Here is a 72089-nt window from a genome sequence, read left to right as displayed (position 1 = left end):
AGAGGCCTTCTTTAATAGCTACACATGTGAACCGCACACAACAACTCACAATGAGCTGCAATTTCCAAGTGAATATCATTTCAAAAATTTTATTTATTTATTTTAGTTTTCAATCCCTTTTTTTTTTTCAAAATTGACAATTAATCAGTTTAAATTAAACAAATCGCTAATTTCAATTGTTCGAGATATTAAAAAGCAAATAGAAGGTAGAAAAAACCTTTTGGAGCAAGAAATTAGGGAAGAGCTGATTGGTAGTGAGGTAATGTCTACAGCAAGGGCAATCGTTCTTGTTACGGAGGTGTGTGGTGATGCACATGTAGCAAAAGCTGTGACCACATGCTGTGAGGAAGGCATCTTTTATAATCTGCATGCAAATCGGGCAGAGGAAATCCTTCTCCAGCTCAGCATCTTCTGCGCTCGGGGCGGAGGAGGGCTCAGGCGGCGCAACTGCGGCAGCCGTGGATGTTGAGGGTTTCGGCTCTGGCTTTACCGCTGGGACAATGGCCCCCGTTGAAACCTCTTCCATTTATTAAAAAAAAGAGAGAGCTAATCTTCGTTGTTTGCTTCGGACTTCCGGTGTGGTGTAAAATAAAACAAAATCTGTGCTGTCTCTGTGCTTTTCTTTTGTGTTGCATGCTTGCATTTGCAGTCACAGGGAATAAGATGATGGGGAGTAGATGGAGAAAGGTTGTGGGGTCCAGTGTGAGCTTGTGAGTTGTGAGGGTGAGAATGGTACACGTGACACGACCGCTTCTCTCGGGTTTTATTTTTTTTAAAAAAAAAAACTCATACTCTTAAGGAGACTGCAGGCATGCTAGTCTTGTCATCGGCGATACTGAGATAGAATTAAAAGGTAATTTTAAATATAATAAAAATATGTGAATGCTGTGAAATCATTTTAAATTTTGTTTTTTCATAGAGAAAATTCGTTTCCGAGATCATGTTTATTGGGTTTTAAGTTAGCTTTTAATATAAAATTTTTATTATAAATATATTTTTATTTATCATTATTTTTTTAATTGAGAAACAAAATATATTGTTTATCTTTTATAAAATAAACTAAAAATATATAAATTAAATTTTTTTTGTTAATGCTAATTAAGTATTAAAATAAAAAATAATTTTTATGGTAAAAATAAAATATAGATCTAATTACAAATGTTTTACACTAACTCTTTTTTTATTTTAAATTTATTTATTTATTTTATTTTAGTGGCTAAATATTGTTGCTAATAATAAATGATTTTGATTTTTATAAAAAATTTATACAAATACAACTAATACATATAAAATTTAAAAGGAAAACAATTCAATATAAATCAAACTAATCTCTTTGAAGTATTATACAATTTAAAAAACTAAAAAATAAATCATTATTTAAAAAACAAAGTTAATTTAATTTGTTTAGAAAATAAGAGAGAGAGAATGAAATAATATTTAGGCCATGTTAGAGATTGTGATAGCGGTGTCGATTTAAAATATTTTTTATTTAAAAATATATTAAAATAAAAAAAAATTATTTTAAAAAAATTATTTTTAACATCAACATATCAAAACAATTCAAAAACATAAAAAAGTATTTTAAATAAAAATAAAATTAAAATATTTTTGGAATGCAACTTGCACCACAATTCTAATAACACCTTTAAATAAAAATAAAATTAAAACATTTTTGGAACGCAACTTGCACCACAATTCTAATAACACCTTTAAATAAAAATAATTAAATGAATAGGTTAAAAATTAAAAGAAAGATATTAGATGTTGATAAATTAAGCTTGCACATGGTTTTTTTTCTCCTTAGGAATTGGCAATGTGTTTTCTTTTATTTTTTAAGGTAAATGGCCAATATTTGATTGGTTTTTTTTTTTTTTCACCTCTAGTTACTAGGGAATTGGAGCTCATGTTTTTCGTACTCTAAAAATTCTATTTTTAACTTTTTTTAACCTAAAGATACTTTCAAAATACTATATAAACATCAAAAAAATCACTTAACAATCCAAAATCACTTTTAAAAAAAATCATCCAAATTAAAATAAACTATATGGAACTTGGTTTCCTTTTCTCGTCATGTTTAAATAAAAAGAAACAACATTATTGAACTTTTTTTAGAAAGAGAAACTCTTTTACACAATTCTCTGTTTTGGTGATTAAAAAATGATAAACCAATAACTCCTTTTCTTTCCCTTGTTGTTTTCATAAGAGTTTTAACTAGTTAGAAGTGTGAATGGATTATGTAATTGTATTTAGGATGATGACTTATAAAATAAGATGATCACTTTCAATAAAGAAAAATTTTTTATTTGAACTTGATACGATAAACATCACTCAAAAGCAGAGAATGGCGGTGAAATAGATAGGTGTCCTCTAAATCTTTTTCTATTTTTGCCTCTCTTTTTGTCTCTTTTTTTTGCCCCTCTTTGTGCCGCTTCCTCTTCTCTCCTTTAGTCTATTTTAGGGTTTCTCTATGTATGTTTCTTTTCCTTGCAGACCCCTCCTTTTTTTCTTTTATATTGTGGCTTTTTTACCCCTGCTGAAATGAAGATGATTTTCTTTTCTAATTTGAATTCCTTTGCACCTAGGCATTGCTGGCCAGATTTAAGGCAGGAAACGTGCAAATTCAAAGATCTTTATTTTTCTAAGCATTGCGGGCCAGATTTGAGGTAGGAAACGTGCAAATTCAAAGATCTCTATTTTCGGAGATATTGTAGAAAATCATATCTTTTTTCCAGCTACACCAATCTTGCAATTTTTGAACCTTTGAGACTTGAGATAAAGGCCATAAATTGAGATAGTTTTTGGAGTGCAGGAATTTCGGATTTGATTCAATCCCTATTTTTTTACTTACTTTTTGGGCTTCGAAATAGCAAAACAGAGTTATATGCCCTTCATATGTTTTGTAAACCTTCATCTCAGATTTTTAAAAATAGTGATGAACATATGGAACTGAGTTGTATAACTTCTTTTATAGCACACAATAAATTAATGTTCGGTTTTACTGTTGGATTCTGTCTACTTAGTAACCTAGTATCTGAAAATACATTAATTTCCCAAGAGGTCAATAGTTTAAAAAAGGATCTATTATTATAATTATCTTGTGCATCACATCCAAAATATTTCAAAATGAAACATAAATAGTTGAAAATATACATGTTATAGATTCCCTTATCAGTTGTTTAAAGTTGTTGATTACTATTGTTTTAGATTAGCCATTAAACTTCAATATTATCATGAAACATAAATAGTTGAAAATATACATGCTATAGATTCCCTTATTAGTTGTTTAAAGTTATTGATTATTATTGTTTTAGATTAGCCATCAAACTTCAATATTATCATTTTTAATTTTGATAATTATATTTTATTTTCATGATAAAATACATCTATATTAATTTAATGAAATTTAATATGATTAAATCATATTTTAATACAAAAATATATTTAATGTATAAACCCTTTCAACCATATTTTCGACATATGCATGCTGATTTTTAAGTGTAAGTGAGCTTGTCTCGAGCGAGAATTTGTAAAAAAAATAAAATTCTACTAATTAAATTATATAATTTTTTTTTTTTTATTTTTTTTATTTTTATATGAAAGGATAATATAAAATTGAAGTAAATACATGAAAAATAAAGGAGTCTTTATGTATTTCTTAACTAATAAAAGGTTGGCACATGAAATGAGATATTTAAGATATCTTATCATAAATATAAAATCTCAAAAATATAAATCAACCAATAAAATAATATCGCATGGCATTGGAAAAAAACCTAAGAACCTATACGAATCTTTTATAAATAGAGGGTCTCACCCTAGACATAAAAAAATTCTTGAAGACACAAAATTTTTCTCAAGACAAGCTCTTCAAGTAATGAAGTCCTCTCAAAAGCTTTCAAGTCTTCTTCATCCATGCTTAAAGTTTACAAAAAACAAATTTTTATTGGATCAAACCTAAATATTCCATAAGAGTTTTTCTAATAACAATTTGAAGATAAGTTAAAGGTATTCTTCATAGCATCAGATGATCAAATTTGATTTCTTAATATATGCCAAAATTTATATTATCACAAAGTATAAAAATTGCTGATTTCATAAATAAATCATGTCACCATATGTTAAATTTAAAGGAAAAATCAAAAGATTGTTTATTCTTTTATAAAAACATTTAAAATAAAGATTATTCGCAGTTATATATCTTAGTAAATCAAATATTCCCCTATCCTTGTTTAATTTCAAATGCTAAAGATTATATCTACAAACCCATATAACTTAAACATTAAATACCTTTACCTTACTAGATTTTACGATCGTAGGTGATAGAGAACAATCAAATTTTGTGATTGCATTCAGTGAAGGAGAATAAGAGATTGATGAAATAGAGCAATTGAGATTTAAGACAAGGTAGATGAGTGAAATATAATTGTCTAGGCTTTGTTTGTGATTTTGATAATGAGAAAATGGTTGCTAATGATAGTGAAAATGAAGAAATGCTAACAAAAAAAGAGGAAGAAAATAACCAGTTATGAACGATGATTCAAAGAGTACTATAACACTCGTTGCTGTTATATGTGACGAGTATTTTGTATAATGTAAGAATAACGAGTCATTAAAGAAGCAATAATGCTATGCAAAAAAAGTTACATAAATGAGCAATTGTAGCTAAAGAATCATGTCTTATGAAAGTGAAGGCTTTAACTTAGGATGTAATAATCTGACAACAGGGTCATAAGGGAGGATCCTTTAAGTTCTGGACGAGGCTTTAACTTAGGATGTAATAATCTGACAGCAGAGTCACAAAAGAGGATCCTTTAAGTTCTGGAAGGAAAAGGAAAGTGATAGGCAGACCAGAGTACTTGCAAGAAAATAGATAAAGTGAGCATGTGTAGGGTTAAGATGGGATAGAATAACTTATATAGAAGGTTGATGGAAAGGGTTAAGATGGGATAGAATAACTTATATAGAAGGTGATGGAAAAGAGTCCTCATTAGCTGACAACTAGTAAGGAGATTCAATTTCAAATAACAATAGTGTTTAGTTAAGAGAAAGGGTCAACATCCAAATTAGATCAAGAACCTAGTAGGCAAACCTCATCTTAAATTCAAAATTTAAACTCCTAAATGGTGGTAATAAAAAAAGGAGGAAGGGTTACCAGAAAGGTAGGGAATTGCTTTGTAGCAAATCACATTCATCTTAGGAGGCCTATGCTACCTCGAAGCTGCCTAGAGATTTAATTAGGGTTTACTTTTATTTTAGATTGCCCTTTTTATTATGTTCTTCATTTATTTTCTTCAATTTTAATTTCCACAAACTCTTATTTGTAAGCCCAGGATTAAGGGAAAAGACTTATCAAGATTCATTAAGTGGAATAAATTCCATTTTCTTTTTAAAATAACAACTCAAACTCATTCCAAGTGGTATTAAAGCAACGTTCCTCAGATGACTAAAGGAACCAAAGTTTCACGGTTGATAGAGATAATATCAGGGATGAAACAACAACAAGAGATGTAGCAAGAGAATCAACAATAAATATTGGAAGATATAGTCCAACAATTAAGAAATATATCTATCAAGATATACTAGATGACTAAAGCTTAAGGGAAAAGGCCCATGGGCTCCCCTTCTAATTCACCTACCAAGTCTATTAATGGAAATCCAATGCATGAAATAGAATCACATGAAGGAATTCAATAGGTTCAACTCAAATCAATTCGATTGGAGTTTCCCTGATTTAAGGGAAACGATCCCATCAGTTGTGTATACAAGGCAAATCAATTCTTTAACTTTCACAACACCTTAGCCCAACACAAGTTATTTATAGATAGTTTTCATATGGAAAGAAAGGCTATAACATAGTATCAGGAATTAGAGGAAATAAGAATTCTCACTAGTTGGGAGCCTTTTGTAAAAACCCTCTAAATTCATTTCAAGACGTCATCCTATAATGACCCAATAGAGGCCCTCATAAGCATTAAGCAAATTTCAACAGTAGAGCTCTACAAAACCTAATTTGAGATATTTTCAAATCAGGTCAGGAGGTTATCTAATTCCTATAGGCTCAATTGTTTTCTAAAAGGTTTAAAAGAGGAGATAAAAATTAGAGTAAGGATGTTAAACCCCTAGAATTTACTATTTATTTATAGATTAGTTAGAATGCAGAAGAAGAATCTGATAATTATGAGGAGGTCCTGGAAACCTAGTTCTATAAGATTTCAAAGTGGAAAATCAATGCTAACTCAGCCTAAAGCTGAAAATAAACTAGTTTTTATACAGAAACTCACTCTAGCATAGATGTAGGAAAAAAAGAATGGAGGGCTTTGCTTTAAATGTAATGACAAGTGGGATTCTAGCAACAGGTGTGGAGGATTCAAGATGTTTTTAATAGAGGAAATAGAGGAGGAGATGAAGGAGAGTGCTACTATCACGACTAAAGATCTAATTGACTTGAAAGACCCTCGGAAAAGAAGGTAAGAAGGGAATCAGTTGAGAGTCCAAATCCTAAAACTATAAGGGTAAAAGTTAAGCTGAGTGGCCATAACTTTGTGGCTTTTATAAAAAAAAAAAAAAGAACACATAACTTCCTACATCCAAAAGTAGCAAGGAGGGTAAGGTTAAATGTTTTAAAACACAAGCCTATTGGGATGAATATTACGGATGGTTTAAGGTTATGGAGTGAGAGAAACTGCTTATATATCAAACTAGTGATTTAGGGTGATCAGTTTTTCACACAGGCTTGCGTTATTTAGCTGGAAAGATATGATATTGTGTTAGGTATATAGTGGCTTAAAAGTTTAGGACCATTTTTTTGGGACTTATTAACTTTAAAGATGAAATTTCAATAGGGTGATAAGAAGGTCTTGATTAGGGAAATGGGAGTTAAAAAATCAAAACTAGACTACAACCCAACTTTTTTATAAGAATTAAGAAAAGTTGAAAAGGACTTGATTCTGCAGAACTGGGAGATAGGTTCAGGTTATAATAGGATTCCAAAACAAGTTAAGAATATGTTGCTAGAGTTTGAGGAAGTCTTTCAAAAGCCAAAAGAAATACCACCAAGCAGGTCACATGATCATTCTATAGTTTTAAATGAGTGTACCTTTCCGATAAATATTTGTCCTTACAGGTACCCCTATTACCAAAAATCTAAGATAGAAAAGCTGGGAAAGAAGCTATTAGCAATGGGCACCATAAGACCTATCTAAAGTCCCATTTCATCGCCAGTCTTACTAATTAGGAAGATGGATAGTTCTTAGAGAATGTGTGTTAATTATCGTGCCTTTAACAAGGAGACAGTAAAAGACAAGTTCCTTATATCAGTAGTTAAAGAATTATTAGATGAGCTTCATGGTTTTTAATTATTTTATAAGTTAGTCCTTTGGTCAGGTTTTCATCATATCAGGATGAAGGAATAAGATGTTCTCAAGACAACCTTTTGAACTCATGAAGGGCACTACGAATTCTTAGTGATGCCTTTTAGCCTTGAAAATGCCTCTTTCACCCTCAAGGGTTTATGAATGATATTTTTTTACCTTATCTTAGAAGATTTATATTGGTTTTCTTTGACAGCATTATAGTCTACAGTCCAATGAGGAAAAACATGTAAGACATGTTATAACCCATTTTTAGGCTCCCCACATGAAAAATAAAAAAATCTTATAAAAAAAATATGAATAGTGAAAAATGATGTTGGCACGCTCTAAAACTAATTAAAAATTAGTTGAGGAGGTTAAAAAATACAAAGATTAAAATTTAGCAATATTTTATTGACTGATGATAGCCATGTTGACAACAAAAAATCAATTTGAGTAAGAAAAGTCCAAAATCAAATGTTTATGGACTCTATTAAATTTTATTAAAGGTTTAATTGAATTTATGGAGAGTTTGATTACAAGAAAAATTGATTTTTGGAGTCAATTTAGGCTTTAATTGGAAGAAATTAAAGTTTTGGGGTCAAATTATAATTTTTGGAAGTTAATTTGGTCAAATCAGGGACTTAATTGTATAAATATTGAAGTTTGATGGCCAATTAGGGACTTAATTGAAGAAATCCAAAACCAAGGATCAAAATAAAAAAGGCGTGTAAGTAAAAAGGTTGAAATTAAAACCAGTCAGGGGCTCAATCGAAGAAATTAGAATTTTATTGCTCAATTGAGTATTAAATTGCATAATATTAAGACCAAAGATTAAAGTGAAAAAGACAACGAACTGTAGGGCTGCTGTTGGTTTTTTGGCAGGGATGTAATTGCATTGATTTTAAATTAAAATTGCAATTTAGGATTTGATTAAAAAAATTACAAATTGAGGACTAATATGAAAATGGACACATTTTTGCCACCTTTGTATTTAAATGAAATGACGTCGTTTTTACCAAAATGATGTCGTTTCATTCATTGTTTAACAAAAAAAAGAAAAACGCAAAACGATGCAGTTTTGAACGGCACCATCATCTTCTTCCCTTAGACACGCAGAGAACAAGGGAAGAAAATTTTGTTTTCCTCCTCTATTTCTCACCAACTTCCCTTCCCCTAATGACTTCAAAAGGACATTGACTTGCTACGTTTTCCATATGTTGAAGAGGCGGGCGGGGGGGGGGGGGGGGGGGGGGGCGGCACCAGGGGGGCCCCCCCAGCCACGTTTTCCTCCCCTATTTTTTGCCTATAAAAACAGGGGAAGGGGCTTGAAAGAAGGATGAAAAAAAAAACTAGAGAGAAGAAGAGGGAAAGAAAGGCGACCAAAATCGAGAAAAAAGATGGCAGAGAATAAAAGAGAGAAGAGAGGAAAGAGGAAAAGAAAACAAAAAAAGAGAGGCTCTCGCTTCTGTACGTAGAAGGGAAGAAGAAGGGTCGGCACTGAAATGACCACTACTGGGACCACCACGCCACCACTGGTCACTATTGGACAACTGAGGTGTCTCCAAGTAAACTCTCTGTCATTTTCTTTTTCCTTCACTTCTCCCTCACAGTTCACATCTGCAGGCGGAGAGAAGCTAGTTACTCTGCCATGCACAGTAACCAGCTAATGTGGGTAGGGCTTGTTGGGCCAAGTTCGGTTAAGCCCATGTATTTGGGCCTGACCCAACCCATTTTTTTTAAAAAAATTCAAATGCTTTTTTTTACAATTTTTTTTGCATATTTTATTTAATTTTGATTAATATCGAGCAGTATTTTTATGCTGTAAAAATACAAACCCGGTATTAAAATACCAGGTTTTTGTCAAAACTTTTTAAAAAACAAAAAAGTTAAAAAAATAAAAAATATTTTTGTGCATACGACCAAGTGTCTCAAAGCTAAAAAAAACCTCATATTGTATTTTTCATACACTAAAAATAATATTTTAGCATGCATTTTGGCTTTAATAACCGGTTTATTAAAGTTAAGAGAACATTAACCAAAATTTCAAAAAAACAACAAAAAATTTATGTTGTTTGTCGCTTAGTATCTGGGGTATGACATTACATATAATACATATTCTAGATATTTAATTTATTGTTTTTGGACAATAGAACGATTAGGTTTAATTGTATTTTAAGATAAGAATCTCCTTATTGAGAATGATAGTATTTGGGGTATGACATTACACATAATGCATATTCTAGATATTTAATTTATTATTTTTGGACAATAGAACGATTAGGTTTAACCGTATTTTAAGATAAGAGCCTCCTTATTGAGAAGGGCTTGTCTTGAACATTAGACAAACCAACAATTAAAAACCACAAAACAAGACGTTAGATTTGATCAGACAAAACAATGCAGCCTATCTTAGGTAGGACGTATTTGAGGTGCTAATACCTTTTCTTTATGCAACTAGTCTCCGTACCTAATTTTTAAAACCAATTAGGGTTTCTAGTAACCAAAATACTAGGTGGCAACTCCCATTCAATTTTTCATAAATAAGAGACATATTCATTATCTCTTCATAATTTGCTAGAAATGCATCCATATTTTTATATTTTTCCTAGATAGTGGATGATCACCGTGATGCCGCACATGTGCGACAAGACATCTAAAATTGGTCTTCAAGACTTTAGTATGATACAAGTTATTTGCTAAATAGTCCAAATGTAAATTTGCAAGCAGTGAAATCGAATACTTGGGGCATATCATCTCGGGTCAAAAAGTATATGCTGACCCTAGTAAAGTGGAGTCAATAATCAAGTGGCCTAAACTGAATACACTTAAATCACTAAGGGGTTTTTCGAGTTTAACAGGTCATTATTGAATGTTCATTAAGGGTTATGGGGCTATTGCAGATCCATTGACTAGACTATTAAAGAAAAAGGGTATTTAAGTGGGATTCAAAAGCAGACCAAACATTTGAAAAGTTAAAAAGAGGTTGTATTTACCCCTTCATTTCTAGCATTACCAGATTTCAACCAAAGTTTTATAGTGGAATGTGATGCTTTAGGTTTAGGTCTCGATGATGTGCTAGTGCAAAGGACAGACCTATTTCGTATTTCAACAAAAGTCTCAAGGGTATCGAGCTATCATTATCCACTTATGAGATAGAATTTTTTGCACTAGTCACTGTTGTTAAAAAATGGAGGCCCTACTTATTAGGCCAAGTCTTTAAGGTTAAGATAGATTAATAAAGCCTAGAGTATTTATTTACTGGAGCAGTAGGTTGTGACACCCACATAGTAGAAATGGTTAATAAAGTTGATTAACTATGACTTTTTGGTAAAGTTGAGGACAGGAAGGGAGAATTTAATAGTTGATACAATCTCTAAATATGAGGACACAACAAGAAAAGGTATACTATAGGTTATCTCTAAATCGCTAATTGACTAGGTTGATCAATTAAAGAATAGTTATAAAACTAATTCTGAAATTCAAAATATCCTGCAATAACTAGACAAAGAAACTATAGGATCCTTGAAATATCAACCTAGGGGAGTTATATTATACTAAAACAGAGAGTCTATATAAGCAAATCTAGCCTTATAAAAGAAGCTATCATGAATATAATTCATGATAGCCCAACTTTGAGACACATGGGTTTTGAGAGAACACTAAAAAAGGTAAAGAGATATTTCTTTTGAGTAAGGATAAAGTCATATATGCAAACATATATTAAACATTGTGAAGTCTGTTAGAGAGCAAAAGTAGAAAACACTAAACTCTCAAGGCTCTTATAACCCTTACCTATTCCTACTAAACCATGGTCATCCATATCAATTCATATAAGGGTTATTGAAATATAACTAATATTTAATAATTATGGTAGTTGTTAATAAGTTTATCAAGTATGCCCACTTTATTCTTGTATCTCACCCCTATAGCATTACAAAAATCACTAATTTATTCTCATAGAATGTAAAGCAACTTTATGGACTATTGGACAGTATAGTATCTAATAGCAATCCCACATTCACTAGTAAGTTTTAAGGAGAGTTATTCCAAGTTCAAGGGGTTAAGTTACTAATGTCCCAACATATAACCCCCCAACTGATGGTCAGACAGAAGCAACCAACAAAACATTAGAAAGGTATTTAATATGTTATATAGGGAATAATCCTAAGACTTGATCAATCTGGCTAATAATGGCTGAATACTGCTATAATACTAGTTATCATACCTTTCTTAAATCCACCCTATTTGAAGCAACCTATGGTTATCTACCCCCAAGCCTTACTAATTATATCCTAGGGTTAACCAAAACTCAAGTAGAAGAGGAACAACTATAATAACGGACATAAAAAATTACAAAAATTAAGCAAAACTTAGCTCAAACGCAATAGAGATAAACGAAACAGGTAGACAATTAAAGAAAAAAGATCCAATTTAAAAAGGGTGAATGGGTTACCTCCGACTCCAGCCATTAAAAAAATAGTCAAGCATGCTAAGAAACAAGGATGAGAAATTAGCATATAAATACTTCGAGCCATTCAAGATCTTAAAAAAGGTAAGATCAATGGCTTACCAGTTAGATCTTCCCAAGGAAGCTCGAATTCACAGTATGTTCTACGTCTCATTTATGAAGAAATAGGTCAAGAAAGGTACCATTCCTGAACCAAGACTGCCAAATCTTGAGACCAAATAGAAGTCTCAACACGGGCCTGTAGAGATCTTTGATATAAAAGGCCAATTCTTAAGAAGAAAGGTGAGAGGAAAGGTGTTGTTAAGGTGGGAATAACAACTTAAAGAAGATGTTGTCTGGGTTGAAGAAGTATGGTTAAAACATTCTTACCCTTACTTTAAAGGCAAAGTTTTCTAAGAGGGGGAATGTTGTAATAGTCCAGCGACAGGGTCATGAAGGAGGATCCTTTGGGTTCTAGAAGGACGAGGAAAGTGATAGGCAAACCAAAATACCTGCAAGAAAATAGATAATGTGAGTACATGTAGGGTTAGGATGGGATAAAACAACTTACGTGGAAGGCTGAGAGAGAAGCGGCCTCACTAGTTGACATCTAGCAAAAAGATTCAATTTCAAATCGCAATAACGTTTAGTTAAGAGAAAGGATCAACATGCAAATCATATAAAGAACCTAGCAGGCGAACCTTATCTTAAATTCAAAATTTAAACTCCCAAATGATGATAATAAAAAAAGAAAAGAAAGGTTGGTAGCGAGGCAAGAAATTGCTTTATCGCAAATCATATTCACCCAAGGAAGCCCACGCTACCTCGAAGTTACCCAAAGATTTAGCTAGTATTTACTTTTATTTTAAATTGTCCTTTCTACTATGTTCTTTAATTTCAATCTCCACAAACTTTTATTTGTAAGCCTAGGATTAAGGGAAAAAACTTATCAAGATTCATTAAACGAAATAAATTCTATTTTCTTTTTATAACAACAACTCAAACTCATTTCATAAAATCTATTTGAAGCCTTATCACTCCCAATAAGACACATACAAGATTCCATGTTAATATTTAATGTAATAAAAAAAACACCAATGTTATAGGTATGTGTTTTAAATATTATTATTTTTTAATTAAAAATTTATTAAAATAATATTTATACTTAATAAAATAAATTAAAAAATATTTGAATACATGAACTGAGAGCTAAATTTTCTTATAAAAGTAAAAACAAATGCATATGCAAATAATTAACACTAATTGTTATTTTTAATTTTGATATTTTTATTTATTTTATCTTAGAGGTTGATTTAAGCTAAACAAATGTTTTTTTTTATATAAATATATCATACAAATACAATTTATCTATATAAAATATCAAAAGAAAAAGATAAAGTTATATCACAACAATCTCTTTTAAAGATTATAATATTATAAAAAATTAAAAAATAAACACTATTAGATTATTAATTGAAAATTAAAATAAAAAATTTATGCATTATAAAAAAATAAAAAGAAAGGGGTATTAATTAAAATTAAAAAACAATCAAGATTTAATAAAAAAATAAAAGAGATTTATGCTCCATGTGTGTCTGGGCTTGGAATCCCAGGCCCGATGCCTAGGTTGCTTTGGAATCCCAAGGCTGATGCCTCGGGTGCTTTATCATCGCATCCATTATGTTTTTTTTTTTTTACACTATATTATTTGTCGTTCGCTAAGAGACCGGGTGTTACTTTTTATAATTTTCTTGATCAATTTTTGTGATGGAAAATTAGAATCTAAATTTTTTTTATAGAAAAAAATAAATTTTAATTTACTTTCAGCTAAATATATATAATAAATATTATTATAATATAACTAATATATCAATTCAAAATACTTATAAATTTATTGCCAAATACAAAATTACATTAGATAAAAAATTATCACCTATTTAAAAAAAAAACATTTTAATATTTTTTCTTAAATTATATTTATTGATATAAAAAACCTTTTATAATAATTAGAATGTCACAAACCAACAATTTTCTTATTATTTCTGGGTTAACAGAAAGGTAGGGAATCGCTTTGTAGCAAATCGCATTCATCTTAGGAGGCTCATGCTACCTCGAAGCTGCCTAGAGATTTAGTTAGGATTTACTTTTATTTTAGATTGCCCTTTTTATTATGTTCTTCATTTATTTTCTTCAATTTTAATTTCCACAAACTCTTATTTGTAAGCCCAGAATTAAGGGAAAGGACTTATCAAGATTCATTAAGTGGAATAAATTCCATTTTCTTTTTAAAATAACAACTCAAACTCATTCCAAGTGGTATTAAAGCAACGTTCCTCAGATGACTAAAGGAACCAAAGTTTCACGGTTGATAGAGATAATATCAGGGATGAAACAACAACAAGAGATGTAGCAACAGAATCATCAATAAATATTGGAAGATATAGTCCAACAATTAAGAAATATATCTATAAAGATATACTAGATGACTAAAGCTTAAGGGAAAAGGCCCATGGGCTCCCCTTCTAATTCACCTACCAAGTCTATTAAGGGAAATCCAAGGCATGAAATAGAATCACATGAAGGAATTCAATAGGTTCAACTCAAATCAATTCGATTGGAGTTTCCCTGATTTAAGGGAAACGATCCCATCAGTTGTGTATACAAGGCAAATCAATTCTTTAACTTTCACAACACCTTAGCCCAACACAAGTTATTTATAGATAGTTTTCATATGGAAAGAAAGGCTATAACATAGTATTAGGAATTAGAGGAAACAAGAATTCTCACTAGTTGGGAGCCTTTTGTAAAAACCCTCCAAATTCATTTCAAGACGTCATCCTATAATGACCCAATAGAGGCCTTCATAAGCATTAAGCAAATTTCAACAGTAGAGCTCTACAAAACCTAATTTGAGATATTTTCAAATCAGGTCAGGAGGTTATCTAATTCCCATAGGCTCAATTGTTTTCTAAAAGGTTTAAAAGAGGAGATAAAAATTAGAGTAAGGATGTTAAACCCCTAGAATTTACTATTTATTTATGGATTAGCTAGAATGCAGAAGAAGAATCTGATAATTATTAGGAGGTCCTAGAAACCTAGTTCTATAAGATTTCAAAGTGAAAACTCAATGCCAACTCAGCCTAAAGCTGAAAATAGACTAGTTTTTATACAGAAACTCACTCTAGCACAGATGTAGGGAAAAAAAATGGAGGGCTTTGCTTTAAATGTAATGACAAGTGGGGTTCTAGCAACAGGTGTGGAGGATTCAAGATGTTTTTAATAGAGGAAATAAAGGAGGAGATGAAGGAGAGTGCTACTATAACGACTAAAGATCTAATTGACTTGAAAGACCCCCAAAAAAGAAGGTAAGAAGGGAATCAATATATCCCTTCATGCCATCATTGAGAGTCCAAATCCTAAAACTATGAGGGTAAAAGTTAAGCTGAGTGGCCATAACTTTATGTCTTTGATAAAAAAGGAAGTACACATAACTTCCTACATCCAAAAGTAGTAAGGAGGGTAAGGTTGAATGTTTTAAAACACAAGCCTATTGGGATGAACGGATGGTTCAAGGTTATGGAGTAAGAGAAGTTGCTTATATATCAAACTAGTGATTTAGGGTGATCAGTTTGTCACACATGCTTGCATTATTTAGCTGGAAAGATGTGATATTGTGTTAGGTATATAATGGCTTAAAAGTCTAGGACCATTTCTTTGGGACTTATTAACTTTAAAGATGAAATTTCAATAGGGTGATAAGAAGGTCTTGATTAGGGAAATGGGAGTTAAAAAATCAAAACTAGACTACAACCCAACTTTTTTATAAGAATTGAGAAAAGTTGAAAAGGGCTTGATTCTGCAGAACTGGAAGATAGGTTCAGGTTATAATAGGATTCCAAAACAAGTTAAGAATATGTTACTAGAGTTTGAGGAAGTCTTTCAAAAGCCAAAAGGAATACCACCAAACAGGTCACATGATCATTCTATAGTTTTAAATTAGTGTACCTTTCCGATAAATATTTGTCCTTACAGGTACCCATATTACCAAAAATCTAAGATAGAAAAGCTGGTAAAGAAGCTATTAGCAATGAGCGTGTGTTAATTATCATGAATTTAACAAGGAGACAGTAAAAGACAAGTTCCTTATATCAGTAGTTAAAGAATTATTAGATGAACTTCATGGTTTTTAACTATTTTATAAGTTAGTCCTTTGGTCAGGTTTGCATCATATCAGGATGAAGGAATAAGATGTTCTCAAGACAACCTTTTGAACTCATGAAGGGCACTACGAATTCTTAGTGATGCCTTTTAGCCTCGCAAATGCCCCTTTCACCTTCAAGGGTTGATGAATGATATTTTTTAACTTATCTTAGAAGATTTATATTGGTTTACTTTGACAGCATTATAGTCTACAGTCCAATGAGGAAAAACATGTAAGACATGTTATAACCCATTTTTAGGCTCCTCGCATGAAAAAATAATAAAATATAAAAAAATCTTATAAAAAAATATGAACAGTGAAAAATGATGTTGGCACACTCTAAAAATAATTAAAAATTAGTTGAGGAGGTTAAAAAATACAAAGATTAAAATTTAGCAATATTTTATTGACTGATGATAGCCATGTTGACAACAAAAATTCAATTTGAGTAAGAAAAATCCAAAATCAAATGTTTATGGACTCTATTAAATTTTATTAAAGGTTTAATTGAATTTATGAAGAGTTTGATTACAAGAAAAATTGATTTTTGCAGTCAATTTAGGCTTTAATTGGAAGAAATTAAAGTTCTGGGGTCAAATTATAATTTTTGAAAGTTAATTTGGTCAAATCAGGGACTTAATTATATAAATATTGAAGTTTGATAGCCAATTAGAGATTTAATTGAAGAAATCCAAAACCAAGGACCAAAATAAAAAAGGCATGTAAGTAAAAAGGTTGAAATTAAAACCATTTAGGGGCTCAATTGAAGAAATTTGAATTTTATTGCTCAATTGAGTATTAAATTGCATAATATTAAGACCAAGGACCAAAGTGAAAAAAACGACCAACTATAGGGCTGCTGTTGACTTTTTGGCAAGGATGTAATTGCATTGATTTTAAATTAAAATTGCAATTTAGAACTTGATTGAAAAAATTACAAATTGAGGACTAATATGAAAATGGACACGTTTTTTCCGCCTTTGTATTTAAATGAAATGGCATCGTTTTTACCAAAACGATGTCGTTTCATGCATTGTTTAACAAAAAACGCAAAACGATGCAGTTTTGAACGGCACCATCATCTTCTTTCTTTAGACACGCAGAGAACAGGGGAAGAAAATTTTGTTTTTCTCCTCTGTTTCTCACTGACTTCCTGATTGGTACTTAAAAGTGCATTTTTATCAAGGTTTTATATCATCATTTTACACTTGAAGTATCAATAACTTCTTAACTAAAGCATGTTTTATAATAATATATCTAATAATATAAGATACCTTTAATTTGTAGTAAATGTTCATTTTAAATGCAGGCCTATCACATAAATGAAAGGATTGATTGATGAATTTAAGAACTAAAATTGAAAGGATAAAGAGATGGTCAAACTTAGAAAAGAGATGTCGGTGCAATCCAAACCGGAACACTGTTCGGTAATTGACTCATATCTGGAGTTATAGATCTCAGATTTAGGTCTACTTTATATGGATGGAAAGGTAAGACATAGACCTACATCTTTCATATGGAGCCCAAGATCTAAAAAGGCCATTTTTAAGTCTAAATTGTAGCAACAACAAAAAAGCCCGAATCTGTCCTCTAGCCCAAGCATTGTTTAGTAGTTTGGCCATATCTGGAGTTTTAAAAGTCGAAATGCACTGAATTGTTTACAAAAGAAAGCTAAGACAATTTCCTACAACTTTCATATTTTCAAGTGGCTCCAATTTTGACGTTAGCAATAACATTTTGGGCAGACAAGAGAAGATAAGGATTGTCACCAAGTCAAGAATTGGTCACCTACTCATCAATTAGTCATCAAATCAATAGTTTCCAATTTTGGCCTATAAAAGGAGGCATTTGCCATGCATTTAGGCATCTTGGTATCCAAATCAAGATCATGCTCTTGCTTTCTCTCTTTGTATTTTTTGTAATGTTTATGTTTTGCTTTCCTTAATATCAAGTTTATGCCTTTCAATTCCTTTCATTTCCTTTGTTAACTCTTATCTTATTTATGTTCTTATTTTGTTTATTTATTTTTCTTTCTTTCATTATGTCTAGCTAAGTTTATTATGTCAAGGTGAAAAGGTTACACTAATGGTGTAAGAATAAGTATAGTGTAAACTTAATATAGACTTTAATGTTTGATACTAACATGTTTTGTATTTGTTATCTTGTTCACTCTTTAATACTTTGCTTGTTAAATGACTAATCTTGATTTATGTTGTATAACACTTGGTACAACAAATACTTGGCACTTTCATAGTTCATACTGTATGGTATAAGCGACACCTGAGCTATGAAAGGAACTTGATTTGTTGTTAACATAAGTTATAATCATGCATGCTTGATGAGATTTACAAGTAGTAGCATTAATCGAATAAGATGACTAATGTAATCATGTTAACAATTTATAATCTGATTAGAACCTCCTTTGTGTGTGGTTTCCAATTGAATAATAAGAGTTTATACTATACTTGTTTGACATACAATTAGTGGAACCTCTAACCTTGACATTTGTTATTATAATTGTTTAATCCTTACGTTAATCTTTCCATCTCAAAGTTCTTATCAACTTCTTCTTTTTCTTCTTCTTCTTCTATTATTATTATTATTACTACTACTACTACTACTATTACTACTATTATTATTATTGTAATTATTGTTATTGTTGTTATTACTATTATTATTGTTGCTGTTGTTGTTACTATTGTCGTTTATAATTTGTACAATTAACCTCTCTGTGGTTCGACCCTGGTCTTGCCGAGTTATTTATTACTTCGACACTCCTGCACTTGGGAGAAGACAACAATCTTTTAGTCGTGTCACTTCCCTTCCCCTAATGACTTTAAAAAGACATCAACTTGCAACGCTTTCCACATGTTGAAGAGGCAGTGGAGGGGCAACAGCAGAGTGGCCGCCCTAGTCACGTTTTCCTCCCCTATTTTTTGCCTATAAAAATAGAGGAAGGGGATTGAAAAAAGGATGAAAAAAAAACCGAAAAGAAAAAGAGGGAAAGAGAGGCGACCAAAATCAAGAAAAAAGATGGCAGAGAATAAAAGAGAGAAGAGAGGAAAGAGGAAAAGAAAACAAAAAAAAAAGGCTCTCGCTTCTATACGTAGAAGGGAAGAAAAAGGGTCGCCGCTGAAATGACCACTGCTGGGACCACCGCGCCACCACTGGTCACTATTGGACAACTGAGGTGTCTCCAAGTAAACCCTCTGCCATTTCTTTTTCCTTCACTTCTCCCTCACAGTTCACGTCTACAGGCGGAAAGAAGCTAGTTACTTACCATGTACAGTAACCAGCTAATGTGGGTAGGGCTCGTTGGGCCAAGTTCGGCTAAGCCCATGTATTTGGGCCTGACCCGACCCATTTTTTTTAAAAAAATTCAAATGCTTTTTTTTACAATTTTTTTGCATATTTTATGTAATTTTGATTAATATCGAGTAGTATTTTTATGCCGTAAAAATACAAACCCGGTATTAAAATACTAGGTTTTTGTCAAAACTTTTAAAAAAACAAAAAATATTTTTGTGCATACGACCAAGTGTCTCAAAGCTAAAAAAAACCTCATATTGTATTTTTCATACACTAAAAATAATATTTTAGCATGCATTTTGGCTTTAATAACCAGTTTATTAAAGTTAAGAGAACATTAACCAAAATTTCAAAAAAACAATAAAAAATTTATGTTGTTTGTCGCTTAGTATTTGGGGTATGACATTACACATAATGCATATTCTAGATATTTAATTTATTATTTTTGGACAATAGAACGATTAGGTTTAACCGTATTTTAAGATAAGAGCCTCCTTATTGAGAAGGGCTTGTCTTGAACATTAGACAAACCAACAATTGAAAACAACAAAACAAGACATTAGATTTGATCAGACAAAACAATACAGCCTATCTTAGGTAGAGCGTATTTTAGGTGCTAATATCTTTCCTTTACGCAATTAGTTTCCGTACCTAATCTTTAAAACAATTAGGGTTTCTAGTAACCAAAATATTAGGTAGCGACTCTTATTCAATTTTTCATGAATAAGAGACATATTCATTGTCTCTTCATAATTTGCCAGAAATGCATCCACATTTTCATATTTTTCCTAGATAATGGGTGATCACCGTGATGCCGCACATGTGCGACAAGACATCTAAAATTGGTCTTCAAGACTTTAGTATGATACAAGTTATTTGCTAAATAGTCCAAATGTAAATTTGCAAGCAGTGAAATCGAATACTTGGGGCATATCATCTCGGGTCAAAAAGTATATGCTGACCCTAGTAAAGTGGAGTCAATAATCAAGTGGCCTAAACTGAATACACTTAAATCACTAAGGGGTTTTTCGAGTTTAACAGGTCATTATTGAATGTTCATTAAGGGTTATGGGGCTATTGCAGATCCATTGACTAGACTATTAAAGAAAAAGGGTATTTAAGTGGGATTCAAAAGCAGACCAAACATTTGAAAAGTTAAAAAGAGGTTGTATTTACCCCTTCATTTCTAGCATTACCAGATTTCAACCAAAGTTTTATAGTGGAATGTGATGCTTTAGGTTTAGGTCTCGATGATGTGCTAGTGCAAAGGACAGACCTATTTCGTATTTCAACAAAAGTCTCAAGGGTATCGAGCTATCATTATCCACTTATGAGATAGAATTTTTTGCACTAGTCACTGTTGTTAAAAAATGGAGGCCTTACTTATTGGGCCAAGTCTTTAAAGTTAAGATAGATTAACAAAGCCTAGAGTATTTACTAGAGCAGTAGGTTGTGACACCCACGTAGCAGAAATGGTTAATAAAGTTGATTAACTATGACTTTTTGGTAAAGTTGAGGACAGGAAGGGAGAATTTAATAGTTGATACAATCTCTAAATATGAGGACACAACAAGAAAAGGTATACTATAGGTTATCTCTAAATCGCTAATTGACTAGGTTGATCAATTAAAGAATAGTTATAAAACTAATTCTGAAATTCAAAATATCCTGCAATAACTAGACAAAGAAACTATAGGATCCTTGAAATATCAACCTAGGGGAGTTATATTATACTAAAACAGAGAGTCTATATAAGCAAATCTAGCCTTATAAAAGAAGCTATCATGAATATAATTCATGATAGCCCAACTTTGAGACACATGGGTTTTGAGAGAACACTAAAAAAGGTAAAGAGATATTTCTTTTGAGTAAGGATAAAGTCATATATGCAAACATATATTAAACATTGTGAAGTCTGTTAGAGAGCAAAAGTAGAAAACACTAAACTCTCAAGGCTCTTATAACCCTTACCTATTCCTACTAAACCATGGTCATCCATATCAATTCATATAAGGGTTATTGAAATATAACCAATATTTAATAATTATGGTAGTTGTTGATAAGTTTACCAAGTATGCCCACTTTATTCTTGTATCTCACCCCTATAACATTACAAAAATCACTAATTTATTCTCATAGAATGTAAAGCAACTTTATGGACTACTGGACAACATAGTATCAAATAACAATCCCATATTCACTAGTAAGTTTTAAGGAGAGTTATTCCAAGTTCAAGGGGTTAAGTTACTAATGTCCCAACATACTACCCCCAAACTAATGGTCAGACAGAAGCAACCAACAAAACATTAGAAAGGTATTTAAGATGTTATATAGGGAATAATCCTAAGACTTGATCAATCTGGCTGATAATGGCTGAATATCACTATAATACCAGTTATCATACCTTTTTTAAATCCACCCTATTTGAAGTAACCTATGGTTATCTACCCCTAAGCCTTACTAATTATACCCCAAGGTTAACCAAAACTTAAGTAGAAGAGGAACAACTACAATAACGGACATAAAAAATTGCAAAAATTAAGCATAACTTAGCTCAAACGCAATAGAGATAAAAGAAACAGGTAGACAAATAAAGAAAAAAGATCTAATTTAAAAAGGGTGAATGAGTTTACCTCCGACTCCAGCCATTAAAAAAATAGTCAAGCATGCTAAGAAACAAGGATGAGAAATTAGCATATAAATACTTCGAGCCATTCAAGATCTTAAAAAAGGTAAGATCAATGGCTTACCAGTTAGATCTTCCCAAGGAAGCTCGAATTCACAGTATGTTCTACATCTCATTTATGAAGAAATAGGTCAAGAAAGGTACCATTCCTGGACCAAGACTGCCAAATTTTGAGACCAAATAGAAGTCTCAACAAGGGCCTGTAGAGATCTTTGATAGAAAAGCCAATTCTCAAGAAGAAAGGTGAGAGGAAAGGTGTTGTTAAGGTGGGAACAACAACTTAAAGAAGATATTGTCTGGGTTGAAGAAGCATGGTTAAAACATTCTTACCCTTACTTTAAAGGCAAAGTTTTCTAAAAGGAGGAATGTTGTAGTAGTCCAGCGGCAGGGTCATGAAGGAGTATCCTTTGGGTTCTAGAAAGAAGAGGAAAGTGATAGGCAGATCAAAATACCTGCAAGAAAATAGATAAGGTGAGTACATATAGGGTTAGGATGGGATAAAACAACTTACATGGAAGGCTGGGAGAGAAGCGGCCTCACTAGCTGACAGCTAGTAAAAAGATTCAATTTCAATCGCAATAACGTTTAGTTAAGAGAAAGGATCAACATGCAAATCATATAAAGAACCTAGCAGGCGAACCTCATCTTAAATTCAAAATTTAAACTCCCAAATGATGATAATAAAAAAAGAAAAGAAAGGTGGTAGAGAGGCAAGAAATTGTTTTGTCGCAAATCATATTCACCCAAGAAAGCCCACGCTACCTTGAAGTTATCCAAAAATTTAGCTAGTGTTTACTTTTATTTTAAATTGTCCTTTCTACTATGTTCTTTAATTTCAATCTCCGCAAACTTTTATTTGTAAGCCTAGGATTAAGGGAAAAGACTTATCAAGATTCATTAAACGGAATAAATTCTATTTTCTTTTTATAACAACAACTCGAACTCATTTCATAAAATCTATTTGAAGCCTTATCACTCCCAATAAGACACATACAAGATTCCATGTTAATATTTAATGTAATAAAAAAATACCAATGTTATAGGTATGTGTTTTAAATATTATTATTTTTTAATTAAAAATTTATAAAAATAATATTTATATTTAATAAAATAAATTAAAAAATATTTGAATACATGAACTGAGAACTAAATTTTCTTAAAAAAGTAAAAACAAATGCATATGCAAATAATTAACACTAATTGCTATTTTTAATTTTGATATTTTTATTTATTTTATCTTAGAGGTTGATTTAAGCTAAACAAATGTTTTTTTTTTTTTTTATAAATATATCATACAAATACAATTTATCTATATAAAATATCAAAAGAAAAAGATAAAGTTATATCACAACAATCTCTTTTAAAGATTATAATATTATAAAAAATTAAAAAATAAACACTATTAGATTATTAATTGAAAATTAAAATAAAAAATTTATGCATGGTAAAAAAATAAAAAAGGGTATTAATTAAAATTAAAAAACAATCAAGATTTAATAAAAAAAATAAAAGAGACTTATGCTCCATGCGTGCCTGGGGTTAGAATCCCAAGCGCGACGCGTAGGTTGCTTTGGAATGCCAAGCCTGATGCCTCGGGTGCTTTATCATCGCATTCATTATGTTTTTTTTTTTACACTATATTATCGGTCGTTTGCTAAGAGATTGGGTGTCACTTTTTATAATTTTGTTGATCAATTTTTATGATGGAAAAATTAGAATCTAAATTTTTTTATAGAAAAAAATAAATTTTAATTTATTTAAAAAGCTAAATATATATAATAAATATTATTATAATATAACTAATATATCAATTTAAAACACTTATAAATTTATTGCTAAATACAAAATTACATCATATAAAAAATTATCACTAGGTCCTATTTTTTAAAAAAACATTTTAATATTTTTTCTTAAATTATATTTATTGATATAAAAAACCTTTTATAATAATTAGAATGTCACAAACCAACAATTTTCTTATTATTTCATATTTTCAAACCACTTTATTTCTTTTATCCTAAACCTAATAATTAAAAAAACTAAATAAAATAAAATTTTTATTTAAAATAAAAAATATAAAATTTTAGGATTGGATGGTCACACATTTTTTTGTTGTTTTATTAGTTCCTTCTTTTAATTTGGAATTTCTACTATAATCTAAAACTTCATCTTAAATAATTAGATTCTAAAAGAATTAATTAAAAAATTCCAAAAAAAATGAGAAAAAGCTGCTGCACAGAATTTTTTTAGAAATTTAGAAAATTTTTAGTTTTCAATTAATTTCTTTATAATTTTAAAATATATCACAAATAAAATTTTAAAATATATTATTTTAATATATTTTAAAATAAATTACATTTTATAAAACAACTACGACAGTGAGAGTCACTGACTTGTTACTTTCCCAAGAAGAATCGTTTCCCTCCATTGCCTCTCTCTCCACAGCGAGCATTGACGGGCAGCAGAGAAAGAGAAGAGCCGGTGTATCTTCTCTAGCTCGCTTCTTCTCCAAAAAAAAACTATCTGGGTACGATTTCTTCTCATCTTCTTTTACGCGATTATCTGGGTACGATTTCTTCTCAAGCTCGGTTCGACTTTAAACTCCATTTTACCTTTTGCTTATTTTTTTTTTAAAAGATTCTGGCCTGGTTTTGCTTGAATCACAGTGTCTTGCGTGGGAATTTTTCCTATTTTGCTCTGCATTGCTCTTTATTGCTGTGATTATGCCGGTGTTGGTGTTTCTCTTGCTACTGCGTATTTTGTTAGCTAGAAATTGTTTATTTATAGTGAAACTATTGATTTTGAAAGTAATTTGTCTGTGCTTCTGTTTTGCTAGTATTGTTATTCCTTTTTATTAATTTTTTTTTAAATTAACAGCAATGTGTTCTTCTCGTTTTCTTCCGCATGTAATTCTCTACTCTTTTTTGTGTTGATTTGGTAGAATTTCTTTTTGCATGCCATTGTGGCTCTGATTCAATATCTATTTTATTCTGAGATTTTTTTTTGTGTTTTTGTTTTTGTTCTTGTGGCTGAGAGATTTTGCTTTTCTTTTTTCTAAAATTCGTGTATGATTATTACGGAAATGGGTACTTTAATTGCTTATTTATTTATTTAACTCATGTTTTATATTAATCTTATGATTGCGGGCAGCGAAATACTTGTCTATTTCTGTTGCTGTGCTTTTACTTTAGTGCTGACATTAGTATCTTGGCCCTTTTCAATTTGTTCTTCCGCTGGAGCTGTTATGGCCTATCTCTTTTCTTTTCTTTTCTTTTTTAATCCTTCTTGCGTTTGAGGTGTTCATCATCTTCTAGATATTTCATTATGCCTCTCATTTTACAAAATACAGTGGCCTCTCATTTTTATTTTTATTGTTTTGATTTTTTTAATACGTCTTGTTTGTGTCAATGCTGAAATTTAATGTGTACTGTACAGTTTGAGAAAATGTTACTGCAGTGTTCATATAGTAATGCTTTTTGAATCTTAATCTTCCACTGCTGTTGCATAAATGTATGCTTCAGGTTGTTGGTTCAACCAAAAGATGGAGAAAATATCAGGTGGATCTCCACCCCCACCTCCTCCACTGTCAGTACCAGCAAACATGAACCCAGAATTGGTTGAAGTTCCTCGGCATCCAGAACGATCAGCCATTCCTAAATATTCTATGATCAGTAGGCGAGGGGTTGGGACTAGTGGGCATCACATATCTTTACTCACCAACCACTTTAAAGTTTCTGTCAATGTTCCAGATACAGTATTTTACCAGTATTTTGTATGTTTACCATATTTTTTCTCTTATGTTCTCATGGATTCCCCATCTTGTTGTTCTGAAACTTAGTGTGTGGCATAATTTGCAGGTTTCCATTACCTCAGAAGATAACAGAGCTGTTGAAAGCAAGGGAATTGGGAGGAAACTGATCGATAGGCTTTACCAAACTTATTCCTCAGAATTTGCTGGTAAAAGATTTGCCTATGATGGGGAGAAAAGTTTGTACACTGTGGGCCCTCTTCCACAGAACAAGTCGGAGTTCAGAGTGGTGCTCGAGGAATCTTTTGCAAAACAGTATATGATTTTGCCACAATTCTCTGGTTTTTTTTTTTTTTTTAATCTTTTGTGGTGCTGCATTACATTGCATTCCCTTTGGTGTGGTAGTGAAAGTGGGAGCCCTGGTGGTGGTGAGAGCCCTCCTGCAGCTGTTAAGCGATCAAAGCGCTCTTATCGGTCAAAGACTTTTAAGGTAGAAATAAGCTATGCTGCTAAAATCCCTTTGAAGTCAATAGCCCTTGCTCTCAAAGGAATTGAGATAGACAATAGCACTCAGGATGCACTCAGAGTGCTGGATATTATTTTAAGGCAGCAAGCAGCTAACAGGTTCTATAGTTGCCTTACTTCTCATACTTTCTTTTTCCTTTTATAGCTTGACTATGGTCAGTTGCATAATATTTTTGTTGTGTTATCCCATTCTCTTGAAATGTGAAAAAGGGGGTGCCTTTTGGTTAGGCAGTCGTTCTTTCATGATGATTCAAGGAACTTCAATGATGTGGGAGGTGGTGTAACTGGTGTTAAGGGTTTCCATTCTAGCTTCCGTACCACTCAGGGTGGCTTGTCTCTTAACATGGGTACTCTTTCTGTTCCTTCTTTTGGGTTGTTTTTAGATGATGCTTGAATGAGTCTGAGTTGAGCTGTATATTACAGTTGTAATTTTTAACGGTGTAATCCTTTGTTGTGGACTGTTAATTAATGTTGCTATCATCCTTTTCTTTTCTCTCTTGTAAAGATGTGTCCACTACAATGATCCTAACTCCTGGGCCAGTAATTGATTTTCTGATAGCTAATCAAAATGTCCGGGAACCTCGCTATGTTGATTGGGTGAAGGTAAGAAATTGCTAAACTTAATCCTCAGAATTCAATACTGCTCTTTGTCTGAATCTCAATTTGTGTTAGCTGTAATGTCAGGCCAAAAGGATGTTGAAAAATTTGAGGGTGAAGACGAAGCATAACAACATGGAGTTTAAAATAATTGGTCTGAGTGAGAAACCATGCAATCAACAATAGTATGATCTTCTTTCCGAGTGGCTTTTCCTTATTTTAGCTTCCATTCTCATTAGTTATACCCATGAAAAGAACCTCTAACTTCAACATTATCCTCTGTCATAGTTTTCATATGAAACTGAAAAACAGGGATGGAGCTAATGTTGAAGCACAGATTGTTGATGTTACTGTATATGAGTATTTCACTAAACACTGTGGCATACAACTTGGTTATTCTGCATACCTACCCTGCCTTGATGTTGGTAAACCAAAACGTCCAAACTACCTGCCACTGGAGGTCTGTGAATTTCTTTTGCCCAAGAATTGTTCATAATCTGATACACTTTAAAACCTATCTCACTCTTTAAGATATTCCTTTTCTTTTCACTGTGTTCCAGCTTTGTTCACTTATTTCACTTCAACGGTATAAAAAAGCTTTATCTTCAGTGCAAAGAGCATCTTTGGTTGAAAAATCACGACAAAAGCCTCAGGAAAGAATAAAAACTGTGAATGAAGTAAGTATCCCTTATCACCTGTATGCTTTTCTTATTTGTTATCCTGACTCATCTAAGTCTTCATGTAATCTTTCAGGCCATGAGAAGCTACTGTTATGATGAGGATCCTGTGCTTTCTTCATGTGGTATTTCTATAGAAAAACAAATGACCCAGGTTGATGGCCGCATCCTTGAAACCCCAAAGGTAGCTTTGAGCATTTCTTTCTTTCTCTGTTTTTTTCTTGGGATGTTGGTTGGGGGGGTGGGGGGGTTGAGGCTAAGAAAATTCTTAGTTGGTTCTTGACAATATAATGTGTGTCCATGTAATTCACAGTTGAAGGTTGGTAATAGTGAGGATTGTATCCCGCGAAATGGGAGATGGAACTTTAACAATAAGGTGCTGTTTTGATATCCTGTTACATTATTTTGTCATTTCTGCCTTTTTTTGGGGGTTGGAGGGCATTAACTGAGGTTATCTGATTTAGTAGCTTTTGAATTGTGCTATGCAGACGCTTTTAAACCCCACCAGCATCAGTAAGTGGGCCATTGTCAACTTTTCTGCTCGCTGTGATATTAGTCACATCTCCCGTGAGCTTATCAACTGCGGAAGGAGAAAGGGCATTGTAAGTGAAAACACTTGTTGATTCTGTTCTTCTTTTGATTTCTTTGTTCCATCAACTTTCACTTTTTAAAAATCTCATTTAAAAAATGTACACATCCTTCAAGAATATTGAACGCCCACATACATTAATCGAAGAGGACCAACAATCTAGAAGAGGCAACCCTCTTGCTAGAGTTGAAAGGATGTTTGAGCTGATCAGAGAGAAGCTTCCAGGGCCTCCTGAATTTATTCTTTGTGTATTGGCAGAGAGGAAAAACTCAGATATTTATGGTATGGATTTATCCAGTTTCCTAGACCCCTCTCTCTCCAGCCAACATCCACTGTCATTTGTTGGAGTTAGCTCGTTTAAATTATTTAACCAATTTGTGTTTCCTCTCATTTTGAAGGACCGTGGAAGAAGACAAGTCTCAGTGATTTTGGCATTGTTACACAGTGCATGTCCCCGAATAAGATTAATGATCAATATCTTACAAATGTGCTTCTTAAGATCAATTCTAAGGTATTTATTGGAAAATGTAGCTAACAATATCTTTGTATTTGTGTCTCAAGGATGGTATTGATGTTGCCTTCACTTTTACATAGCTAGGAGGAATAAATTCTCTGTTGGCAATTGAGCACTCCTCACATATTCCATTGATAATGGATACTCCTACAATGATTCTGGGCATGGATGTCTCTCATGGCTCTCCAGGTCGATCAGACATGCCATCAGTGGCTGCGGTAATTCATCCATGATATTCCTTTGTGTCATGTTGACTTCCCAATTTGTTTGGATGGTGCCAAATAGGATGCTGTTGCTGATGTAATTTTCTGGAATTTTGAGGTTGTTGGATCTCGATGCTGGCCACTGATTTCTAGGTACAGAGCATCTGTAAGAACGCAATCTCCTAAGGTGGAGATGATTGATGCTTTGTACAAGCCTTTAGCAAATGGGAATGATGATGGTATAATAAGGTATTACAGATGAGATCCTTGTCTAGACAGTGTCTTTTTTCTTTTTAAAATCTTTTACAGTTATTTGAGATGCCAACTGTATTCATCATGACACTCATGTTTTAGTTTTTGCCAATCCTTTGTTTTTAGAATATCCGTACATCCATTGCTATTTGTCAGCCCATGATCCTAAATATGTCCATAATATGAGAATTTTTTATCTTCTTAGAAATTCAGTTGGTGGTTGATTCCAAACATTTTTAATAAAGGCATCCTCCAATTCTCTCAGATGATGCTTTCATCAGTTTGAAACTATAAAAGAATCAATGGTAGATTTTTTAGCTAAATATGAAAGCAAGCAATTGAATTTCTGCTTGACATTGAATCACCTTGTTGTAGGGAACTACTCGTGGATTTCTTTCAAACAAGCAAGGGGCACAAACCAAAACAAATTATTGTGTTCAGGTATTACTATGTTATTGTGGTAGTGTTTTTTGCGCTTTGTTTACCATGACTAAATAACTAAGATGGTTAGAAAATCTGATATCACCATATTGAAACAATTTCCAGTTATTAACTTGAGCATCCTACATTACTGTTTTTAGTGGTATATAACCAAATGATATTCTTCCAGAATAAAGATTGCAATGTGATTCTTTTAAACATTTTAATTATTGAGCAAACCTTTTATTATTTGTGACATGTTCTTAGTGTTTGCTTGAAGTGTGAACACTGAACCATGGATTTATCATAATATAGTTTTCCTCATTTAGATTTGTGTTCTTTTTTACTGCTATGGCTGGACTTTTTAATTACATCAAGATAATTGTAGCTGTCATCAACCTCTTCAATGCAGCCTTAAAAGAATTACTTTCTTTTCTGGTATGCCCAGTTGTACCAGAGACGCCTTTGAAATTGCATTTCATTTCAGGTTCCCTTGAGAGGACTTGATTAAACAGAGAGGCAAAGAATTATCATTAATGAAGATAGTCTTGTTTTTATTCATGGCTTCACAATGAGATCCGAATACCTTTTTAAGTCTTGCTGTGGTGAGATAGCAGCCTATTTTTCTGTTGGAATCTCTGCATCAAACATCAATCTGTTGCTTTTGACAGATGTTGTGGATTTGTTGTTGGAATTCATTCTTCTTTATGGTGTGTTTTCAAATACTGAAATCTTTAAATCAACGACCTTGTTTCTGTTTAGGGATGGTGTCAGCGAGTCACAATTCAATCAGGTGCTGAATATTGAGCTGGAGCAAATTATCAAGGTTCTGCTACAGTAATATACAGTACTATCTTTTGTAAATAGCTACAGTAATTTTTAGTTTTCAAATAATATGCTTGCATTAAACTTCTAGTATTCAATTTTTTCATGCATTTAAAGTTGATTCTTCTTGATTCCAAAACTGCTCATTCCTAGTCACCTGTATACTCGATCTGTGGTATGTTGTTGCTCATTTACGATGATTTAGATAAATAGAGTTTCTGATTGCAACACAAATCCTCTCAGCATCATTTTTCTGATAGGATTTAGTAAACTTCACAGCTACTTGAATTCTCCACTCTATTCTGCATTCATGGCTTTGGTTCAAGAGCCTGTAATTTCTGGGTTGCCCTTGGATTGCTAACGGGATAAGAAATTTTTGGTTCTTTATTATTATCAGTTTCAAGATTATCAATTTTTGTTACTACAGGCCTATCAACATCTTGGTGAGGTTGACATACCGAAGTTCACAGTAATTGTGGCTCAGAAGAATCACCACACAAAGCTTTTTCAAGCTGGTGGTGGCACTGAAAATGTTCCTCCTGGTCTGACACTTTCTCATACTGTTTATTTTAATGTTTTACAAGGTGCTAGATGTGTTTACTCTCTCCCTCTCTCTTTCTTTCCAGGGACAGTTGTTGACACAAAGATTGTTCATCCTAGAAACTATGATTTCTACATGTGTGCTCATGCAGGCATGATTGTATGTTCTTACTTCATTTGTTCTTCCACGTGGTTGGATAGGTGCTAGGTGGTCATGCATGTCATTAAATGACATATTTGCACATTCTGTTGTCACATATTTATGTTGGTGTCTATTGTTCTTCCTCTCCTTTATTTATTTTTTTTTTTTTTTTTGTCACATATTTATGTTGGTGTCTCTTGTTCTTCCTCTCCTTTTTTTTTTTTTTTTTTTGGGGGGGGGGGTATAAGGTGGTTAAAGCTTGCTGTATATTTCTGAAGCTTAAAGGTCACTAGCCAGTTGATACTAGTCCTCCAAACTGCTGCATTTGCTGCGAGCCTTTATCACTGTGCCCATAATCATAACTCAATATTCCATAATTTTCCTTAATTTTGCATCTCCTTTTTTGACAGGGAACTTCAAGGCCGGCACACTATCATGTCTTGCTGGATGAGATTGGTTTCTCTCCAGATGACTTGCTAAATCTTGTCCACTCTCTTTCATACGTGTAAGCCTTCAATTTTGAATAGCTGCATATCCACTTTGGAAATGTGAAACCATCAATTGACAGGATTGTTATATGATTTTATTTTATGCAGGTATCAAAGGAGTACCACTGCTATTTCGATTGGTAATTTCATCAACCATTCCTTTTTTCGTCTTCAGAAAGGCACACTGATATGAATTTATGCTTCATCACTTCTTATGAACCCATCCTTCTCTTTCTTTTTTTCCCTTACAGTGGCTCCCATATGTTATGCTCACCTGGCTGCAGCACAGATGGGGCAGTTTATGAAGTTTGAGGATTTTTCTGAAACCTCTTCAGGACAGAGAAGCATGACATCAGTTGGAAGTACCCCTGTTCCAGAGCTCCCCAGGTTACATGAAAATGTCGAGGGTTCAATGTTCTTCTGCTGAGGTGCTGCAGAAAGGTTGTTGTAAATACTGCTATCTTGCTTAGCTTTCCTACATTGTAGATACTCGGCAGATAGGAATGTGATTCACTTAGACAAACCCTAGTGATTTTGGTAGGGTGGAGAAATAGGTGTAAGATTCAACAAGCAAGCTTCCAATCGCTTGCAGATAGTAAGTAGTGATGCTAGTCAGTCCAACACTTCAATGAGTTGACATTTTATAGTTTGATCCGCCTCAGTTTCCTGACTGGTAATTGTGCTTAGGTCCCTGGCACTGGCCTTGGAAATTTTGTTGATGATCTGATCAAAGAACTACTTGTATCGAATGAACATTTTTTAAGGGAATTGTTCTTTCAAATTTCTTGCACTCAACCTCATATCTTATGACACCATCGTTTTCAACTTATAATCTTATATTTACTGCCTGTTATTTGCTTACCTTATTAGAAAGGCCCGTAGAGTTTGATTGAGGCACATGATACTTCAATTCTCTATCTTGACAGACCCTTACTGCTATCTCTAACTATATGGACATGCTCGTAGACTTGAGTTGGGTTTTGGATATTGGATTAATTATTGATGTAGATGCAGCTCGTTGTCAACAGTTCTGTGTATAGTTAATGGTCGAACCATTTTGGCCTGGGCCTTGTGTCATTCAGGCGGTCCTCTTAACGAAGCTCAGTGAGTCAGGATATCTTGAGTGCCATGATCTGAAAGACGATGGTCCAAGCTCAAATCTCTGGACTCTGTCCATAAGATCGGCCACATTCAGGCTTTATTTAACCAAATAGCACGGTCACTGAGTGTCTTGGGTTAATGAACATCCAGTGAGGGAATTTTTTTATTCTACTGTGATTCCAGAAGAATTTTCCCTATAATATCAATACGATAACTAAATCCATGCATTCTTAAATCTATTATATATAAAAGTGAATTCATAATATCTTAAAAGTTTAATGAGTAAATTGCTAGCAATATTAAACAATATTACATGTATCATTAATTCTAACATTGTTTACATATCAAAATTAATCCCCAAAAATTACATTGCAAAATAAATTAACAATTCAAGATTATATCTTCCTTTTCTAAAACAAAAAGATATACTAAAAACATTTATTAGTCAGCATGAGATTGATGGTATAAATAAATCACATAATTAATTCATGTAATTCATATAGTTTATTTTTATTAAGTTCAACAACACATTTTTACAAACTAAACATGATTATAAATTGCTCTTTCAAACGAATCTTATGACTTCTCTAAATAATTTTACCAAGTTAGGTGCCTAGATCATCAGTCATAGTGATATCACAAGCATTATCTAAGATAACCAATCAATTAAATTCTTATTCGTTAGACATACTAATGTCACTGATATTAGTCTTGGGTAACTAATCAAATACAAATCTTGGTTGTCATACATATTGAAGTCATTAACCTCATTTAGAATAACTAGTCAAATACTAATTTTTGTCATTAAACAAGCCTATACCACCAGTCTCATTCAGGGTAACTAGTTATTTTTCTTTGTTTTTTCAATGCTCAGGTCATAATTAATATAATTATATAGCATATTTAAAGAAAATTGTATTTATTTAATATAAAAAAATTTAAGAGAATAATTGGTTATGGTGCAAAGCACTTGCTTGATGCTCATATTACTGTTCCTTGTTATTATTCTGATTCAACAACCTCTCTTATATTAATAGAAATACTATTATCATAATAGTCATGTTAACCATCATACATTTTATTTATATTTTCTAAATAAGTTCATATTTTCAAGGCATTCACAAGGAACTCTTAAAATTTCCAATACATTCAAACTTTTATGGCCACATTTATTCTTAAAAGTTTATATATTTAAATCCTTGTTTAACAACAATTTCAAAAGGATTTAATAAACAAATTAGATCCTCTCACCCAAGCCAAGAATTTTATCTAAAAATCCTTTCATAAACAACCATATGTTGTCTTTGATTTTTCATTTTGATAAGCCATTTTAATTTTACTCAAACATATTTAAACATATATTTTCATACTAAAAAAATATATAACTCAACAAGCCTACCCTTTTTCTTTCTAATGTTGCCAAAACTTTAAAGATAGTTTCCTTGAGTTTCCATTCAAGCTTCCTAGTAGTTTAACCATGCAAACACATCCTAAAATCTTTATTTAACACAAATATCACATAAGTTCAAGATTTCATTTCTTTATATTCTCAATTTTGGTCAAACCTAATAATTTAAAAAAAGAATGGAAATTTCTTTCAATTTACCTCATTATCAATTCTTAACACTCCTAATTTTACTCAATTCTTCTCATTCAAGACAATTAAATTAAATGAACTCAATTTTCATTGTCACTCTATTGGCTGAATCTAACATAATAAAGAAAGATCCATTTAAAAAAAAAAAAACATATTATTCTCACATCATCCAACCCCTTTTTTCATGTAATAACATATCATAACACTAATTAATCAATCTCATTCATTCTCCAAAATGGTCTTAAGGTCGAATACATTCAATAATAAAACCATGTGTTTTTCTTCATTTTTCACACAAAACAACCCTCTCCCATACTTCACATATCTCAAATAAACACAATCAAGCATGATTTTCATGTCAATTAACTCAATAATTTTTAATCTTTTTTTTAATTGTTGAACTATGCTTATAAAGGGAAGACATGAGTTTTTTTTTCTTGTAATTTAGGCCTCACTCTCAGATTAAATCCTTTAATTAACAACAATTAACACACATTTTATGTTAATTAAATCAACAAATTCCACCTTCCTACTCAACATTTTGGTTAACACATGTATAAGAAAAAAGTACAAAAACTTCTTTAAATTTCTATGACTCACCCATTAGTAATTCATTTTACCCATAAACCAACACAACCTACACAATTTGCATATCAACTAAATGAAACAAATCCAATTCCTTTATTTAAGATTAGCTCTAACTTTCAAGTTTTAAAATACAAGAATGTAAGAATAACTCAAGTTCTCTTCACTTTTCCCTTTTTTTCATTAAATCCCTTTATAAACCACCCAAATTTCTCTTTTTGGTTATTTAATAACTTTTTTTATCACTCCAATTTAGTTTTTTCTAAGTGACTTTATTAAGAATTGAGAAGAAGAAATCAAAGAACCCTAACCCCTTTTTTCTTCTTGCAAACTATTGGCTATAAAGGTGGGAGGGGATATTTATGTTTAATTTTTTGTTATTTACACATTGACCCTATTTTGTCTTCTATATTTCATTTTATTCCCTCTATTTTTTTTAACAAATCAGTGTTATATTATCTTTTTATTTTATTTAATTTCACTCTTTTTCATCTAATTAAGTTTTCTTAGTTTAATTTAACTCATTTTATCTATAAATTAGATTTTAATATTTTAGTAACTTGGGAAAAATTTTGACCAAGGTTTACATCAGGTCTTTATTAGTGTCCCTTTCATTTAATGAAATGAAAATCTCACCTCTCATCCAATAAGACATGATATGATATAGAGTTAGGCTACTTTAGATTGATCCAAATAAAAACAGTTTATACAACACTTTTTACTAAAAAAACCTATTCTTTCAAACAAAAAGTTTCTAATCAGTGAAGCGATGGATAACTTATAAAATGTGTAGATAAACTTGACATGAACAAATATATATATATATAAAAAAAGTAAAGGCACTTAAAGAAAGAAAAAAAGAGAATATGACATATGGATCAAGATTAGGTCTAAGACTAGTGGCCTATTAAGAAACAAGCCTAGTCCAAGGCTTCATGTTTAGGCACATCATCAATAGAAGGTGGCTAACCCAAACTCAAGATGTTTCTTTTTTAGAGAGTTGAAACTACAAAGAATTTGTAAGCCTTTATAACATGAAGTTGGCTATCATAATAGTATATTATTTACCATCTATAAAAGACATACGATACTCCTAACTTAATCAACCTTATGCAAAAAATGGTTGTATAAGTGATGATTTTATCTAAAAGGTCTCTTTTTGACACTTATGATATGTAACAAATCATTACGAATAAGCCCACTACAAATAAATATACACATTGACTCCTATACTTTTAGGGTTAACACAAATACATTCCTCAACTTTAAATACTAGCAAAGGTAACACCTAAAGAGGCATTCTTTTCACCCCTGATATCTGCTAACAACTTGTACATTCATTCACATATTGATCGAATAAATTTTTTATAGAAAAATTTCATATCAACTCTTTTGAGCTAACTTAAGTATTAAAAAGCACTTTTGAATTAGAAGGAGCTTGTTTTACAGGTTGTATTTTGACTAACTCAATTTAGTAACTTAGGTTAACAACCTAATATTAAGCCTATTATGTTACAAAATCTAAGAGACCCTAAGACAAGAGGAACCACAACCTTGTTAGTTAGCACAATTTATGAAAATCGTGAATTAAAGCCTATCCGTGTCCATTAAAAAAAAACAGAGAATCATGTGACAATAATCCCTAGTCAATTTTTATAAAACACTTGAAAAAAGAGAGAGTTAATGATCTTCATATGAAATGGGTGCCACTTATTGCACTGGACCTATAATTGATAACATAATAAATAAAGATCCTTATGAAAGCCTTTCTTAAGAGTGATATAAAGCTTTATTATATAAGCACTCTCAGATCCTCACCCCTTATATAACTTATATAAACACCTCTAGTTTATAGAAGAAATAAGACAAAGTAAGGCTAAAAAAACATGTTAGGCCATGCAGGTTGTCTTTATAGATATGGGGATTATCCTTAACTAAATACTCCTCATGTACTTCTTAAAAATTATAAGAGGGGCATATATCTCCTAAAATCACTCCAAACATTGTTTGTCTCCCTTAAAGTTGTCTTGTAAATGCCATGAATTGAAGAAACAATATGAAAGCTCTTAGTTATCCACTACCTAGGTAACAAATAAACCTAAACTTGGTGAAACGCTGATTAGTACTTAAAAGTGCATTTTAATCATGGTTTTATATCATCATTTTGCACTTGAAATATCAATAACTCCTTAACTAAAATATGTTTTATAATAATGTATCTAATAATATAAGATACCTATAATTTGTGGTAAATGTCTATTTTTAATGCAGGCCTATCACATAAATGAAAGGATTGATTGATGACTTGAAGAACTTAAATTGCAAGGATAAAGAGATGGTCAAACTTAGAAAAGAGATATCGGTGCAATCCAAACCGGAACACTATTCGGTAATTGGGTCATATCTGGAGCTACAAATCTCAGATTTAGGTCCAATTTATATGGATGGAAAGGTAAGACATAGGCCTACAACTTTCATATGGAGCCTAAGATCTAAAAAGGTCATTATCAAGTCCAAATTGTAGCAACAACAAAGAAGCCCGAATCTGTCTTCCCGCCCGAGCACTGTTCGGTATTTTGGCCATATCTGGAGTTCTAGAAGTCCAAATGTGTAGCTTAGGTTAACAACCTAATATTAAGCCTATTATGTTACAAAATCTAAGAGACCCTAAAACAAGAGGAAACATAACCTTGTCTGTTAGCACAATCTATAAAGATCGTGAATTAAAGCCTATCCGCGTCCATTAAATAAACAAAAGAAAAGAGAATCATGTGACAATAAACCCTAGTCAATTCTTATAAAACACTTGAAAAAAAAAAGTAAATGATTTTCATATGAAATGGGTGCCATTTATTGCACTGGACCTATAATTGATAACATAATAAATAAAGATCCTCACAAAAGCCTTTCTTAAGAGTGATACAGAGCTTTATTATATAAGCACTTTCAGATCCTCACCCTTCATATAACTTGCATAAACATCTCTAGTTTATAAAAGAAATAAGATAAAGTAAGGCTAAAAAAACATGTTAGGCCATGCAGATTGTCTTTATAGATATGAGGATTATCCTTAACTAAATGCTCTTCATGTACTTCTTAAAAATTATAAGAAGGGGTATAGATCTCCTAAAATCACTTCAAACATTGTTTGTCTCCCTTGAAATTATCTTGTAAGTGCCATGAATTGAAAAAACAATATAAAAGCTCTTAGTTATCCTCTACCTAGGCAACAAATAAACCCAAACTTGGTGAAACACACTTTGTCATCATTATAAATTCTAAACACATGTTTACCAAGGGACTTTATTAAAAAAGGATCTGAAAAAATATTAAAGTTAAATTGGTTTAATCTTTAAAACTCATGACTCAAGTCATGAAACTTAAATTATCTCATAGAAGGTAAATATAAAAAAATTACAAAGCAAAATTTCTTATCATCCAAAATAAAAAAAAATAACAATCAAAATAATGAAAACCAAATTTGGTATAAAAAATAAATAAAAGAAAATAAAGATGGTCTAAATTGGAAAAAAAATAAATCAATCAAGAAAATGATTAAAAAAATGATGATGAAATTGGATATAACAATTAAATGAAATAAAATGTTAAGGGATGAAATATAAAAAAAAAACATTAAAAGTTAAAACAAATAGCAATTAAAAAAATAAGAATAAAGATTGACATAAACATAAAATGACATAACACATTTATTTTTTAGAAGGGTTGATGTGAAATCCAAAGTGAAAAGAGAGAAAAGAAGGAGGTAAAGAGAAAAAAAGTTCATCAAAGTGTAATTGTTGCTTTTCAGTGCACTCATGCCCGACTACCTTGAAGAGGATGACATGATGCTTCCATCACTATCATGGAAGATAATATTTGATCATTAGGAGATGCTGCTTATGTTGCTTAAAAAGCATGGTACCTCCCACTTTCTGCCGCATGTTGCTTTTATTGTTTTAAATATTTTTATTTATATTAGAAGACTGAAATGACCTTTATACAAATTCTGTAAAATCTTTGGATGAAAAATTATAAATTGACTAGTTTTATATAAAATTTTTGGGTGAAAAATCATAAATTGACTAGTTTCATGTAAAAACAAAATTCATAACTCTTGATTAGATTATCAAAAAAATCTAAAAATTTATGTAAAGTCTTCTAATATGATTCCTTAAGTTGGGTTCAAATTTTATAATTTTTGGATGAAATTCAGAAATTTAACAAAAAACCATAATTTGACTAGTTTTCTGTTATTGAATGTAATTTTCAATCTCACTATCGAATTGAGCTGAAATTTTATGAGAGACCTTAAAATATATTAAATAAAATATGGTTAAAATGAACGAATCTCGATAGTGCTAGCAAAAAAATAAGGAACATTAAATAGAGACAAAAATACTTATTAAGGATAGAATGGTTATTTGCAATTTAAAAGAGAACAAATAAGCTCTCCTTCTCTTTTATTAACTGCAAACTGGGCAGAAGCAAAAATATAAAAAGAAAGAATAGAAAAGAACATGAGAGAAAAGTAAGGAAAACAATAAAAAAATTAAAAGAATAACTAAATCAAGTGAAAGAAGGAGGAATTAAGAAGGGAAATTCAACTAACTTTGAAAGAGAAGAGAAATTGCTAGAAAAGCAATAGGTAAGCATGTGAAGTTTGGATTTAATGTTTGATGTAGATGTTTTCTTAAACTTACTTGATTAAGTTAGGAAGTAATTTCATGGAATTTTACCTTAGTTTACCTTAAATCCTTGATTCTTGAACTTAGAATTCTTATGTGAATTTAGGGGAATTAGAAGGGGAAGGAAGAATGATGAAATTGAAATGGGATAGAATGAAAACAAGTTAAAATAACAAGTAAATGAAGAAAAATTTAGAGGAGGAAAAGAAACATCACATTCGGCTAAATGAAAGGAAAAGTGGGAGAACGAGTTTTGATGTTAATATTTAGAAAAACCATGTTTAATCATGATATTTGAAAATGTAAGGAAGATTAAATGAAGAAATAGCATTTAAGTTGAGGAAAAAAAATAATAAGTAAATTCAAATTAAAAGAGAAATAAACTAGTTAAAAGAAAACATGAAGACAAGATGTCTAGATTGTGTTTGAATTTAGTTCTTACATATATTTAGATAAAATAAATAATATGATATGAGTGTATAAATAATACAAGAATTGTTTGATGGAGGAATTATGAACATAAAGTCGGAAAAGAAGTAACTTGAGTTAAATATGAGGTTGTATGTAAAATAATAATGTTATGTTTGAGAATGAATTTTTATAAGAATAAAGAACATATAAAAATATTATATGCTTTGTGTTTCGGCACATAAGAAAAATATTGATAGATTAATGATATAATGATACTTGATTGATTCAGGAGTTGTGCCTGGAACTGGTTGTCAGATAAGAAAAGCTGGGTCATCCCAAGTAGAAGACATTTACCACAAATTAAATGTATCTTATATTATTAGATATATTATTATAAAACATGCTTTGGTTAAGGAGTTATTGATACTTCAAGTGCAAAATGATGATATAAAACCATGATAAAAATGCACTTTTAAGTACTAATCAGTGATCGAGGAAGGAAACCAAATTTATGATTAATTGTATGGAAGTGTTAGATTTATTTGGTAATTAAGATCAGTTAGATGGATTTTTAAGTTTTGAAAAGATTATATAAATTAAAGGATTGAGTTAGATTGAAGTAGAAGTATTAAATTTCAAAGGTTAAGAGTAAATAATTAATATTAGACTAATATAGTGAATAAAGTAATTAATATAGTTATTGTTGAAACAAGTACACTGCAAGGTGATGCAAATCATTAGATGCGGGAATTTTCCTGTTTATGAATTACCATTTTGGAATGTAATATTTATGTTTTTACTTTATATGTAAATTCTTTTATGTTGTAAAAATCAAGCAAAAAATGTATAATATATAATAGACATATTACTTTTGTGTCGTAAAAATCAAATAGAAGGTGTAATATGTAGTGGATGTATCATATATATGTACAGTTGTTAGTATAACCAAATCATTTTCAAAATAATAAGATAATATTTTAATATAAATATTATATGATTCTTAATCTTCATGTTGTATTTATGTAGTGTAAAGGCATATATATAGTTAGTTAGCATTTATTACTTTTAGTGATGAATTTGTTTATCTTTTGAATTGCTTTAGTAGTATTTTTATGTTGACATAGTGATTAATATTATGAGACTTGAATATATTGATAAGTATAAATACTGAATTATTGTTTGATGAATGAATGTCATCTAGGATAATTGGATCAAGATGAAAGTTGTAATGGTATATAACAGAAATGTTGTTGATAACTTGGTACCAACAAAAATAGAGAAAACTCTGCAATTTGTTTTTTTTTTTAAAAATCCAATACTTGACATTTGTAAAAAAATATTTAAATATTTCATGACATTATAAATTAAAGGTGTTATAAATTTATTATAATTAAAAAAATCATAATAAAAAGATGAAAAAACCCTTGGATGTTTTTTTTTTACGCTTTTAAAGGCAATGTTGTTATTTCATTTTACAATCAAATCATTAAAAGATCAAAAAGTCCTTAAATCATTTTTTTTTTGCTTTTAAAATTATTTAAGTTATTTTATTATATATCTAAAATATTAAATGATTACTCTGATTGAGTCCCAATCAATATGAGAATCAAACTCTATGAAAAAGATCATTTTGTTTCTAATATCTAGTTAATTAAGTTTGTTTAAAAATGAAAAAATAGCCATTTCATCTCTTGGTGTATAGTGAAACATTGATATACTGAAAAATTGATGTATTTTAACCTTTGTTTTAATTATACTTTATAACAAGTTCCACTCAAATTTAACACAAACTATTATTTAAAAAAAAAACACAAACTAGGGATAATTAAGTTAGTGCCATGTGATGTAAAAAATTTTTAATTGAAAATATATTAAAATAATTTTTTTTATATTTATTATTTTATTTTTGATATGAGAGTATCAAAACTATTAAAAATATATAAAAAAATTAATTTAATATTTTTTTAAATAAAAAATAATTTAAAAAACATATTGAACCAGGTAAACAAACAATTCTATATACAAAATATCCTACAACACCAGAACAACTCTTTAGCTAAGTAGATCAGAGAGTGTAATCTAATCAAATTTGAGGGGAATATCTGATGGAAATCTTTTTTATTTTTTTATTTTTAATTCGATCTGCAAATTAGCATCCATATCAAAAAAGGAGTATCTATTTTAAGCTGTAGCGTAAATAGGTTAAAAGAATACACTTTTTTTTTTTTTTAATTTTTTTGAAAGTAATCTAAACAATGCTATGCTTGGATCGGCAGTCAAGCTTATTCATACGTGTTCACACGTGGACAAGCGAAACCTGAGAGAAAGCGAACGCAAGGATTGGTCGTTATAGTCAACAATCACAAGACTGACGGCAGCCAATGGCACTTGAAGAAGAAGAAATCCCCTTTTTTGTATTTTAAAAATATTTTAAATATTTTTATAAGTTTTTACTTTAAATTAATTTTTTTAATACTCTCAATCATTTTAATATAATAATATTAAATTTTATTTTAATATATTTTTAAATAAAAATACTTTTAAAAAATAATTATCATCACCAAAGCACATAAAAAAAATATTCTCGTGGAAAAATTGGATCAACCCCCCAAAAAAAATCGAGAGAAGTGGTCATTGGTCAGGTCAAAGTGGCAGCGTTTCTTACCAGGAAATATTGTTGACGTGTTTGTCAGATAGGTCATGAGTGTGCTCAGCAAGGCAAAGAGAATTCTTTTCCTCTTTCCAACACAGTCCCAGGTAAATTCATCATGGTATCGTTAGCGGTTGTTTTTATTTTTTTATTTAAAAATAAATTAAAATTATTCTAAAGCAAAAAGAATTTTTTTTTTTTTTTGAAAATCACAGTAATAATACCACAAAATAAACATTTTTTAAACTTATTTAAAGGGTGTTAGACATTGCTTTTCAATTTTTTTTATTAAGATTTAAAATTAATTTTTTTTGTATTTTTTGGTTTATTTACTAAAAATAAATTTTAAAAAATAAAAATGGATTATTTACTAAAAATAAATTTTTAAAAATAAAAAATATTATATTAATAAATTTTCAAATAAAATATTTTAAAAAATAACTAAAATAACATCATGAAATATCCTTTACTGAAAAAATCAATCTCTATCTGTTCGACACGACGCGTTTGATGAACGCAATTGCATTTACTTTTGGAGGCTCGGTACGACTAGTATCTGCCTGCCCTCTCTCTAACCTGACACTACGAAATAATTTCACTTTTTAGGGACCCACTTCATGTCCTGACAATGTCTAGGAGGGGGGCAAGAGATTTCCTGGGCCAAAATTAATTCCGCTGGACGATAGTACCCTTTCAGGATCTTGCCTTTATAATTGGAGTCGTTTTTAATTTCATTTCTTTATCTAAATACTTTTCCATGAAAAAAAACGCACTAATATTATATTTTTTATTTCAAAATATATTAAAATAATTTAATTTATTTTTTTAAAATTATTTTAACATAATTATATTAAAACAACAAGAAATGTAATATGATTTCAAACCTGTTTGCAAGTGGTCACTTGACCTCATAATTAAAAAAATAAAAATATGGTAAGTACTTCTTGCTTTTCAAAGTATTTTCTTTTAGTAAATATATCAAAGAATATATATTTTTAGTTTTTTTTAAAAATATTTTTAACATTAACTATTTTTAGTTTTTTTAAAAAATATTTTTAACATTAACAAGTTAAAAAAGATAAAAAAAGAAGTAATTTAAAGTAAAAAAACAATGAAAAAAATTTAATATTTTTAAAGAACATTCTTATAACTAAAAAAAAAAACAAAGGAACGACAAATTAACGAATTAATATAACGGGCGATATATTAACTAGAATTTGGATTGCATGAGAAAGCTACCATCCCATGCGGTGTTTAATCCTGACCAAAGTGAAGGGTGTTAGAGTTGGTGCTATAACAAGTGTCAGTGTCTTGTCCATGTTTTGGTGGGAGTGGAAATGCTTGCGTGTAACCAATAGGCTTTAAATGCATTACAGTACATTGGATGGAAACAAGCTCCAATCATGAGTCGCCACGACCAGATTAACTAAATCAAGGATGGCCTTTTCGTGGCATGTGGTTTAGAAAACCATAATACCAGTGGTCCCACAGAATGGGGGGTTTTCAAAACCATCGCTAACAGGCTACTGTTCATAATTCAAGCATTTCTGGTGCCCATTTGCTGCCTTATCATCTATAAAACATGAGCCCCGCCTCTCCTGCTCATCCAATTAGCATTTCTCAGGATTATTTATTTATTTTAATTCGATATAATTGACAGTTATTTATTTATTTTAATTCGATATAATGGACAGATGTTATGATTTTGTGATAGTGATTATTTTTTAATATATTTTTTAATTAAAATAATACTTTTTTAAATTTATTTTTAGTATCATGGCATTAAAACAATATGGAAACCCAAAAGAAATTAATTTAAAATAAAAAATATTTTTTTAAATATTCTTAAAACATAAAAATGAAAAATGCTGGGTTGTTTAAACCGCGCCATCTGTTGCCCATCGGTTGTTAATTCGGCTAGTAAATTGGCCATAACAATCTGATAAATGTCGGGACCCACTTCCCTCCTCCACGCAGCGAATCCGAGACAAGCTCTTTTCTTTCCACTTCCCGGGGATCTATGGGTCCCATTACCTCCTTAAATGAAAGAAATTTAGATCCAACGGTCCATGTCACTCTCCCATTAACGGCAACGATTTTTCACATTTTCTCCCTACAGCCAGATAAAAAAAAAAAAAACAAAACCCATAAATTAGTAGACGAGGAGATATTTTTCAGTGATATGGTACCTTTAACGTCCTCAATGACGCAAATGCCCCTATATCACCATCTGCTAATTAGAAATAACTGTACTATGTGGGGATAGTATTGTTATTTCTCGGAGAATCAGCAGTTGGAACTTCACTTGGGTCCCACCAGGAATTTAAATCCGATGGCCCACATCTCATCGCCGCCCCCTCGAGTTCGCGCGCTTTGACGGTGACGATTCCCGTTTTTATTAAACCGTGATACCCACGCCTACTTTGGTGTCCGTTTATGTCAAGTAAGAAGACATGAATACCCTCTGCTTTTCTTGTTGGAGTATTTATTCATGATGTCATGTAAACGGGAGCTGGCCTGATGATATACTCCTGTCTTTTTTTTCAGTATTTTTCACATTTGAACCTTCCAAAGTTGCGGTTGACCTAGCGTTTGTAGAACAACAATAAAAATTGCTTTTAAAATGATTTTTTAGGTTTAAAAATATATTAAATTAATATTTTTAAAAATTTATTTTTGATATAGCTAAAATAATTTTAATTTTTTTTTATAAAAATAAATTAAACCATGCTCTCAAACAAATTTTAAAATTATAAATTTTTTTATCATCAACAATAAAATAAATTATTCATGCAAATAAATAAATAAATAACAGCATGTATTAGATGCTAAAAATAGAAACACACCAGTTTTAATTTTAACATCACAATTTCCCTATCATGAATGACTTGCAAAGAGTTACAAGGGATTAAAAATCCATAACTAATTAATTATTTATGTACACCATATTAATGTAATGTAATGTAAGGAAATATTTTCAAACTTATTCAGGAAAAAATCTGTTTTGCATAAACTATAATTACTATTAGAAAAAAAATTTCACGTGAGAACTTCTTTTGTTTATTTTTGTATTTTAAAAATATTTTTTAGAAAATTTAAATATTTTTTACTTTTTATTTATTTTAAGTTAATATTTTTTTTAATATTTTTAAATTATTTTAATATGCTAATATTAAAAATAATTATTTTAAAAAATTATTTATATAATTTTAATACAAAAAATTCTTTTAAAAACAATCTCCATATATAATTTTAACACAAAAAATTCTTTTAAAAACAATCTCCACCATAACATATAAATAATCTTTTTAAAATGAGTAATTACAGTACAGACAGTACCAGGGCTACTATGGTAATCTAACACCCAAACAAAAGAGTTGATAATATAAGACTTTCACGCAGGGGATCCATCTATCACGAAAAGAATCGACGGTCGAGAGGATTTCCTTTCACAGAAAGTAATAATCAGAAGCAATTCATATTCTTAAATGACTGTAATAAAATGAGAGCACGCCTCGGAGGAAAATCGTGAATTAAAATAAAATGAAATAAAAAAACAAGTAAAATAGGAGAAGAGAGCAAGAAACTTACTTTGATGTGTATACACGCACACATATACATATTTGTTTGTTTGGTTTCACACACATTCAAAGAGATCCCGACTTTCCTTCCCCCTTCATCATCACTCCACCCAAAAATAAATAAATAAATAAAATCAAATTCACACTCTTAAAAGAGAAAAAGGAAGAGAATTTTTTCCTCTTTTGTATAAATCTAATTGGAATATATTTCTTAGATTTCTTGACTATTGGATTCTTCTTCTTCTTCATTTACCTGTTGTTATCCCTGTGTTTCACTCACATTACCTCCATAACTAGCACCACACAACACATCCTTTGATTTTTTTCTTCAGTTTTCTTTCAGAATTACACCCATTTTTCCTTTTCTTTTGGGTGTTTGGGGATTTGTGTCAAGGAATGAAAAATTGGGTTGTTAACTAGGGGGTCGTTTTGATTGTTGATTGTAAGTGAAAGCTGAAATTTACTAATAAATTAGTGATAAAGTAAACCTTTTGTTATTTTGTTATAGAAACTGTGCTGTGATGCCAGACCACAACAACAGGCAGGTTAAGAGCAATGCTGTGTCAAATCAATCTGCTGATAACATTGAAGGTAGGTAGTAGCATCATATTTCCGTGGACTATTTATTCGAAGCAGTGAAGATCTGCTTCTTCTTCTTTTTCCTTTTTGGGTTTTTCTAAAGTGATGTGATCATGGCTTGGTAGTTTGCTTCTGTTGTTGTCATCAGCAAATACAATGCTTTAAATGCTTGATTACAGAACATGTTACAAATAACTTTTTTTTGGTCTGGAAAACTGTAATTTTATATTCGTGTTTTTTTTTTTTTTGTGATCATGTTAGATGTTTTAGGCTAAGTTGTTATTGAGTTTCTTATCAAATTTCTTGATCATTGGTGGGTTTTTGGTTTTTAAGAGTTTTGGGCTTTGATGATTTTTGTATTTTGATGAAATGAAACTTTTGCAGATTCCACTTTCTTTATTGTGATCCCTATTATGATCAATATGTTGATGAAGCTGGAAAGTTTGTTCTTGCTTGAATGATTTGAGTTTCTTAACAAATTTTTAATTTAGGCTTCTTTTTGAGGCATTGTTGTTTGTTATTTTGTGAATAGTAGTATAATCCATGTTATAGTTCTTTTCGTTTGGAAAGTACAAACTTGTTACAAATGGAGTGCGTTGAACTTTTGATGTTTGGTTTCCTGTGGGTTTGTGGTACTGGTGCCGTAGTAAATGATGTAATCCTTATGTAGGCTTTGAGTGGTTCTGACTTGATTTTCTAACCTTTTATGTGTTGCAGAAGCAATTTGGCGATTGAAAATACATGATCATCAAGAGCAAGGGGGTATGGCTCAATCAAGTCCATACCCAGATCGTCCTGGTGCACCAGATTGTGGATATTATTTAAGGACTGGATTATGTGGTTATGGAAGCAATTGTCGCTATAATCATCCTGTTTGTGCTGCACTGGTAAGATGCGTTGTTACTTTAGAAGTTGTTATCCTCTCTTTGGCTCATATCTGTGGTTTCAGTGGGGCTAAGCAAACTTGATTTATATTCCATCGAATGTGCACATCTTCTACTTTCGACCTTGATTTCTCCTTATATTTTGTGGTTCTAATTTTGTTATTCTCTGTATAGGGCACGCAATTGAGAGAAGAACTTCCCGAGAGAGTTGGACAGCCTGACTGTGGGGTAAATTCTTCTCCGCTCTGTCTCATGAAAAAAAGCTCACCCCATTTTGAGCATCATGTGATTGATGACCATGGGAATTTTCCATAAAAAGAAAAACAAAAAGATTTGGCTTGTTTACGTATGTATATTGTGTTTCTCTTTTATTACTTCTCTCTTGCTTGCTATCTTGGTGAGTTGATAATAGTACATTTTTGTTGTGGCTCCAATGGAAGAGGAGAAATTCTCATATTACCATGGGCATATATTATCAACCACCTGTCAGTTCATTTGTTTATTAAACTAGATCAAATCATACTTGTATTGCGTGACTTTTTTGTTTGATATTTGCTTATCCACAAAGGGATGGCCTTTTGGTTGTTTGAGATACCCACGATGGCTGATGTCAAATGCTACATTATTCTGCCAGAATAATCGGTGCACTCCTTGAGCCTTTCTTTTTAGAAGCTCATGAAGTTTTAGATTAATAAAAAATTACACATGATTTAGAGTAAAAGAGTTTGATTGGGCTTGATCTTCAGTACATCTGTTTGGAATTCTATGAGATTGAGGAGATTGAAGTGAAACTCGACAATTTATCAGTGGTTATTGGTAAACACAAGGAATTCCTCCTTGAGGGAGTACTAGTTAAATCTTGCAAGAGATAATGCTTTCTACAAAACTTTGTAATTTATTACTTTCTGCTTCAAAATGTCCATTGCAGTATTATTTAAAGACAGGGACTTGCAAATATGGATCTACTTGTAAATATCATCATCCAAGAGACAGGAATGGTGCCGGACCAGTTTCATTTAACGTGTTAGGTCTTCCTATGCGTCAGGTGTTTCTTGACATCTGGATTAAACTCGTTTTTCCTGGATTTCCTAATATTTATTAAATTCTGTAGACAATATAAATTCACTTTCTAACTTGGGAATATTTACTTTTAGGATGAAAAATCATGTCCTTACTACATGCGGACCAGATCATGTAAATTTGGAGTTGCATGCAAATTCCACCATCCCCAGCCTGCGTCATTGGGAACTAGCTTCTCCCTAACTGGAGCTGCTGCCTTTGGACCTACGGGATCACCATTAGTGCCATCGTCTGGCCTGCCTTATGTAGGTGGACTTCCAACATGGTCGTTAACAAGGCCACCACTTATGTCTGGCACAAATTTACAAGGTCCACAAGCTTATATGCCTGTTGTTGTTTCTCCTCCTCCAGGCATCGTTCCTGTCCCAGGCTGGAACACCTATGTGGTAACTAGATGATTTCTATTCTAGGATTCTTTTTCCATAAATGATTAACATAAATGTGGCATGCTGACAAGGAAGGTTGTGCTTTTCAATGATTTGGCATTGCATCCTGGTTGCTTTACTGTTGAATGGAAAAACTGTGTGCGTTAGAGACAATGATTTGTCATTGCATCTTGGTTGTTTCAGAGTTGAATGGCAAAGTTTTGTGGGTTAGAATTTAGATCTTTATATTATGATGCCAATAATCCATGCATGCCATTTCGCACTATGTTCTAGTTCCCTTTGTGTGATTGAATTTCATTGGTATGCTGTTTTGAAGCAGCATGAACTGTGCCATATTAATTAAAAAAATCTTGAAAGATCTAATGATCTGATTTTACTGCTTTTGAGAAATAAATATTTCTGCTTATCTACCAATTTCCTCTCTTGGGTTTGAGGTTTGATATATTAACTTGGAGTTCGTACCTGAGAAGATCAATGCAAAACCAGAAGTAAAATTAGTTACTTGAGCCTGTTGTGCTGGCTGAATCGGTTTTTGAATGAGTTGCATTGTCAATATGAAGAAAGTTACAGGATGATACCTCTACATCCAGCATCAAAGAAGTAATTGCCTATTTGCTATTATCTGGCAAAGGCAATTGTTTCGGAGGTGTGAAGTGGTTGGGTTTCGGGCTTCATCTCAAACAGTAGTACTTATAGGATGGACTCGAACACAGAAGTATAAAGGATTTAATTTTTTTTATTTTTTTTTGCATGTGGGTTTGAATTGAAATCCGAGTATGAAAGGGAAATTATTATTTCTAGATAAACAACTGATCTGTCTAAAGATTATTGGATGCAATAAATGATAAATCATCAGGTGGTGCTCTCTCTCAAAAAGCAATAATAAAAAAACCTGTGGAAAAAGTTGTGAACTGGCTCTGAGACGTAGTAAATTAGTACTGGGGCATATGCATGCAGCAGCTGTACTGCAACGTGGCTTTGATGTAGCCAAAAGAAACTTTGATAGAAACTCTCTATATTTATTTACTCATTGGCTCTTTTAATATTGCATCTAGTTATTCCTTATCATTGCATTTTGCTGGGGAAGTGTGTTATTTTTTTCCTCGTCACAGTTTTATTTGTTAATCAGGGAAACTTGAATCCAATGTCCTCTTCCAGTATTCTGGGATCCAATCGTGCTTATGACTCCAGGAACCAAGGTGACTCTGGTTCCGGTGGGCAAGTGCACATGTTATCAACAGTGAGCCCTATTCTCCCCGAGAGACCTGGTCAACCAGAATGCCGGCATTTTATGAGCACTGGGACCTGCAAATATGGTTCTGACTGCAAATACCATCACCCAAAAGAAAGGATTGCACAGCTAGCAACCAATACTATGGGCCTGCTTGGGCTTCCCTCGAGACCTGTAAGTTCTCTATATACTTCACTTTTGGTGGTATGCAATCAGTACATTACATTAAATAATACTCCTGGATAATTGTGGTCGTTTCAATTTAGTGGGCATCCTAAACTTATTGGTGAACTATTTATATATTAAAAAAAATCCAGTTTATATGGCAAAACACTGAATGTTGTTGCTGTGATTTCTTGCTCTTCTTTTGTGTGCAGGGGCAAGCCATGTGTCCAGACTACAGTATGTATGGAATCTGCAAGTTCGGCCCCACCTGCAGATATGATCACCCCTTACATACATATCCTTATAACTATAGCTTGAGCCTGCCATCTTTATCTATAATGGATTCATCTCTGATAACTTATCCAAGAATGGCACAAGCAGCTCCTGTTACGTTGTCGAAACTCCCTGATTTGATCCACAATCCTGATGGTGCAAGCTACAATAAGCATCAGAATCCTGATACAAGTACAAAGATTTCAGATGATCCAACCGAGCAAGCTGGTTCCCCACCACCACACTCTTCACAGGCTTCTTCAGAACCGTCACACGATTAATTCGATTCAGTTCGAGTCTCACCATTTTGTTCTGGTTTGTATTTTTTTTTTTTTTTGATACTTGGTACTCTTATAGGAGATTTTTGTCACAAGTTCCTCCAGCCCCTCTTTTCACCTGTGTATCTGCGGAGTGTGATACGTGGTTTGAAAATGTGTTGAGCAAAGATGATGGGAGTATGGAAGGGCATTTTTTGTTGTGAATAAAATGCAGGTGAAATTTGTAATATTCGTCCCTGGATGTATTCTTCTTCAGTGATGTCCATTAGAAACAACATTCTACTGCCTTGTACAGATGAAATAGTGGCCTCGTGAGTCGGAATACTTCAGCTGCGGTGACAGCGAACATTAGAACCTTTGGGATAAAGACCTGGTTTTTGCTCGCTAAAATATGAGCCTCTATTTCTCTATCTTAATTTGTGTTTTTTCGCAGATGGGGATAGGAAAAAAAGCGTGCATGCTCTGCAATTTGTAGCCTAGGGTGTGTTTGGTTACATAAAAAAAAAAGATGGCTATGGATTTCTTTTTCTATTGGTCCCTTAACTAATTGGTCCGAAAGCTAACGTATTGTAAGAAATCTTCGGTCCTCGGTTCCCTTGCGAGTGATGGATAGACTGTTCTGGACGATGTGGTCTGCATCGTAAAATGTGTCGCGGTTTTGGCTTCCCTCTGACCAAGATTCCACTACGAGGGCACTTGACTTGACGCATGTCACGCCTAGAATTCCTTGAAATAAAAAATAATAATAATTATATAGTAATTAAAAAAAGCTAAGAATGTGAAATCAAATATTATTTTTAGAGATTCCGTTGATGAATTAGTTATGCTAAAAAAAAGGAAGACATTATTTTTACTGCATATTTTTAAATAAAAAATTACGTTTATTAAGGTTTTTTCTTAAATTTATTCTATACATGGTTTGAACTATTTTTTGAATTTATTTTGTGACTTCTTTTGTTTCATTTTAAAGAAAAAACATTGGTCTCTAAAAATATGACTCTTTGATAAATTTAATATTAATTTCTAAAAATAAAAGATTTTGTAGAATTGGGATTTCAACAAAGAATTTTAGAATTAACCCTAAAAAATAAAATATTTAAGTGATTTTTTTAATATTTTTTTATACTAGTCTCAAAAAATAAAATATTTTATCAATTTATTTTTATTTTAATTTAAAAAATATTTATACATTCATGCATATGTAAAAAAGCAACGACATAGTTTTATGAAGTTATACTAAGGCTATTTTGATGTCATTAAAAAATAAATAAAAAATACATGAATGTATAGGAACATGAATTTTTACACTTGCGGACATAAAAATGAAACATAATAGTTTCATGAAATATATCTAATGCCATTACGAATCCAGAAAATTTTTATATATATATATAAAACATGCCTTAAAAATTACAGTGAGGAGCTTCTATGGTGGTTGATGATGGCCTCTGGTGGCAGAGATGGTGGTGGTACCAGAGGTGGAGAGGTTTCTAGGTGTATTCTCTTCAATATGAAGAGATGCACATTTAATTGTTTACAGCTTAATTCATTTTGCTTCTGCATAAAGACTTGCGTTTTGAAACTGGATGATAAGCTCTGGGCACTTCACCTGGTCCTATCGCTTTAAAAAAACAGGGGAAGGAACAGAGCATGCTCATTTGTTGCTTTGATGGACAGTGCTTTCTAGTTAATATCTGCTAGTGTTAAACAGATAAAACGTGAATGATGTCGTTTCCGCATGCTTATGACATTGCATGTTTCTGGGTTCGAATTTAAATACTGATGAGTAATGTGGGGCTGTGAATTTTTTTTTTTTTAAAAAAAAAATTTGGGGTAAAGATCTTGTGGCATGGGAGTAGCTTGCATTTATGATGTTGATGGTTCAATTTGATAATGGTCTGGGCTGGATTCTTTCCATATAACAAAAAAAAAAAGCTGGTTTGTTGGCCCAATCAGATCAGGTTGGGCTGAGCCGGACATCTCCATAAGAAAAATATTAGGCCAAGTTTTTTGATCAATTATGTTAAGATGGGCTGAACCCGAGCCCCATCTACATGGCTAGGCCAAGCCTTTTCTAATAATAAAGGTATTTTTGACTGTTCAAAATTTTATTATTTTTTTTTATTTTTTAAGGAGTATTCGTTAAACATGGCTTTAAGATATTTTTGTACTTTTGATTTTTGAATAGGAGCGTGCTCGGTAAATACACCCTATTATTTTCTTTTAGTACTAATTTGTTATTTGTTTTATTGTTTTGCCAAATAAATCCCAAATAATTTTGAAGAATTCAAAAAAACTTTAGAGATAATTTAAAAGTTTTTTGGATCCCTCACATATTTTTTCAATCATTTCACTTAATATTAAAATTGTAGACTTACATTTTAAAAATATATGGTTTTCTTTGAAATTTAAAAACAAAAAAAATTGTTATTATAAAAAAAAATATTTTTATTTGTGTGCATACATATAAATTCTAAAAAACAATTCTTGTATATATTATAAAAAATAAAAATTATTTTTTTATCATACTTTAAAAAACACAAAAATCAATTAATGAGTACCATATAAAGCTTATGATTATTCATTAAGATCTGGATAAAATTTTAAAAACATAACAAAAACTAATTTGCTTGATTAATATTTGGGATATGAATTTTACGATGTAATGTATATTCCAGATATTAAATTAAATGAATTGGAAAAAAAATAAAGTCTTAGGAATTAATTGTAGACTTTAATATTTGGAGGGGTATAAAATTACACCGTAAAATATATCTCCAAGCATTAAAAAAGAAAAAATAGAAATAAATATACCATTAAAATTTGGGCCTTAGAATGATTAGGTTTTAACTTGATAAGACAAAGACCTCCTTATTGAGAAATACTTTTCTTGAATTTTAGATAGATTAACAAACAAAAACATGACCTAAAAAACAATCAATCAATAATGCAGCTTACTATAAGTAGGTTGCACTGGGAGTGATGCATATTCTCTATGCACAACTATTTCTTTTACCCAAATTCTTCTATACCAGTAGATTTTCTAGTACTCATAATACTAGGTGACAATTTCTTAACCATTCAAATCATAATCTTATGACTTTTCCTAATATGTTCAAAACCCCCTCGATCTATAAGGTAAATTTCTTCATTCGATGTTATGTACGCCATAACACTACCTACTGGTTGAAAACTACAATTTATTTAGCCCTAAAAATCTCATTTTTTTCTTTCTCTCTCTAACTTGATATTTTTTTTCTTTATCTTGGATCCTTTTTTTTGTTGCTTTTTCCCTTTTATCTATAAACTAGGATGAATGTCTTGAAACCTTTTTACATGAAATGATCATGGCCATTGGCTTTATTAGGTTAATCTCAATCATCCATAATGTTTATGCCATTTAGCCAAGCATGCTCAGGTTGGTCTTTTTATGCCATTTTTGCAATTATTTTAGAGGGTTTAGGCACATGTTTTTAGTTGAATATGGAGTATATTTGCATGAGAGGAGAATGATGTGTTGTTTGTGACACGACTAAAAGATTGATGTCTTATTTTAAGTGCATAAGTGTCAAACTAATAAATAACCCGGCAAGACCGGGATCGAATCACAGGGAGGTTAATTATATAATAATAATAATAATAATAATAATAATAATAAGTCAAAGAGAACTTTGAGATGTAAGATTAATATGAGAATTAAATAAGGATAAAAAAAATGTTAAGGTTAGAGAATTCATTAATGATATTAAAAATAAATATAATATAAACTTCTTTTATTACTAATTTGGAAACCACATGTAAAAGATGTTTCAATCAGATGATTTGTCATTAATAGCTCATTATAATTTGTTAATATGAATATATTAATTATCTTATTTAAACAGCACTAAACTTTTAAATATTGTTATGAATTATAATGTTAACTTATATTAACAATAAATAAGCAGCACTAGACTTTTAAATATTGTCAGGAATTATGATGTTAACTTATATTAATAATAAATCAAGTTCATTTTATAGCACAAGTGTAGGTTATACCATACGGTTGGTTATTAAAGTGTCAAGCATTTGTTGTACCAGGTGTTATACAACACAAATCTAGAGTGACTATTTAACAAGCAAGCTATTAAGAATTAATAAGATAAAAATAATAAGATATATTAATAGCAAGTTATTTAATATATAATAATTGAAATCCATATTGAGTTTATATTATACTTATTCTTACACTATTAGTGAAATCTTTTCAACTTGACATATTACACTTAGCTAAAAATAATGAAGAAGAGAAACATAAATAAACAAAGGAGAACATGATTATATAAGTATAACAAAGAAAATAAAAGGCATAAATAAAAGATTAATAAAATCAAAACTTAAACATTACTAAAATATAAAGAAAGAGAGCAAGAACATGATCTTGATCTAAAAACCAAGATGTCTAAATGTATGGAAAATGCCTCATTTTATATGCCAAAATTTGAAACTATTGATTTGATGACTAATTGTTAAGTGGGTGACCATATTTTGACTTGGTGACAATCCTTATCTTTTTGTCTATAAAAAAACATCGTTGTTAACATTAGAATTTCAATATATAGTCTTCATGAAAGTTTTGAGAAATTGTCTCAACTTTCCAACAAAAGAAAAAAAAAGAACTGGTGCATTTAGACTTCTAGAATTTGAGATATGGGCTGAATATTGAATAATGTCTATGCTGCAGGATAGATTCAAACTTCTTTTTTGACGTTGAGATTTGAACTTCCAAACAACAGAATTGAGTATTGGACTCCCATGAATATTTTAGGCCTATGTCTTCGCTTTCTAGCCATATAAACCAAACTGAAATCCAAGATCTACAGCTCCATATATGACCCAATGACTAAACAGTATTCTAGTTTTAATTAAATCAGCATCTCTTTTTTAAGCTTAGTATTTTTTTTATCCTTTCACTTTCAATAGTTAATCACATCAATCAATCATTTGAATTGTAAAATATGTCTGTATTTAAAATAAGCATTTATCATATATTAAAGCTATTTTATATTATTATATTTGTTATTATAAAACATGCTTAAGTTAGGGAATTTAATGATACTTTAAGTACAAAATGATGATATAAAACCTTGATAAAAATACACTTTTAAGTACTGATTATTTATAATTTTTAGATGACATGGTAGAGAGAAACGAGAGGCCAAAGTTGAAAAAAAAAAAACATGAAAAGCAAAGCATTTTTATAGGACTATCGCGAGGAAGAAGGAGGGCTATTTTGGAATTTAGCTTAAAACAACGTCATTTTGGGTTATTTCTTTTTATAAAATTAAATTGCTTTATTCAAAGAGAAATCTTTGTTTTTTAGTTTTTTAAAACAAAATAGTCTTTCAAGTTTAACGTCTTTTCCAATTTGATCCCTTGCTTTATCAAGAAAAAAAAATTAGCTAATTTTGACCATTTTCTCAAGATTTATTTCAATTTAGTTCATAATTAATTAAAACAAGGTCCCTCAATATGAACATCATTTACAATCCAGTCCTTGCTTTTCTAGTTTTTTATTTTTAGCCCATTTCAATCCTAGTTTTGTTTTCAATTTCATCTCCAATTGTCGTAAAAATGGCTTTTCAATTTTGGTGCCTTTTTTAATTTGATTGCTGGCTCTCTAATTTTCAATTTTTAGCTAATTTCAACTGATTTTTTAAATCTTTTTCTCACTTTCATCCTTGATTGCATTAAAAATAACATTTCAATTTTAAGGCCTTTCTCAATTTAGTAACTGGCTTTCCAGTTTTATTTTTTTTTTAGCTAATTTCACCTATTATCTCACGATCTATTCACAATCTCATCCTTTGATTTTTTTTCTCGCCCCTTAATTTTTTTGTCCCTTCTAATTTGGTTATTGGCCTTGCAAATCTTTAATTTTTACTCAATTTAGATTTTATTTTTTTATATTTCTTTCAATTTTTCCCATGATTCGACCTAATTAAGCTCCTATATTTTTTCGTGTTTTGGAGTGTAGTCCTTAGTTCTATAATTTGTGTATTTGCGGTCAAATCGACTATAAATTCTTATTTTTCTCTTCAATTAAGCCTTGAATGAATTAATAAGAAACTTAAAATTTTCCATCTCTTTCATTTTGGTCCTTAGTATTTTAATTCTTTGAATTTTAGCCAATTTCCAACTCTTTCTTATTTTTTCTTTAATCACGCCCCCTAATTGTCCCTAAAAAATTATTCCTAACCTTTTTTTTATGTCCCTTAGCTTAATCAATGCTTTTTGAATTTTATTGTTTGCCTAATTTTATCTCTTTTTATATTTTTCTATCTTTTTGTTTTTACTATTTTCAGCAATTAACCTTTTATGCAAAAGTCTGCCAAATTTTGGATGTAAAATATTTTGATGAATTTTTATTTTTTAAGTGGGTAAGAATTGGGTTATTACAACATGGATACCTTTTAATGTCTTATATGTAAAAAATGTAGCGTTTAAATGACTTTTCAATGATACAAATCATTATAGATGGAGTAATAAACAATTTATTTTTCATTTAGTTTTATAAGCTATATAAAAAATGGCCATTCAAGAATAAAGGTAAGGAATTTTTTTTGACTCTTTAAAAAAAATTCATATAGAAAGCTATAATAATAATAAGTTCTAGTTTTACTCAATCAAATCTTTCAAGTTGTTCATGTTATTAATGTGTTTTCTTTTGTCTATTTAATAAAGCAAAAAGTTAGCATACCACACCAATAATTAAAGAATAAAATAATCATTACAGAGCTTTTGACAAAACAGATTATACCATGACCTCATTATTAATGAATTCATCCATGATAGTAAATCCCTTATGGTTATTAAAGAAGTTATTATCAGAGTATTAACCATGGTTCGCTTGGAGAACAATAGAAGAAGCCAAATGAGGTGATGATTAAAGGGTCTTGGTTTCAATATCTTGTCAAATAAAGAGATAAAAAACTATTTATATTAATAAATTCATTTCTTAACAATAAGGAGTGCAATTAGTGAAAGATACAAGTTTTGCCTAAATTATAAGAATAGTTACAAGGAATTTATGACCTGTAGATCCTAATGATGGACAATGATTTTCCTAACAGACAAGTTTGATACTGAAAATTAAAACAACATGAATTATAAATATCCTTTTTATTTGATGCTAAGAAATAAAAAAAAAAAACTAGGATGACCAAGTTGACAATACCAGATATCAGCAGAGGTAGACACACTAGCAAACTAAAAAGCTTGAGGTATAAAGGTTGTGGAAAACTCTAAGAGGACATACAAACCATCTTTACTCTGACCTTAAAAAAGAACTTTTTTGGTAATGAGATCAGTGATATAAAAAATAGAGGAGTGAATTTCAAAAAATACATAGTTTTATGATGAATAGGTTTTCTAATATGAGACACAAATAAGACACTAGACAAAGTAAATATGTGTTTTGAAGTATGTAAAATAATGTGAGCTGTATTGGATATGACTAGTCCCTTTCATCACCAATATCCAGTTAATCATTACTAAGATAAGGATCTATAGTTGTCATACTTGCAATGTTTGGAGTAATATGCTGATTTGTACTTGTATCAAGGAACTAAGTGATGGAGTTGACCGTCGAAGCACAAGTGAAAGAGAAGATGGACGAGACTTGATTTTCGTGGGTCACTAATTATGAACACTATTATGCTGAGTGATAAAAAATGTTGTATAATTGACACCTAAACTAATGTGTAAGAGGCCACTAACTTGGTGAAGAATTCTAGTTGTTTCGTTGCTGCTAATTTCCCTCATAGACACGGTTTTACTGCCAATAACAACTACTATTACCACAATAATTTTGACCATCTGAAATAGAGAGAAGTTACAAGTATTCCTCAATCTACTACGACATCCTCTACTTTAATTTGAGAGGAGACACTTCCATTAAAAACAAAAAAAAAACAACGCTAATCAACCAAAGTAAATAAAGGCTGTGGAGGAGTAGGCAACAAAAATGCAATAATATGAATGGATTAAAGAGAGCTCCTGATTAGTACTTAAAATTGCATTTTTATCATGGTTTTATATCATCATTTTGCACTTGAAGTATCAATAACTCCTTAACTAAAATATGTTTTATAATAATGTATCTAATAATATAAAATACCTATAATTTGTGGTAAATGTCTAGTTTTAATGCAGGCCTATCACATAAATGAAAGGATTGATTGATGACTTGAAGAACTTAAATTGCAAGGATAAAGAGATGACCAAACTTAGAAAAAAGATGTCGGTGCAATCCAAACCGGAACACTGTTCGGTAATTGGGTCATATCTGGAGCTACAGATCTCAGATTTAGGTCCAATTTATATGGATGGAAAGGTAAGACATAGGCCTACAACTTTCATATGGAGCCCAAGATCTAAAAAGGCCATTATCAAGTCCAAATTGTAGCAACAACAAAGAAGCCCGAATCTGTCTTCCAGCCCGAGCACTGTTCGGTATTTTGGCCATATCTAGAGTTCTAGAAGTCCAAATGAGCTGAATTGTTTACACAAGAAAGCTGAGACAATTGCCTACAACTTTCATGTTTACAACTGGCTCCAATTTTGACGTTATCAATGACGTTTTGGGCAGACAAGAGAAGATAAGGATTGTCACCAAGTCAAAAGTTGGCCACCCACTTATCAATTAGTCATCAAATCAATAGTTCCCATTTTTGGCCTATAAAAGGAGGCATTTGCCATGCATTTAGGCATCTTGATTTCCAGATCAAGATCATGCTCTTCCTTTCTCTCTTTGTATTTTTTATGCTTTGTTTTCATTAATATTAAGTTTATGCCTTTCATTTCCTTTCCTTTACTTAGTTAACTTTTATGTTCTTATTTTGTTTATCTATTTTGCTTTCTTTCATTATGTCTAGCTAAGTTAATTATGTCAAGGTGAAAAGGTTACACTAATGGTGTAAGAATAAGTATAATGTAAACTTAATATGGACTTTAATGTTTGATACTAACATGTTTTATATTTGCTATCTTGTTCACTCTTTAATACTTTGCTTGTTAAATAACTAATCTTGATTTATGTTGTATAACACTTGGTACAACAAATGCTTGGCACTTTCATAGCCCATAATGTATGGTATAACCGACACCTGAGCTATTGTTTTTTATAATTTTTACAATTAACCTCCCTGTGGTTCGACCCCGGTCTTTCCGGGTTATTTATTACTTCGACACTCCTGCACTTGGGAGAAGACATCAATCTTTTAGTCGTGTCAGCTCCTGTGTAAAAAATCATGGGTAAAAAGTAGATTATGAAAATTAGAATAGGAAAAAAGCTCAACCTTAGTTAATAGACTTGTGATTAAATCATGAAATTCACTATGAAGGCCTAAAAAACATATAAATTAAATTTGATAAGAGAGATGGGTTGGCCTGTTGCTGCCAATTCATTAAATAAATCCTTGTCTTTCTACAAATAAATGATGAAAATATCATTACCTTGACAAAGATCTTGAAAAGAGCCATGTAATTGCATAATCTGAGAATTAGATGGAGAAGTAAGGGTGTGTTCGAGTGTGCTCCAAACATTAGTAGAAGTCAGATAATTAACCATAATATGGAGAACATTTATGGAAAGGGAAGAGACAAAAACACTGAGTATGAATGGATGTTTTCGTTTCAATGAGAGATGCTCAATTAATAATTGAACTGAAGGTGATAGGTGCAACAAAATTAGCACTCGTCATAACATGAAAAGAAGGACATGGAAATAAGCCATCAATAAATGAAAAAACGCCCTAACAAATCAGTTATGATTTTATCTACATCCATTAATAGAGATCATTCATGTTCATGAGTATGAGATAAATCACTTGTTGTGTATTGAAGAGAGGAATGATGGCTGCTAATGGATTAGAGACTGTTGACACAGAAGACACGAATGTGAAATGAGTGGAAAAAAAAAATCATATCAGCATCAGAGAACAATGAGGAAAAGCATTGGATGATATTGATAAACTGAGTATAGGCAATGACACCACTAAAACAGAAGAATCAAGAGAATAAAAATTGATATGAAGGCTGACACCATTAGTAGGAATTTACTAGTAGATAAAACCCATTGGTCATGGAAAAAAAAGTCTATTAAAATAAAGGCTTTGATACCAAATTGAAGAAGATAATAGAATAAAGTTTTGTGTACAAATAGGAGGCTTAACCTAAAATGGTAGCCATCCTCTCTATATATGAATAGGGAAACATACAAAAGACAAGGTAAATTAAACTACCTAGAATAACTTTACACAATGTAAATATAATATTTCATATAACATAGCGTATTATATAATATGAAAGTTATGTGGTTTTTGCTATATTTTTGGGAAGGGGGAAGGAAGAATTCAATCATAATTTTGTACTTTTTACTTAAAAACGAAAAGAAGATGATGTATGAAAAATTTTGGTAAAGCGATTGAGTTGATAACATTGATGATAAGTTGACATGGATAAAATATTACTGGACACGAGTGAATGATACCTTTTTTGTTCATATTAGATATGATTTTTAGTCTATATATCTATTTTCCTTGCAAAAACAAAGAAAAAAGTAGCAATGAATAATTAGTTGTTTAATACTCGTTCGGGTTCAAAGAGCCTTGAAAGAAAATGAAAGGTGATCTTTCTAAGTTGATCCTCATTTCTCAAGCAATGTCTTTCTTATTCAAAACCAAAAATGAAATAGTATGTGGCTTAAAATGCTTAGTGGTGTATGAAATTGTTGCAAATTGTGCTGTTTTGTTCTGATGTGGACAAACAAGCTTTCAAGTGTTGAAATCAATTTAGTATACTAATTTACAACCTTACATTGTAGAGATTGATAGCTTCATACTATATGATTTCTCATAGGAGTCATTAGATAATTGGCCCACGTTTCACTGTGGCCCATATTGATTTTTTACAGCGTAAAAAAAACAATGCTTAAGCATTGTATATGTATTTTAAGGAACAAAAAAAAAAATCCATAACTCCAAATCATAGAAATAGAAAACTAACGAATATCATTCTTTAAAAACCAAAATGTAGATGGATAAAATTAAAAAAACAAATTAATGAAAAAAAAGTCTTAAAAAACAAAGCACTAGCAAAATGAGGTGAATTTGCTAAAAATCGCAAATAGAATCATGCGAATAAGATAATCCAATAGAAAACAAAACATGAAAAAAGACGAAGTTTAATTCTAAAATGAATTGAATTTTAAAGTACAAAATAAATAAAAGATAAAAAAATTACCTAAAAAACTTGGACCACTAAGATAAACCTCCTACCTTGATCATGAGATATGAATAACTTGATTGAAAAGAAACAAAAAAAAAAAGAAAAATTATTTTTCAAAATAAACTTTAAAATATGTACTCAGGAAATAAAATGATATTAAAACTTAGCTTGACCCAACATGTTGACCTGTGACCCAATTTCTAATATTGTTGATTTTTTTTTAATTTGTAGGGTTTTTTCATCAACAAGATTGCACACACTTTTTATGCATGCAATAACTTTGTAACATGGTTTCTAATGATTTTTGCATGCTCTTTGATTGGTCACACAATATATTATTTGGCTCTCTTGCAATGCATTATTTTTTAACATTGATATGGTATTTTTTTTTATATATTAATATAATACATGGCTTTTTTGATGTAGTTTTTTAGATGGAAAAGTACATTTGTGGTCTGATTTTGTTTTTAATTCCTTCAATTATATAGGTTTTTTTGCTTTTGCAATTTTTGTATAATATAAAGCTCTTTCACGCACTAGATTTTACTTATATTCACTTGATTATTCTTCACCTATATAACTGTTTTAGCTTCATGCAACATTGACTTCATTATATCTTCAAATGCTTTTATTTATTTAATTTTGGTTCATAATTATAATATCATTAAATATATTTATTTTGTAAACTTGCATTAATGCATAGAAAATACAACTAGTTAGCACCCAAAAGAAAAAACGAATAAGACACTAATCCACAATAATTACTTTTTATATCTACAATGTTTATACCAAGCCTCTCAGTTTTTTCTTTAATTAATAATAATTTTTGTTAATTGTTAATTGTTAATTTTATAACATATTTATTAAATATGTAATTCTTAAATTAATCAGTTTTATTATGTACAAAAATAAAAACAATAGTTGACTCGTCATTTATCCCAACTTCACTTCTTATTTGACAAGTCGTGGACATCTCGAAAAGAAAAGGAAGAAAGCAAGAAAAAAAAAAAAAAAAGGCAGGCAGGAACTTGCAGTTTGGCTTCCGACGTGAAGCGAGTCATGCAGGATGCAGCAATTGAGAAGTAGAGGGAGCTCACTTTTCGGTTCCCAATTGAAGAGGAAAGCTTTTAATTCATGGACTGCTATTCAGGATACCTATATCTCTACCAAGGTACTTTTATTTATCTTTTTTTTCATTCATTACTATGTTCTTTGTAAACTTGAAACTAAACTAAATTAAATTGAATGGGCATCTCGTATCTGTAATGGTTTTTTTTTTTATTTGTTCTCTTGTTCGGTGCTTGGTTTTGATGGGTTCCTTAAGTTAGTTTCAAAGTGCCTTCTTTTTGTTTGGATTTAGAAGGGTCTTGTACAATTTCTTGCCTGCTTGTATCTTATATTTTGTGTTTCTTATATGTGTTAGGATATATTTGAGAGGCATAAGGTGGTATTTACTATTGGAACTTCTGTAGCATCAGTTGCTACAGCTTGGGCTGGTGAGTTTTTGTTCTAAAATAATTTATGTTTAGTATATTTGTTTTTCCCTTTCTTTAGTGCTTTGTGGGCTTTATGTTTCGTCTGAAGCGATTTTTAGGGTTTTCAATTTTCTATTAATTTACTAGTGTTTTAAATGGGAGTTTGATGCATCAGTGTGAAAACCAGAATGAGTCCCATACGGCCAAAAACCGTTACTTCAATTTAGTGTGTTTAGTTTGAGAAAATCTATAGAATGAATTCAAATGGATTTTGCTATTAAAATGCGAAAAATTTCATTAGCAATGACAGCCTCAATAAAAGAAAACCTTATTTATGTACCAAATTCATTTGGGAACATCCTCCTCTTCCAAGAGTTGCACAACTTCGTTTAAGTTTATGAACTGTTTTTCATGGTCCATCCTCCATCCATCGATCAATGTGGCCAAATATTCCAAGAAGTGTTTTTTTTTTTTTTTTTCAAATAGCTAGTGATGGGCATCGTATAGAAAATTGAGTAAATTATGCTGCAGGGTTTTGCGATTAATCTATATAGCTATGGCTATTTCCATAACAAAAGAAAGAAATGTTTGCTTGTATATGTCAATCATGATCAACACATTTTGCTCAGTGCATGTTTATTTTTGTGTCAAGATAAGTGTTTGTATCCAATTTATGGGTGCTGAATGATTTTTCTTCATTACTCCAGAGTATCTTATTAGTACTTATAATGTGCAGGGTATTCTTTACGCCATCTCCATGATTCAAAAGTTGATCAAAGGCTCGAAGGAATTGAAAATGCTGTGAGTCTCTGTTACATAATGTTAGATAATAAATAGTTGCTGATGCTTATGTTTTTTCTTCTTTCCTAACAAAATGTATACTGATTCCACAGAAGAATATCTTATAATCATGACTGGTAAACCCAAATTAGATCAACTCAATGAGTCTTAATTCCTGCTATTGAGAGGCATTTGAAATCCAACTTAGATCTGCTCAATGATGTCTTAATTCCTACTATTCAGTGACACCTTCTTGAATTTTGTGAATTTCTTATCTTCTGTAAGATTAGAACTGGCTTATAAGATGAGAGTACCATCTTGATTCATCTTCTCTCATCTTGTATCATGTCTGATTCCAAGTAAATGTACATGATCACTTGTGATATGCAGGAGCCCTTCTGTGCCAGCCTCTTTGTTTGCTCCCAAAGTTTTAGTTTTTTGAAGCTACGACAGACAGTTATATGGTTTCATTTACATAATCTTTTTTCTACCCTGCATGTTTTCAAACTACCTTAAAATGGTCCTTTCTGATGCCTTTGGTGTTGAATTGTTTTCTAATAGTATAATTGCTTTTTCCTTTTTTTCTTACATGGCAGATGAAGAAAAACTATCATCTTGAACATTCAGAATTTAAAAAGCTTGTTGATCCAGGACATTCCAGTGTTGCTGCCTGCATTGCTACGGCAGGGACAGCATTTGTCATTGGGTTTGTTCCTAAATGCTTTTCCTTTGTTTATTGTGTTCTTGTTTCTGTTCTCACAAAGTTTAGAGTTATACACAACATTCCCTGTTCCAAATTGATTTAGTCACCTTGTCATTTGGTCACTTGCTTAGCCAAGCTTTATATTTTGAAAAGATGCACACAACGATAATACATGCTTCTCAGCTGGGGAAGGATGATGGAAAGTTGGTCGAGGGTCACTAAGGAAATTACATATGAGAAAATATCTCATGTATACCTAAGTAATTAACCGAAGCAATATGAATTCTGTAAGGTCAGGGTTGTTTCATGCATTCCAAATGAGACTGGGAGCTTGCTAATTGGTTTGAATCTTCTTCATAATTGATTGGAATAGCATTGTACTTTGGGGGCAAAAACATGCTAAAATGAAATCCAGTACTTAAGCAATAATCATATGTGCTGCACTGTCAGTATCTACATCTGGCTAAATCCACTGAATGCTATAGCATTCCCTCCTTCTGGGGAAATCAACACCAGGAACATCATAATATAAGTTGTGGCTGTTATAGTTGGGTTCTGACAAAAACAAACTTGCACCTTGTTTTTCCTGGAAACACTTTCCATACTTTTTAGTGTGTGGTGACTTGGTAGAAACTATGTCAAAAGAGTGTTTTCCAATCAATTAAAAACACAAGGCTTTGATGGAGGGAAGTGTTTCCCTTGCTTAAGATTGGAAAAAACACTTTCCATTTTGCATGTCACATGTTAACATTATTGATGTTTGCGTATTTGCCATTTTAAACTATATTGAAGTTTATTGTTCTTCAGTTTTTGTTTAATAAAACATCTTTATTTGTTCTTTTTCAAGCTATACAGCTTCTCATCCTCTTTTTTTTTTATTGTTTTAAAATTTTAACTTGCAGAATTAATTATAAAATAAATGTATATTGGCTTTTTTATTGGCCCTGTCAGAGAGTACTAATGCCAGGGCTTGGTGGCTTGTTGAAGATCTCTAATGTCATTGAGCGTTACATATTTGGCCTGTGTTTTATCATTGTATGTAGAGTCAACGATGGTTTTACGTGCTGTTGAGAATAATAACAGTCGGATATTCTTCATGGCCTGTGTTTTATCATTGTATGTAGAGTTGATGATGGTTTTACTTGCTGTTGAGAATAATAGCAATTGGATATCGGAATAGCTGCTTTCTTGAGCCATGTCTGTTATGTGATATTCTGACTATTTCACATTTAGTCTTCAACTGAAGACTTCATTTGAATTTCTTAATCATATCTTTACCCCCTTCGCTCAATTACAGGTACGGTTTTGGTTGGCGAGGTGGAAGATGGTATGCAAATAAGAAGTTCAGGAAGGAGCAGATGAAATTGTCAGGGCAGATAAAACCTAGAAGATGGCAGCTGCTAGGACGAATAAAACCTAGAGGATGGCAATTCCAATTTCTCAAAAAAAGATCACCGAGGTCCATAACACCTGAAAATGCTGTTAAAACATCTGAAAAGATGGCTTCCATAGCAACTGAAAATGCTGTTAAAACATCTGGAAAGATGGCCCTGTAATACATAATCCCGGGGAACTTCATCAGTCTTTTTACTGTGATGGCATTTACTCTACTTCTCTAGCTTAGATATCCCGATATAAAAGAATTTTTTTTTGATAGAGTTAGATACTTATTTAACATTTAAAATTGTTCTTTGTTCTGATTTTTCGGGCAAGTAAAATGAACAAATCGTTTGTCATTTTGCTGCTGCTTGCTAGTATCTTCTCAGATACCCTTACCCCCTTGATTCAGACAGTACAGGCATAAGAGATATTATGCTAACAAAATATTCTATTTTTTCTGTTTAGTATCTATGGTAAGCCTTCTTCTATGATATGCTTTTCTATCATCACGGCACTTGTTGAATTCAGAGTTTTCTTGCATCTCTTTGTTTATTTCGGATCTGACTTTGTTCGAATCAATATGAGTCTTTTACTCAAAAAAAGTACAAAATAAAAATAAAGTGGTTCTAGTTCTATCAGTGTTTGGAATCATTAACAACATTGATATCCGTTAGGCTATATTCGAAACATGATTAGTTAATCTAGAAGAGAACAATGTTCAGACTATGACATGATTGATTTTTCCTTATGGAGTGAATGTTAGACTTGGAATTATTCGAATAACCTTGCTTTCTTTTCTGGAGGGAAATAACTGGCCTAAGTTTTCCATTTAACTGGCCGAAGTGCAAAATTATGATGTGTTTTTCAGTTCGAAACAGTATTTCCAGTCATGTCTAAAAGAAAACCAAGATATTATATCTTATTCAATCTTGTGGTGACTATCAATTTCATTGACCAATGGAACAGCATTCCTGCTATGACACTTGTTAATCAAATCTGCAAAACACCAGGTGTGGACTGCAGCAACTTGCTCACCTCTTTCACAGGCATTGTACATGTTGACAATTTGCAAACCAGCACTTGCCTTCAGGTAAGTTCATCTTCTTTTCTGACTTAGAATGTGAATGTGTATCTTGAGTCCCAATTAGTGTGTGGACACTTCCAGGCTAGGCGCCAACAAAGAACTTGATCTGTGTCTAAGAGCAAGTGTATTTAAATTCCAATAACGCAAAGCACCACTACTGAATCAGTTCAAATAGATAGATGGTAGGTAGACAGATTATTAGCCTTTTCTACAAGATGTTAGATACTCTTAATTACTAGTTTGGAAAATAATACAAATTGGATAATCCCTCAATAAGATGTAGTTTGTCAACTTGTTCCATGGCCTTCTGGACAGTGGCGAAAGTAGTGTGGGAGATTCTCTCTTCGATGGCTCATCCACGGGGGTTTTGCTATTTGCAGAAGGGAATTGTAAATAAGTAGCATAGTGGTTGATGAAAGCAAGAGGCACTTGCTCACGAACAAAATAAATAGCAAAATACCTTAGTTGAGTTGGAAGATATATGCTTGCTATGAGGGATTTCAATCAATGATGTAAATTTGTAGAGAGTTTTAACGTACGCACTTCTGTTGAGAGGGAACACAATCATCTTGTCAATATTCCTAAGATAACAGAAGTTGTTGCTTGAGGCCTTTGGCCTGTTTGGAAACGCAGCATATATGTATTTTTTAAAAAATTAATTTTTTATTTAAAATTAATTTTTAAATATTTTTAAATTGTTTTGATGTGCTGATATCAAAAATAATTTTTTTTAAAATAAAAAAAACTTCATCTTGATACATTTCTAAGTGAAAGTACTTTAAAATACAACACAACTACAATTCCAAACATTAAGTGATAATTTAAATAATATGAAAAAAATAATTTGATTAAAAAACAATGAAAAAGATAAAAAAAATTATTCCTAAGCCTATTTGGATTATCAAATAATCTAATACTAACCTAATAGAAGAAAAACCATAAAAAATAAAAAAAAACAAAACTTCAAGAAGAAGAAAAAAAACATCAACTTAAAAAAAAATTAAAAAAACCCAGATGAACCTCCTAAATATAGTCTAGTTTTAAAAACTTACAACTCGTTGAACCATAGACCCGAGTTCAATAAAGAAACTAAACTATTAATAAAAGATGAAATTGTTGAAAAATACTAATAAAAAAACTTGTAAAAGAAAAAAAAAAGCAACAAAAATAATAAGGATAAAATTTTAGAGAAAAATAGCTAAGGAGGATGAAATTTGAAAAAAAATATTTCAAACAAAATAAATAATAATTAAAAGAATGAGTACTTAATTTGAAAAATTAAAAAATCATAGGGGATGAAATTGAAAAATATTCACAATTTAATAGATTATTTATAAATTAAAAATGATAAATGGTGAAATTGTTAAAAGTTATAAAAGGCTAACCCAATAGAATCAAACTCAAGAATTAAGAAAAAAAAAATAATAATAAGGAAAAAAGGAAAAAAAAGGAAAAAAACAAGAAAACCTAGATGAACTTTCTAAAATTGGTTTAATGTCTAAAACCTGTAATTTGTGAAATCCTGGACATGGGTTCAATTAATAACTTAACTCTTAACAAATTTAATTTTAAAGGATGAAATCTCGTAAAGAATATTAATAAAAAAAACTTGTAAAAGAAAAGAAATAACAAAAAGAATGAGGATAAAATTTAATAGAAAAAAACTCGAGGAGAATGAAATTTGAAAAAAATATATTTTAAAATGATTTCAAACAAAATAAATTGCAATTTAAAAAATGATGACCAAATTTAAAAAAATTAAAAAATCACAGGGATGATATGATAGATTATCTATAGGTTAAAAAATAATAGGGGTTGAAATAGAAAAAAATTGTTGAGGACTAATCTAATAGAATCAAAACGTAAAATATAACAAAACAGAACCAAAAAAAGAAAGGATAAAAAAAAAATGTTTATAAAAAGGAAAAAAAAACAAGCATACTCAGTAAATTTTTTAAACCTGATCTAATATCTAAAGTTACAATAAGTGAAATCTTTGACTTGAATTTAATTAAGAAGTTTAATTGTTAACCAATTCTATAAAAAAGAGTAAGGATAAAATTTAATAGAAAAAAAACCAAAGAAGGATACAATTTAAAAAGAAAATTAAAAATAATGCCAAATAAAATAAGTAATAATTAAAAGAACAACAATTAAATTTTAAAAATACAAAAAATCATTGGGGTGAAGTTGAAAAACATTTATAGAAACCAAGTAAACCCAAGCAAATATCTTGAGCCTAGTCATATTTTAAAAACTCGCAACTTATGAAACTTTGGATTCGAGTCCAATAAAAAAAGTTTATTATAAGCCAATTTAAAAATATAAATTTTGAAACTTGTCAAAGAAAAAATTAAAAAAAACAATCAACAAAATAGAGATTAAATTCGACAGGAAATAAAAATAAAGGAGGGTGAAATTATAAAAGAAAAAAGTCATTTATGAAATAAAATAAAAAAATTTCAAGGCTGAAAAATTGACAATAAAAGAAGGGGGATTGAATTTTATAGGAAAAAAAAAGTAAAGAGGATGAAATTATAAAATAAAATCAATTGAAAAAATGATTCTTAATAAAAAAATAACAATTAAAAGAATAAGAACTAAATTCAATAATTTATTTAAGATAAAAAATTATAATAAAAAAATTAAAAAACTAACAAATTCAAGAGCTGATGTTGAATTTTTAAGGGGTTAACGTGAAAATCTAAGTAAAAAAATAGAGGGAGAAATTGTTGTGGGTGCCAAATCCTAACTTTTTTTTAATTATATTTAATAAATATAGCTTATAATAATACCCTTTGAGTATATTTAAAAATTACAATAAAAACAAAAACAATTTAAAGTGACAAAAGAAACCCTGGGGTTAAAGTTCAATGTAATAAATTGGTTTTTTAATTATTTTTTCAATTGAGTTCAAAATAATTATACTATTCTAAAAAGTTAAAAATACAAAAATATTCTTGAGTAATAGGTATTAGAATATTTTATTTGAGGGTTAAATTAGTAATTTTACTTTACAAAATAAAATAAAATTACTAATATGACCCCATATAATTTTAAATAATACAATTGTGTCATAGTGAAAAAACAAGTTTACCCCTAAAATTTAGTGCATTGTTTTTTTTTAATGATAAATTTATAATTATGCTATTATAATAAATAATAATTTGTGTTTTGATGCACATTAGTAATTTCTTATGGAGACTTTTTTTTTAATGATGCATTGTGAAAAGAAGTAACAGAGGATACCTTTTTATGTCCATTTCTGTTGATTCTTGAAATGCAACTGATCAAAGTGAGCCCCATTTGCTCGTAATCCCTTCTTGATTGCTGAAGCACTTCTTCATTCCCTTTTTTTTCCCTTCCTATTGGAATCTTCATTATGGGCATAGATCTACAGGTTAATCTGGTCAAGGTATCAGGTTTTGAGTTATTTAGATTAATTTGAGTTAATTTACAAATATTTTAAAAAATATATTTAAAATTTTAATATTTTATATAAAAATATTAAGAAATAATTTATTTGAATATAAGTTAAACATTTTATAAATATTAAATTTTAAAAAATTATTTTAATTTTTTTTATTTCACGTTAAAAAGATATTATAGTAGTATATTATATTTTAAGCTTAAGTATTTAAACTGAAATTTTTTTTGAATATATATATATATATATATATATATATAAAGGACTTTTAATCTTATTTTTAAAAAATAAAATATTATTTTAGTTTTTATACAGTAAATTTTGAAAAAAAGATAATAACAAACTAAAAAATATATATAAAAAAATCTTTGGTTAGAAAAAAAGTACATTTAAAAAAAAATTCAATTAAATTTTGCCTTTTTTTTATTTATCTCAATTTTTTACTTTAATTAAATTAATTTAACTATTAAATTAATTAGATTTCAAGTCGATTCACCAAACTGGTCAGGATTTAATTAGTAAATGTGATGGGTCTATTTTGCGTGCTCTTACTGGACACACAAATTGTAAGGCAAACTCAAGAATGTGAACAAGGATTTCTTTAGTTTTACCATTTTTTAATATGAATGTGGTCGAGATAATTTTATTGATAATTAGAAAAAAAAATGGAGATCACGGCCATAGAAACCTCAACTAACAGGAAAATTAGAAAATAGTTTTGTACAAGACTTTGTCTTACGTTTGCAAGAACACTTTTCTATATTTCATTTCTCTCAATTTTGTTCAAGATTTTGTCTTACGTTGCAAGATTTTCTCCATAAGGCTTTCTTTTGCATTATTTTCCTCTTATTAATTATTATTAAATTAAACATAAATATCTTATTTCTTCAGAAATACTCAAGTACAAACCCAAGGCCTTGCACCTCCAAATAATATAAATTACATTTTATGTGAGAAGTTTTTTTTACAAT

The 72089-nt window shown here is 30.7% G+C and overlaps 4 protein-coding genes across 12 annotated transcripts in view; 3 read left to right on the top strand and 1 right to left on the bottom strand.

Moving 5' to 3' along the window:
• COP1 (Transducin/WD40 repeat-like superfamily protein) overlaps nucleotides 1–654 on the bottom strand; it is a 7531-nt gene extending 6877 nt beyond the window's left edge. Inside the window, exons 1-2 of one of the 3 annotated variants that reach the window (XM_011009459.1) lie at nucleotides 218–654; nucleotides 1–18 (exon numbers count right to left, since the gene is read on the bottom strand). The exon at nucleotides 1–18 is cut by the window's left edge and continues 60 nt beyond it. In XM_011009459.1, coding sequence (XP_011007761.1) covers nucleotides 1–18; nucleotides 218–526 — 327 coding nt within the window. In that variant the 5' untranslated portion in view covers nucleotides 527–654. Of the gene's footprint in view, nucleotides 56–217 lie in introns of all 3 variants that reach the window. The other 2 variants (XM_011009461.1, XM_011009460.1) reach the window with 2 other exon arrangements.
• Nucleotides 655–24390: 23736 nt separating this feature from the next.
• On the top strand, nucleotides 24391–32310 carry AGO6 (Argonaute family protein). Of its 6 annotated transcripts, none has more exons than XM_011009457.1 (23): nucleotides 24391–24522; nucleotides 25517–25767; nucleotides 25853–26058; nucleotides 26149–26367; nucleotides 26479–26615; nucleotides 26774–26871; nucleotides 26953–27050; nucleotides 27154–27325; nucleotides 27426–27542; nucleotides 27619–27726; nucleotides 27856–27918; nucleotides 28031–28144; nucleotides 28248–28413; nucleotides 28530–28642; nucleotides 28726–28863; nucleotides 28967–29097; nucleotides 29476–29541; nucleotides 30283–30346; nucleotides 30773–30887; nucleotides 30972–31045; nucleotides 31438–31532; nucleotides 31624–31655; nucleotides 31767–32310. In XM_011009457.1, the coding sequence occupies exons 2-23, from the start codon at nucleotides 25537–25539 to the stop codon at nucleotides 31940–31942; spliced, it is 2733 nt and encodes a 910-aa protein (XP_011007759.1). In that variant the 5' UTR covers nucleotides 24391–24522; nucleotides 25517–25536; the 3' UTR covers nucleotides 31943–32310. The 6 variants fall into 6 exon arrangements, 3 of the variants coding, with proteins under 3 accessions (XP_011007759.1, XP_011007758.1, XP_011007760.1); XM_011009456.1 differs by having other exon boundaries at nucleotides 24391–24561; XM_011009458.1 differs by having other exon boundaries at nucleotides 24391–24583.
• A 13785-nt stretch (nucleotides 32311–46095) lies between these two features.
• On the top strand, nucleotides 46096–51291 carry LOC105113320 (zinc finger CCCH domain-containing protein 3). Its single transcript, XM_011009455.1, has 7 exons — nucleotides 46096–46716; nucleotides 47422–47591; nucleotides 47763–47816; nucleotides 48517–48633; nucleotides 48743–49054; nucleotides 50184–50459; nucleotides 50663–51291. The coding sequence occupies exons 1-7, from the start codon at nucleotides 46647–46649 to the stop codon at nucleotides 51002–51004; spliced, it is 1341 nt and encodes a 446-aa protein (XP_011007757.1). The 5' UTR covers nucleotides 46096–46646; the 3' UTR covers nucleotides 51005–51291.
• An 11920-nt stretch (nucleotides 51292–63211) lies between these two features.
• LOC105113319 (triacylglycerol lipase-like protein) lies at nucleotides 63212–67100 on the top strand. Of its 2 annotated transcripts, XM_011009453.1 has the most exons (6): nucleotides 63213–63440; nucleotides 63693–63765; nucleotides 64481–64545; nucleotides 65121–65230; nucleotides 66525–66726; nucleotides 66772–67100. In XM_011009453.1, the coding sequence occupies exons 1-6, from the start codon at nucleotides 63336–63338 to the stop codon at nucleotides 66781–66783; spliced, it is 567 nt and encodes a 188-aa protein (XP_011007755.1). In that variant the 5' UTR covers nucleotides 63213–63335; the 3' UTR covers nucleotides 66784–67100. The 2 variants fall into 2 exon arrangements, with proteins under 2 accessions (XP_011007754.1, XP_011007755.1); XM_011009452.1 differs by having other exon boundaries at nucleotides 63212–63440; nucleotides 66525–67100.
• The last annotated feature ends 4989 nt before the right edge of the window (nucleotides 67101–72089 follow it).

This window comes from Populus euphratica, unplaced genomic scaffold, assembly GCF_000495115.2.
Source record: "Populus euphratica unplaced genomic scaffold, PopEup_1.0 scaffold411.1, whole genome shotgun sequence".
Taxonomy (NCBI): domain Eukaryota; kingdom Viridiplantae; phylum Streptophyta; class Magnoliopsida; order Malpighiales; family Salicaceae; genus Populus; species Populus euphratica.
This window is presented reverse-complemented; position numbering and strand designations above follow the sequence as displayed.

Bases quoted from the DNA above. Each gene is read 5' to 3' on its own strand.
- AGO6 (XM_011009457.1), top strand. From the start codon at position 25,537: ATGGAGAAAATATCAGGTGGATCTCCACCCCCACCTCCTCCACTGTCA. The intron at 28,145-28,247 runs GTAAGTGAAAAC...ACATCCTTCAAG, and splicing joins GCGGAAGGAGAAAGGGCATT to AATATTGAACGCCCACATAC. The intron at 30,347-30,772 runs GTTCTGCTACAG...TTGTTACTACAG, and splicing joins AGCTGGAGCAAATTATCAAG to GCCTATCAACATCTTGGTGA.
- LOC105113320 (XM_011009455.1), top strand. From the start codon at position 46,647: ATGCCAGACCACAACAACAGGCAGGTTAAGAGCAATGCTGTGTCAAAT. The intron at 46,717-47,421 runs GTAGGTAGTAGC...TATGTGTTGCAG, and splicing joins ATCTGCTGATAACATTGAAG to AAGCAATTTGGCGATTGAAA. The intron at 47,817-48,516 runs GTAAATTCTTCT...TGTCCATTGCAG, and splicing joins TTGGACAGCCTGACTGTGGG to TATTATTTAAAGACAGGGAC.
- LOC105113319 (XM_011009452.1), top strand. From the start codon at position 63,336: ATGCAGCAATTGAGAAGTAGAGGGAGCTCACTTTTCGGTTCCCAATTG. The intron at 63,441-63,692 runs GTACTTTTATTT...TATATGTGTTAG, and splicing joins ATACCTATATCTCTACCAAG to GATATATTTGAGAGGCATAA. The intron at 65,231-66,524 runs GTTTGTTCCTAA...GCTCAATTACAG, and splicing joins GGGACAGCATTTGTCATTGG to GTACGGTTTTGGTTGGCGAG.